Source organism: Glycine soja, chromosome 17 (assembly GCF_004193775.1).
Source record: "Glycine soja cultivar W05 chromosome 17, ASM419377v2, whole genome shotgun sequence".
NCBI lineage: Eukaryota > Viridiplantae > Streptophyta > Magnoliopsida > Fabales > Fabaceae > Glycine > Glycine soja.
The window spans coordinates 4,264,384-4,315,823 of record NC_041018.1 but is presented as its reverse complement, the minus strand read 5'-3'; the positions used below and the strand labels follow the sequence as shown (position 1 = coordinate 4,315,823).

The following is a 51,440-nucleotide window of genomic DNA, read 5'->3' as shown; positions in this document are numbered from 1 at the left end:
AATTTTTATAATAATTATAAAAATAGATTATTTATTTCTGATCAGTTAAAAGTCATATTCAATCACTGTCCCTCTCATTTCCCTACATTTTGCACCACCATGTACATTGTTGACGTGAGTGTGGGAACACCGTGTAGACGTTGTGGCAGTGCAGTGGAAGGAGGAAAAAGTTCTTATTTCAATTAAGGTGGGGGAGGAAGTTGTTAAGCTTCGTTGATAATTTCAATTATGCTTGTGTTGGTGATTAATTTGTCCGGATTACCTTGTTTGTTTGGTTTTCTCTCTTCTCTCTTTCATTGTGATATTGATTTCTTCTTTGCTCTTTCTCCATTAATTGCTTATATATGGCATTCATATTGTGTTGCAATTTTTCGCCAGACTCCATGAAATCTGTGGGGAATGAATGCATATAGGAGGTCAAACTACTGAATTTTTGCTCCTCTCCGCTACGGGTCATACGTTGGAATTGTCCATAATAAAAAAATTGATCCAAGAAAATAATATGTTACGATAATTGTATGTGAAATTATGGTGTGCGTGTGTTTGGGGCGAATCTGCAATGTGAGGAAGAAGTGCACCCTGTCTTTTAACATATAGGCAGGGTTGGACTACCTAAGTGTGTTGCTGGAGATGTGCATTCTGGAAACTAGTTTCTGGAATGGAACAATGTGTGGAAGACAATTGACTGCATTCCGAAGACTAGTCTCTGAAATGATATACATTTTAAAAATTAGTTTTCAATAAATCTGTAAAACGCAAGAGAAAAAAAAAACAATAGGAGATATTTTTAAGCTTTTAATTTTTGGCATCAATATTATAAGCTAAATGAGAAAATTAATTTAACGACTGCACATAGGATACAAGCTGAGTAGTTAAAATGGAGAAGGGTATAGATTTTTTTTTAATACACAGTACCTATCAAGCTCAAAAGAGAAATTTTATTTATAGCAATACAACTAGTTAATTTATAGTAGCGAATTTTGGGCCTTAAAAGAATAACATGAGAAAAAAAATAGGATTAAAAATGAAAAAGTTAAAATAAATGTGTAATTATACACGAAAAAGACAGGATAAAAATGATTATATACGAGAGGATATTGTTGTGACACTATTGAGAAGATGACAAAAAAAAATTAATTAAGATGGATTAGACGGTGCAAAGGATGTTGGAGGTACAGGTGAAGAAAAAAGATCACATGATTTTTAGTCTTGTAAAAAGGAATATAGATAGAACAAGCAGAAAATTCAATGAAATTATTAAACGAGATTTTACAGTGAATAATATGTATGGCAATTTGTTTTTTTACCTAGTCCAACAACATTATTTAATTGACCTTGTAATCGACCTCATGCAAAACAAGACTATTGTTGTTCTTATATTGTAATAAGTTGAGTATAAATTGAACACCTTATCTATATTCAACATTCTACACATCTAAACCATGTAAGAAATTGAAATAATTACATTAAGAATAACTATTAAACACTCATAGATTGATACAATACAAACTCCGAGATCAGTTAAGTGGAAGAATTAATGGAAAAGGAGAGATGAACAAGGAGCACCTGCTTGCTTATCAATGCCTGGGGACGACCTAGTTTGAAGTCTCTTTCTCCTAGCTTTGGGGTGCACATAAAGCCAAATGTCACAGGCTCAACCCTGATCCTTTTCATATATGTGTATGTTATACTATACAAGCTCAACCCCCCTAGGCCACTAGAGCAATAAGCTCTTCAAGTCCACAATCCATCAGCTGCAAAGAATATGGTGTAGATGTGTTTAATTCAATTAACCACCATCAGGCCCTCCATGTTGTTGAACTACCCGGGTACGAGTAACCCGTCTTCTGTTATCAGCTGGTTTCTCATTGGCTGCTTCAATCTGTTCCAATGTTTCAACAACTTCATTCATTGATGGCCTGACTTTGGGATCTGTTTGGATGCATTTGAGAGCTAGTTCAGCTAATTGTAAAGCTAAATTGTTTGGATACCTTCCTTCTAACTTTGCATCCATGGTGCTTCTTATTTTTGCTCTACTTAATAGATTTGTTTTGAGCCAATCTCTCAAGGACATTTTCTGACACTGGTCCAATATATCCCTTATCCTCTTGCCCGTCAGCACCTCCACCAAAACAATTCCAAATCCATACACATCACTTTTCACGTACAAATGACCTACACAATCGACATGAGACGATTTAGAGTCTTGTCAGTTGTCACGTTTCCATGATAGGCTTATGAAAGGAAATTAAGAGTAAATTTGTTGATATTATACCTGTTGCAACGTACTCAGGAGCAGCGTAGCCATATGTCCCCATAATCCGTGTTGTTATGTGACTATGATCAGGCGAATTCACAGATTTAGCTAAGCCAAAGTCTGATAACTTGACTGTATAATGCTGTGATAAAAGCAGAAATTAGAAAGATTTTGTCTTGCATTACCATGATTTCTTCAATAGTATGCATGCTCCAAGTTGGATAAGCGAATTTTGTCTTTCACTTTACAAGATATTCAATTGCAAAATGTGATCATGGGATATTCAATGCCTGAACAATGAAACTTACCTTGTCAAGTAGTATATTTGAGGGTTTGACATCTCTATATATAATTTTCTTCTCCAAGGAGTGAAGGAAATTCAGTCCCCTAGCTGTTCCAATCATAGTCTTTAGCCTTGTATCCCAAGAAAGTGACCGAACATTTGCACCTCCTGCAGAAGCAAAATCATGTGCATAGATCAGTGAAAATGATTAATCAAGTTCCCCGAATTGGTACACACGCGGGCTGTATCAGCTCTTACTTCCATATAGGTGGTTATCCAAGCTGCCACGATGCATAAATTCATACACCAGGAACAGTTCAGTATCCTCTAGCCCAAATCCCAACAACTTAACAAGGTTGGGGTGAGAAAGCCTCCCTAAGAAATTCACCTCTGACTGCACAAGAAAGAGCATCAATATAAATATTAAATAGAAGCCACTTACCAATAAAAGGTGTGATCCTAATTTTGAAGGGTTATTTATTCCAATACCTGCCATTCCACAATTCCTTGGTTGCTTTCAGAATTCAATTTCTTGATGGCAACAGTCAACCCCTCACCTCTTTTTTTTGCTGCTCTATCATCAATCAAGCCCTTGTATACTTTACCAAACCCCCCCTCTCCTATCACAGTCTCAGCTCTGAAATTTTTGGTGGCTACCTTCAGTTCTGCCAAAGTAAATGCTCTCAAGTCAACATTATCCAAGATCTGCCCTTGAGGAAACTCCTCTTCATCTCTAACTCGAGAGGCTTGGCTAGTCTCAGAGCCTCCCCAAAGGGATGTGCTAGTGTTATTTCCAGTTGAGTAGTTATTACTACTACTTGGCCCAAAGAACCTGCTGCTGATTCCTCCAGAGTGGCTGCTACGCCCAAGAGAAGTAGAATTGCCATTCTGTGTTAATCTTGTGTTGCTTAGACCAGCAGAAAATTGAATATTCCCTGAGACATCGTAACAAGAAAACAAACTCTGTCTTGTAAAGTAACAAATGATGCTAAGATGCTGAAGTTTTAAATCTGAATTATCAGGAACAGGATCAAGCATTTTTCATGATGAACTCTTGCTAATGCTGATACTAATACCAAGGATGCAAATTCAGGTTGACTTCTATGCTTGACTAGTTGACTTGTTTTCAGAATTGATGAAATGATTATGCACTTGTGCTAGCAACCTAAGCAATAACGAGGAAACCATAAAAAGGGCAAACACACGTTCTTTCTTCTTACTTGAAAATATTTGATTTCATATGCATAACTCATAATAATATTTTAGCATGAAGCGTTTCTATAATTCTAGTGTCGTTGACATGTTGGTTTACCTGATTGATTGTTGAGGTTGGGGGCAGTATTGGAGTTGGGATGATCGCCTGGAGAACCTGATTGAAGACTCCAACAATTCCCCATAGAATTGTTTCTGCATTTACCTAAGCAGAAAAGCAGGGAAAGAAATGCTGAGAGGCGTATCTGACTTGGTTTATAGTGACAGAAGTGCAAAGAGTACAAAGAAAATATTACTTGCCAAGATAATGGTTGTACTTGTATGTGTTGGAAACAAAGGAAACTTCCAAGAAAATTCAATGATAGTTATGTGTTGATGTGGGGCAGGGAGGTGTGAACTGAGTATTCATTTTCTGGTGTTGGCCAATCACATCGCTAGCTTGTAGGTTACGATTATCAACATGGCCGCAAATAATAACAACAATCACAAAAGCTTTATAGCAGCATTTCTACCATTTAATTACTGTTGAGTAAATTTAAATAGAAAAAAAAAACTAAGGACGAAAATGCAGAAACACTTAAAGAATTTGAACAAAAAAAGTAAAGTTCGTAGAAAAGACTTGTTATGGCATGTAGTTGACTACTGAGTTGTTTTGTAGAAAATGAATGAAATTGATATTTAGCAAACAAAAGGTACTTGATTTGCATTACATCATACCTTAAGTAGGGAGGAAAAAAATAAATTCTTACCACTGATGTCTATGTCTATAGATAAAATTCATCATGGATTTTTTAAATGGGTATTTATTATCTAAGGATAAGAATATTTTTGTATTCACTGTTTAATGAATAAGATATAAATATCATAATATAATATCTTACATGTGGATATCTATTATTCATGAAATTATAAAAATATGCTTATATATAATTTAATTTTAATATTGTTTCAGTGTCACTATCATGTTCACCCTTATATATATATATATATATATATATATATATATATATATATATATATATATATATATATATATATATATATATAAATGTATTTTCAATTTATTTTTTGAAATTATGCTTTGAGATATTATAATTTTATTTATACTTTAGATTTATGTTTATTGATGTTTAAGCGATACTTATTTCATAATTAATTCTATTGTATTAATGTTTCTTTTTTACTCTTGATTTTTAATTCACTAGTTTTGCTTCAAAATAAAAATATCACCTTTTAAAAAAATTAAAGTATTCTTGAATATCCATGGATACATACAAGTATTAAAAAAATTCATAAATATTTTTCAAACAAATAGGCACTAGATAATAGACGAATAACCGCTTTCCTCTAACAGCTAATCTCTCTATTCATACCCGATCATATCAATTGTCATTCCTAACCTTATTGTTGTTTGGTTCAATTTGTCAAAAAGGTTTGTCGTGATGATTTTTTTTTTCCTTTCCATTAAGGCATCACTCTTCTAGATAAACTGAATTCCAATTATCTGCTATCAGCAATCAATTATGACTTATGAGTAATTTTTTTGGTATGTTTGATAACGAGTACTTATTTTATATTCTTACAAATCTTCTTAAAATAACTTTTATTCTTTTATAAAAAAGGTATTAAGTAAAAAAAAAGTATATATGTATTTAGTGTCTTAAAAATGAAAAAAAAATCCAATACTTTCTATAAATGAAAGAATTAGCAGAATATTGTGAAAAAATTAAAATATTCGATCACCAATCCTATCGACAAAAGTCAACAAAAATAAATAAAGAAAGAAGACAATCAACTAAACAACATGTGCAGTGACAAGAGGAAGTCTTAATCGGGTAAACATGTCGACAAACTGTAGACGTTAATTTCCTCAGCAACAAAAAACTGTAGACGTTAATTAACTAAATCTATTTAACTGAATTAAAACACTTGGATCCAAAAGTACATCACCAATATTTTTATTAGATGTTTTAAAAAAAATGTATAAACGTAAATAGTTTTTAAATTGTATTACATTAATTAAAGTTTAAAAGAGATCTGAGAAAGCTTGAAAGTTTTTTTTTTTTAAAAAAAAAAGCAAAATTTAAAGAATTAGAACATCTTTCTTTAAGTTAATTAGTGAGGTAGATAATTTGAAAAAAAATAAGTAAGGTAGATAATTGTTAAAAATAATTGTAAAGTGTATTTATTTATTTTATATCAGTTTTTTGAATGGCAATATTTAAATAAACGAGAATGTGACACTTGATTGAAAGTGTGAGCCTATTTGTTTTTTTATTTTTATGATAAAGTATGAGCCTATGAGAAATGATTATGTATTCATTTTCATTGTACATGTAAATTCAAACTCAAAGTTTTTACTAATTTATTTTTCTCAGCGTATTTTTTTCTCTTCAAACTCGTACATCTTATAAAATTCTATTTAAAACCACTAGGGGAGGGCCATGGCCCGTGGTTGCCACTTGTCACCCTTAAATTGTTGTTCATGAAACTTGGATTCAATGTTTATTGCACAAATCTTTTTCTGGTGAATGATATGCAATTGTATTATTATCTTTCATTGAAATGTCGGACATTTTAATCTTAAAGCTAGCTTGTCCTCTTTTATTTTTTTTTTTACCTTTAACTTTCTCTGCATGATAGTATGCAGAGAAAGACTAATAAGTTCAAAAATATTAATTCCTTCAAATACATTCATTCATCTTCAAATGGTCTTTAGATTTGGTGTAAGTTCTACTTAATACTCACAGGAAGAGGAAGTCAAGAACAGGGAGCCTAATACATTGTTGGTCACTCGTCGTTGTCAGTCATCACTGTCCATCAGACACGCATAAAGACAATTTTTTTTTGTCAGAAAAGAATGAAGACACAATAACAACAACGTGAACAAGATCGGTGACATCCTTTACCTCATACATATATGTACTAATAATAAAAGGAATAAAAAATGTGCAGCAACTTCAAATCATAACACACACACACGTCTTATTCATTTTTACATCATTCACGTACTCAAAGATCAAAACATGATATCACTAAATCAATCAATATCAATAAATACACAAGCGTTATGCAATAGATACACTAAGGCTCAAGCCTATATGTAATGTGGTACCATATAAGTGAAAAACCACCCTGAGACGCTTAGGAGTACATAACAAGTCACACCACACAATGAGTATGTCAGGTTACTCTCACTAAGAGTAAAATTATAAGGTGACCAGTCAGGATCACTCCGTTTTGCGAGAATATTTCAATCATATGGGATCAACATAGGCAGAGCACTCAAATCGAGTGTCTTTACTCCCAAGGCCTAGACTTCGAAAAATCCATTAGGGCCTCACCTTCCTGATTTAGGTCTAACCCCTAAAACAATTTTTTTCACACAGACACTCCTCATGAATTATACAATACTCATGACCTCACACTCGTGTTTTAAACACGTTTAACATATTGTGTTACAATTTAACATTGGTTTCTAACTAAGAAACATACACTTTCCCTTTAACACTACACATAAACACTTTTTTCAAGGTAAACACCGGTTAAGTTATTGTATAATTCATAGTTCACAATATAAGTATTGTCACATCAAGTGTTAAACACACACTTATTCACAATTAAATCTCACGTCCAGAATTTAACATCTCATAATGTCACAATCTACTATCACATGTTTACGTGTATCTCACAAATTAACACATGTTCAACTTTGTACTTATACTCGATTTCAACAATATTATAAGTAGACACTGTTCATGAATTATACAATACACATGGCCTCACTCGTGTTTTAAACACGTTTAATACATTGCGCTACAATTTAACACTTTAGGTTCTTAACTAGGAATCTTACATTTTTCCTTTAACACTGCACATAAACATTTTTCTCAATGTAAACACTGGTTGAGTTATTGTATAATTCACAGCTCACAATACAAGTATTGTCACATCAAGTATTAATTATACACTTATTCATAACTAAATCTCATGTTCACAATTTCATATCTCATAATATCATAATCCACCATCACATGTTTATGTGTATCTCACAAATTACACATATTCAACTTTACACTTATACTCAATCTCAATAATAATATTTTAATTCCAAAGCAACATGCTATCACACAATTCATGACATATTTAATTTATCACTTATCACAATTTCAATCACAATTTCATGATCCCAGTATAACTATCTATCACATTAATCCTATCAAAAACACAAACAAATTATACAAAAATGTTTCTCAATCCATATGGAGTAAAACCGCTCAAACAATTTCACATAATCATACAGGAAGAATTTCAATTCAATAAACATCCCAAAATAAACCCCAATTTGATCTTTCTACACATGTTCATTCTAATCCCAATTGCGATAAACTCATCCCTTACCTCTAAGCGGGCTCATGTGTGTTCCAGTAGCGATAACGAATCTCTAGCGGTTCCCTAAAACTCCTCAAGCCTTTTCTCTAGTTGCTCTAATAAGGTTTCCAAATGTTAGAGAGAAGGAGAAGAGATTGAAGCCTTCATTCCACTGTCTGCGTGCAATGCATATTTCTTCTTCCCTAGACATTATTTTACAAATCCCAATGGTGAAAATGTGCGTAAATGAATTGCGAACCTGGAGTCCAAATTTCACAACGATCCAACGGTTAACAAGTTCATGATTATAGTTTTACTGGAAAGGATTTTGGATTTATACGAAAAAGGAGAATGTTACGATGCGAAGGGAATTTTTATCACCTTCGATATTTTTTTCACAATTTCCAATGGTGAGAATGTTCGGAAATGAGTTTCAAACCTGGTGCTCAAACTGATCTAACATATTTATTTATAGTTAGAGTACTCTCAATTTATTATTTATTCTATTTTTTTATTATTTATTATTTTATAAAAAGATACTATTTTATTTCCTATCAAAGAAATAAATTAAATATTTTTTTATTTTTCTTTAAATCATTATTTTAATAAATTTATTTATTTTTATTTATTTAACTATAAAAATCTCACAATTTTTATAAAATTATTTATTTTTAACTAAAAAAATGTTTTTAATTTATTTTACGAAAAATAAAGTGTTATAATATCAACAGAAAAACCTACTTTTTATATTGTTTACTAAAAGATACGTATGCAGGTAATGGGGTTTGATAACATATTGTTAGAATATTTTAGCTATTGTCCCAAAATAAATTTATTATCAGAAAAGAAGTAATTAAGTTTTTATCCAAATAATTTTGTTGTTTTAAGTTTTTAAAATACTCTAGTATAAGAATATGCTAGCAAACTTGTGCAGAAAAACAGAGTAAGAAATGCTGAGAAGCGTATCCGACTTGGTTTTATAGTGACACTGACAGCAGACTAAGAAAATATTACATGCCACGTGTCTCTTGAAGAGGACTAGATGATAATGAATATACCTTAGTAGTACTTGTATAGTTGTATGTGTTGGAAACTTCCAAGAATACTACAAGTAAATGCAACGCTTTTGCTAATCATGAGTCGGCGTTGGACAGGGAGTTGTGAATATTCATTTTCTGGTGTTTAGCCACCAATTACATCCATAGCTTGTTGATTACAATTCTTCCTCAGCAAGGCTGCAAATATTAAATAGTTGAATTTAACAATAATCACAAAAGCTTGGTTCAATTTGTCATAAAGATTTGCCATCAGGACTTTTTCTTTTTCTTTTTATTAAGCCACTCTTCTACATAAACTGAATTCCAGTGATCATATGCTATCAGCAATCAATCATGAGTAACTATATATTCTCTTTTGCTAAAATCTTTTTAATATTTTATAATAATAAAAAAGTATTAAGGCTATCAATTGTGGTTATTAAAATATTTAAAATATATTAAAAATAAAATATTAAAGGTATTTATAATTTAAACAAACACATTAAAAAATAAAAAAAATTATTTATTAAAATAATTATTTTTTTCAATAAATAAATTTAAACAAACTTATCCAATATAAATAAAATATAAATGAGTCTTGTTTACGCTTGTTCGTGGTTGGATACAGCTTAGAAAACTAAATCAAATCGAACTGAATTGTAGAACCATTCTCCCCAAATTGAACTAAAAAACAGTTCGTCTAAACTAAATCAAACTATTTCTTTAATTCATTGCATTGTATTCTAAAAATGTGAAAGAAAGCGATTTAGGACTGTTGAACCAAAAAGTGCAGAATCGATGTGGGAAAAACTCGTTACCTTTTACTCCGTGCACTGGTGATAAGGGGAAAATGGGAAAAACTGAGCTATGAATGGAGAAAATGGATTTCGCAATTTCAGGCCTGTGCATTTTGCAACTTTTGCTAAATCTAGGATTTTAAGAGCTTTGATTTGGGATTTAGGGTCCGTAACGAAGAAGATTGCTTGAAGAGAAGAGATGATTCTGTTAATGAGAGGCCGAAAGGTCAAGCAAGAGCGACAGAGAAGCTAAGTTTGAAATGGAGTTCTCCTAATTGAACTTGTGAATGATTTGGTCCAAATTGTGTAAAAATAAAACTAAAATACGACCAGTTATCAAGTAAACTGCTGAAAATGATCCAATTTTTTAAACTCCAGTTTAAATTGATTCATCGTTCAGTTTGGTTAACTTTTATTTATATATATGTAATTTAGTGCTCTAAGGACACTAAATAGGAAGTTTTTTATTAGATTAAACTACAGAGATTCCCATAAGTTTATTACACCTAATATCCTTCTTATTTTCTTTTGCAGTACATTACAATTGCCCCTCTTGTACGTTTAAGACGTTAGTACTGTTAATTTTAGAGCATTATGTGAGCGGAACATGTATTTTAATGAATTATTTTTATAAAATATATACAAATCTCAAACCAGACCTTAAATAAATAAAATAGAAACAAAAAATACATAACTTTTCGAGAACATTAAATCAGAAAATAGGGTATCCAAAAAAAATAAAAACCAATATTTACACAAAATTCACCATCCAAATCTGCAGCCATGAGTTGAAACCTCACGCCGTTTCCATCATCAAAGTCACAAGAAAAAATAAATCACAATGAAACAAACAAACAATTTTGAATCTCATAAACTGTTATAGAGGAGACTTGAAGTCTCAATTTGCCTCCGATGAAGGACGCCCCTTGAAGGCCTCTGAAATAGGAAACCGCATAGTGAGAAGTGACGAGGGGGTCTTCGCCATCTGAGGAATCCCAAAGTATATGTCACACCAGCGCCAATGTTGCACCAGTGTCGCCGCCACCAGTGCAATCTTGCGACCAACCAAGGCACCAACAGTGTAGATCTACCAGGGTTTTTTTTTTTTCAGACCTCGCACCACGTTTCTGACATCGTGGACTCGTAAGCGGGGATGCCGAGGCAGGGGATGGGGGAGTGGTGTTCAACCAGAGTGCTTCGTTCCATCACTCTCTATCGTATTCATACCCAATCTTTCCAAACTGAGCAAACCCTAACCATACTGGTTAATGGAGAAAGGGCAACTATGGACTAACAGTTTATACTTTTTTGTTATTGATTTTTTTAAAAATTTGACGGAACCTAAATGGTGTTGCACAGGGGTCTAAAAGTAATGTTGGAAAAGAAAGGATATCAAGTGTAATTTATTCGAAAGGGGATTTATCTAATTTACTCTTTTTATTAAAAAGTAAAGTGAAGAAACTATATCAGGTAAAAGCTCATTTACAAAACTTCCCCAGAAAAACGTTTTTGTTTCTTTAACTAATTTTAACATTTTCCAATTTAATTATGAGTGGAAGGAAAATTTACATCATAGGAAAAGTTATATCGGAAGTTATTTCATTTACCCAGTGAAACGAGAACTACGCTATGTGACACGGATTAGAAGAATAACCATGACAAATACGCATGTCATCACAAACATCACAAGCCATGTTAAGCAAGAAGTCTTGGAACTCTCTGAGTAGATTGCCGTTGCTCGCACATTGGCACGACCGGTGCTTGCCAAGCTATGCTCAATAGCCTTCTCGGTAGAATCAAGTATCTGCAAGCCACCCACAATCAATTCATTAGGTTAACACCTCATCATTCTAACTCCCAAATGTGAGATAATTGCCAACAAGGTTATGACTTGTACAAAGAATAAATCTAACGACCACTGCCACAAGGTATTAACACTCGCCTTCCTTCACTCTCACTATGCTAAAATAAGATACGTTTTGCATCATCATCTCATACAACCGTTTAGCAGTTAGACAAGCAGGATTGAATGAAAATATGAGATTCGATACCTTTTCAGTATTTTGCAGGGACTGGCTCATCATGAGACTACTCTCTTTGAGTTGTTTTGCCAACACCACCATCTCATCAGTCAAATCATCTTGAAGCTTTCTAAATAAATAAAAAATTGAACAAAATTAAACAGCCGAATGAACAATGAAAACACAAGTGATACACAAGAAATGCAAAGTATTGAGAGAATAAACGTAAATGAATATAAAAATTATTGATGTAATACATTTGCACACATAGCTTAATAGAAATTATTGGTATCATATTGATAGTGATTCAGAAACATCCTGAGGACTAGTCAATGAAGACCAAATAAACTCCCAAATATATGATCCTAATAGTCCACCATATTAAGCTAGTAACATATGGTAACCGGTAAGTTTAACAATGCATCAACGATCGACCTTATTCATCAATGCTTGTCCAGAAGAAAAATACACTTTGCTGTTCTAGACAAATTGACATAGGAACATGTTTGTAGCCTGTAGGTCATGGACTCTTCACCAAAGCGGTACTTAGTCCATTGACCCACCATTACATGAACTTTAAATAACAACTCAAGTAAACCGTACCTATGCTTTTCAATGTGTGCATGTGCTGTAGCATCCAGTTTAACAGGTGATGTGTGGCCAGTCTCAGCAGGCTCATGCGCTCTATCTTCCGTACTTGAGGCAGGTCTGTCCAATGAATCAGATGAGCAACAGTAAAACAGCCTACAAAATACACATAGTTGTAAGAAAGGCTAGCTATAGCTTACACAGGCCTTCTTCTCAATCCAGAAGAAAGGAGTATCTGCTTTGTTTCCTCAGTTTCAGAAGAGTTTTCTTTGACAGAATTCCTTTCAAAGTCCTTCTTGGGTACTGGTGGGTCACTCTGGGTTAAAAAATTGTGGTTAAATGAAAATATTTCATAAACTAGGACTTTTAGAATCTTTTTTTTTTTTTTTTTATCTTAATAAGCCTAGGGGCTTCTCCTGCATCAAGTTTTTCATAATTTATTTCCATAATTTCTGTTCCTCTCAAACACTATTGCTTAAATTTAGTCATTCCCAATTTGAATTTTGAATTTTAAATTTTAATATGCCATATGAAAATAATAGACATAGAAATTACATGTTTTGTTCATATAATTTTTTTTTCATAATTTTCTCTTTAATTTCAAAAGTCTTACTTCTTCAATTATTCTTATCTTAGAATCCTCGTATATAAAGTAAAAATACCTATGCATAAGAAACTTAAAGTGTAACTAAAGTGTTATCCATGATATAATTTTCACCTGACCACTATCTACCTACTTAACCTTAACTAAGCATACCCATACCCTTAAGTTTATAGGACTGGCATATCTTTGTAAATCAGATTTAGTACATTGTTTTTTTATTTTTATAAAGTGTGTAACTTGCATTTCATGAATTGTATAGATTAGATAGGATTGGACTAGACAACGAAACCTTAAATGTTTAGTCAGAGACTGTAAAGTTCTTTTTTACACTTAAACATCTCTCCAGGATATATTAATTCATAAATACATACCACACGATTAACCAATTTGGAAGCAATGGCTTCAATCTTCTCTGAATAATCATTCAACACAGCCTTTGAAATCCTGCATAACCAGAACAGAGCATATATACACGCAAATGAATGCACATACATTCGGTAGAGAAACACATAAGAAGTAGGGGGAATATAACAGCGTTAATTTATAAGTTGTAGACGAGAAGATAATGGACAAGGGGAGGTAGAAAATGAAAAAATAATCATGTCAGTTTACTTCAAAGAAATATATAATAATTATTTCTACAAATCCAAGATTTTATCAAAGAATTACAAGGCGGGAAAGTAAAGCTTATGTACAATGTGAGTAATTATTATTTTCAAGAGAACTCAGTGTGAATAATAGCATAAGTCAATTCATATATTCCATAGTCTGGACCTATTTGTATTGTTTGAATATAAGGATAATTAGGGTGGTAATACTCCTATTATGTTATGTATGATTTTGGCCTGAGATTATACATATTGCTCTATAGTCTATGCTAGTTCTTGACCTAGAATACTACCATAAATAAGAGTATTAGATTATTATTTTATATTATGACATCACTCTTCTCCCTTTTTTCTTTCCATTTGATTCATAAATTTCAGTAAGTACTAAGTATTAATTTCTAACATTCAACTGTTCAAACCCAAAACAATGCCCCACTAAGAAAGAAAATCCCACCCCACTTAATACTTAATAGTAGCAGGTCTTGATAAAAAAAATGGAATGGCCATATGATGTTTTGATCATGTTTAGGGAAAGCATGTCTAATTTTTTCTCTTACATTTCTATCTATGGAACTTTTAAACTTTTGAGGCAGCCACCTATGATGATCCACCCCTTCCACTTAAGGTATATATTAGTAAAATTAAGGGAAGATTTCCAAGAATTAAAATTAACTGATGATTGTGTGGTGATTTATAAACACTGAAGTTATATGTAGTTTCACTTATAATTTCATGACACCTATGCGTATCAGATGGTAAATAAAGAGACACACAACACCTTGGTAAGCCTTCCGGTGTCCTTTCTTCAGCCAATTGTTCCAATTGTTCACGCAAAGTAGCAACATACTGCAGAATCCCAAAATCAACAAATGATTAAGTTTGTGTTTTTCAGAGTTAAGAAATGACTAAATTAACTCTAAAATAAGAAGATTATAGACATAACCCTATTAACTCTAAAATAAAAAGTCAAGACTTATCTTCAGACTTACATGCACAAGTTTTGCCTGGTTTTGCTGCTGAGGAGCAGCTGCAAGCAACCTCTTTAAGTTTACTTCTGTTTTACTGATTCCCATACCTACAGTGTTCAGTCATTATACAAATTATCCGTAAATCAAACATCATTAGGCAAAGAAACAGAGGTAATTAAGTAAAGCTTATCTGGTCAAGCTACCCAAATTATAAACAAAAATCAAACACCCTAAATATCAATGAAACTATTTCAACAAGTTTAATTTGACATCTATAAATTCTAAAAAATAAAACAAGTTTCAATGATAAACATAATGAAATGAGTACCTTCTGATTCGTGCCTGAAGCAATAAAATTAGTAATGCTCTAACAGATGGAACCAGAACCAATACCCACCAGAACGGCGGCGGCCGGGTGGCTAGCTCGACAACCAGCGGCGGGGGTGATTCTTCGTGCGACGGTGGCCGGAGGACGACCGAGCTTCGACGGTGGTTAGAGGTTTGCCGGCAGTGAGTAGGGACTCTCAATCTGGTTTCTCTATTTCAGACTTTGGGTTTGAGATCTTGTGATTTCGTGGCTGAGCCTCTATTCCTTTTCATTTTATTTTTTTTGGTATATTTTTAGTTGTTTAAGCAAGAACGTTACAATCGTGTCATTTTTTGCCAGGAAATGTTATTTTGACATCGATTTCAATACAATCAATGAAAAATAAGATTTTTTCTTTTTATAGAAATAAACATTTTTATATTAATTTCAAATACAATCAACGTAAAAAATAATTTTAAATTGGTTATTAATACAATGGTTTATGCAAAAGGTTTATTTACCCAACTTTCGTCAATCAAAATTAGCGGTGCTGAGAAAAAAAATGATTATAGTGTTTTTTAAAATAATTAGACAATTGAACCTTTTATGTAATTAAGGGATTTAATTAAAATTTTAATTATAATTAAGGGATTAATTATATAATTAAACATTTTTAATTATCAATAATTTTAAAAACAAAAGAAAAAATAAAAATGACTGAATAAGATCGGATTCATTAATTACTTGACTCACTAGTTAAATCATAAAATCGAATGGAATTAATCACTTATTAAATTAATGACACGATACATAAATTACGTGATCGATCTAAATATCAATTTTAAGAATAATTGCATCTTGATTGATTTGAATTTTAAAATTATAAATATTATTGTAATTAAGTTTAAGTTAAAATATTAGTGAGATATTTTTGTTTACATTGAAATATTTCAGTTACACTAATTCTCATTGAAGTTTTTTTATATTGCTCATAATTTTTTTAACATCTACAATAACTCTATTATAAGGTACATCATATAATATTTGTTAAACAATTAAAAAGATAAGTATGATAATATATGAAAAGATGAAAAGTGTTAGTGTAATGTTTTTAAAATAATTAAAAGAAATAATATAAGAATAGAAAAAAAAACGTGTGCAATCTAAATTAAAACACAAGGGGTATCATGTAATTTACTATAGTATTTTATTTATCACCAACTTATAAAAAAAGTAATTGTTAAAATCATGAGTCAAAGTTGTTAATTTATCTGCAGTAATGTCTGATAGTTTTCAATAGGTTAATATTTACTTATTATTTCAGCATAATTATTTAGTGGTTTTAATTTTTCATTCCATTATGTGTAATAATAAATAAAAATCAAGTTACCATATTAGATGCCTAAAATAAAAACTCAACGTGTAAAAGTTGATTAAATTCTGTAAAAAAATGATTACATTAAATTAATCGTTAACATACATCAAAATTTATCAATGAGCATTTTAATTAAAATATTTTAAAATATGTTTTATGAACAAGAATATTTTTTAAAGAAATATATAGTTGAATTTTGAATAATCTATAACTATTAATTTACAATAAAAAATAAATATTAAAATCAAGAGATAAATTAGTATAATATTTATCATTATATATATATATATATATATATATATATATGAAAATTTCCTTTTTTTAAGATATATTTTATAAACCAATTCTTCTAAACCATAATGATAAAAAAATATTTTTTTTGTTTATATTTTAATATATATATATATATATAATAATTTATTTTAGTTAATAATTTTTTTAAAAAAATTCGTATAAAAAGTCACATCTCTAATAAATACATATTTATTTATCAAATTTAATAATTATATTGTACTTAATTATATATTAGTTAGTGATATTATTAAAGTTAATTACATTTTATATTTATTAAAATTATTTTTTGTATAAGGAAAAATTATCTTATTTATTTATATGTAAGTAATATTTTTTATTTTCTTCATTTTTTAGTTTGTTTGATTTCCACATTTGAGTTCCATTTACATGTCATATTCTATAAATTATTGCATGTGGTATTTTGTTTGACTATATTATTAAAGTATTACTAATTTTATTGGAAGAATTTGTTTAATCATAAAGTGGAATCTTGTTTTTTTTTTTTTTTTATCTAAAAAACTATAAATAAATTATTATAGATAATACTGTATCGGTATATGTAAATACAAACATAAACATGATAGGATATGATCGTCCCTAATAAATATATCAGACCTTGATCACACGACAATGTTGGCAAGTGTGCACAGAATTGAATAACAGACGCAGGTGTTTCTGAATCGAGAGGTAGAGAAAATGTACGTGGATCACGCGTTTTCGATTTCAGATGAGGACATAATGATGGATGGACCGTACACGGTGAGCAACAAGGCACCCATCAAGGAGATCTCCCTCGCCGTTTCCCTTCTCGTCTTCGGAACCCTAGCCATCATCATCGGTTCCCTCATGGCCTATAATCACGTCGGCGGCGACAACGCTCACGGTAACAACATCGATCCCTTTTATTTTAGAATTACTGTGACAATTTATAATAATTATTCAATTATGTATAGGTCTGTTCTTTGCGATACTGGGAACACTCTTGTTCATTCCGGGTTTCTACTATACGCGCTTTGCCTATTGTGCTTACAAAGGATACAAAGACTTCTCTTTCTCTAACATACCTCCCGTATAGCTCAGCTCTAACATACCACCTTTATGTATAGATCTTCTTTGTTTCTACCTTCTTATTTATATTGCTTGCATTGCTCTAAACTAGTATATGTATTACTTTGCTAAGATTTTGTTTTTGTTTTACAGAATCAATCTTCCTCCTCTGATTCCATTAGTCAAATTTACTTTTATAAGATCATCTCCCAAGTACAATTGACTTATTTGATGTGTTTTAACTTTGTTAACATTCAGAAAACTCCCTACGTTGTTGTACAAAAAAATATTTTGCTTTGAAACTCACAAAAACGTGCTGATGCATGTTGTCCCTCTGTTAATGTGCAGAAGATCCCCTTATGAGGATTAATTATGCACATTTTGGTGAGTTAAGAAAGCTCATAGGGGTGCACATGACTCGTATAGTTGGAGGCAGGTTCTTGAATTTTAGCCTTTTCACTTTGCTATGTAGTCTATACTTACCACACTATAATAAGTAAGTTGCGCGGATTGCATACTAGTACCCTCCCCTCCCCTACTCTCCTCCCTTTCCTTTTCTATTACCTTTTGTCAGTGCATTTTGTGGACAACAGGTATCAAAATTATTTCAAGTTACCTCTCTCACTTGTAGGAGCATGAAGTTTGAAATTGGGTCTATAGCAGGCAATTGCATCTTTTCCTCTTTGATAAAGGGGTATGATTGGGACATGTATAAACCTCCTGTCTATGTACTTATGCAAGGTTTTAAATTATTATCGTGGTTTTGTTGCAATCTTTGATGTTGCGGGCAATTCTGAACAAATGAGACTAATGTGGCCACAATTTCGGTGGTAGTAATTCCAAAAACCTTAAGTGTCACGGCTGAAACAACATTTGTGCACCATTTTTTAAAATCTAGTGCGTACTTATGTGTTGTCATTTAACGAACCTGGTTTGTGCAATATCCGATTTCGCTCCAAGTTTAACAAAGGCTATTTGCATTCAGCCACTTTTTTGGGAAAGGATTTGATTTGATTATGTGGAATGTATAACCGTATGACTACTGACTACAGATACAACAACCAATGTACGGGTTCTTCAGATTCTTTCTGAAGACTGATTAGAGAGATTTCTTTTAGGCGTGTTTAAGGTTATTATCCTTTTTTTGTTTACTTGCATTCAGATGTCGAGAATTGGATATAATTTTTTTCATTAGTTTTTCCTACTGATAGTGGCCTTCTCCATCTTGTATTATTCCTTTGAATATGATTCATGACAAAGTACTAAATTCTCTCAAACAATCCTGCACATTGCGTTCCTAATTTTTTGTCTTTAAGTATCCTGTATCAAATTCAAATATTCAATTCAAAGAAAGTTGTGATAATAATACTATAAAAAAGAGAACGTTAGCGACACTTTCTTTAATATTTTTTTCAAATACTTTAAGATTAGTTAAAATTTATTGAAAATTAACAATAGTAGATTTCACTTCTCATTTAATATAAAAATAAGAAAGAAACATAATTTCAGACTTACATAAATTGGTAGCCGAACTGCAAATTTTTTAACTAGAGTAAGGGTATCAAACACTTTATTAGTACTCATAATTTCTTTATTACATCGTATAATTTATTATACTTACATTTCTCCTCCTTTCTTTCCGCATCAATTAGTATTTAGGTGTCCATATATGATTTTTCTTGTAAATATGATGCAGAAATGACATTGTTACCATGGATGTTTTGATCACTTATCTGGGGTTTTTTAAACAATTTTAATATCAAACACTATATACCAATTATAAGTGCAAGACTGCAAGAGTATTGTACCAAAAAAACGTGCAAGAAGTAACAAAATAACTACGAATCGAACTGATATTCAAGGCTAGTAACGGCCAGCAGCGAAGATGAAGTACTTAAGTCATTGCATTTTAGCTCAAGTCGCATGTATCTATGTTTGTTTATCAGGACTAGGATATAGAACCAATGTTTTTAAAAATTCCCCTTAAACTGGGAAAAATATTATTTCATAATTTAATGGTTTAACTATAGATGAATTAATGATAATATGTTTTATTATTATTATTATTATATTATGACATAAAGCAACTAATTTGTAATAGAAAAGTGAATACATTATTTTTATAACCCATTTTATTATTATAAATTGCTTGCTTTATTTCATATAAAATAGTGTCAATAAGTCGTTAGAATAAATAATATTAGACTCGATTCCTTAAGTAAGATTTCATATTTGAGGAATAAAAAAATTTGATTGAAATGGAAGAATCCTACTAAACATGATGGTCAAGTTCTCTAACAAAGATTAGTCAATAATAAAATCTAAATTTTTCTACTAATAACATGGTTAAAAATATATATAATAATAATAATAAAACAGTCATTAATTCACTTATAGTAAACCACAAATGATAGTTGGCTTAGTGGACGATACAATATGGGATTTTGATCCTCTATGGTTTTTAGCGGAACAGTCATTCATTCAATTTACTTTATTATATGATAAAATTATCTTTTTTTTTTTTAATTTTAATCGTGCATTTTCTTTTGAAATTGTAGACCATCCGGTTCCATATTTGTGCTATGCAGTAGTGTGCTAACACAAGCAAATGAGAAAAACATGGTATATACACGGTTACAATTGCAGTTTGCGAAAAGCTAATGCATATGGCATTGATTCCAAAACTCTTAGTTCAGTTTGATACCTTGGATAAATTAAAGGTAAATGACGTCAAAGAGCCTTTGATAGCTTGAAAAGTTATGACTAATGACGACGACGCGAATACCACTGTGATACTATATTAATACTTTAACAGAATAGAATATGTATGATACCTGTTCCTATTACGTTGAGATTTATCTGCTTTTACGAAGCTTCAAATTTCATTAATTATTGTAAAAAAAAAACTGCGCAAGGTGCCAAGATCGAATGGTCAAAGAAGCAATGATAGACTGATGGCTTGAAAGTAAGTGCCAAGTGACGAAGGAATATGTTCGCTGCGAACAGCGGTACTTAAAGATAACACAAGTACATCTGCACAAGATGGTGAATGATTCTTTATCATAGTATAGCATGTGTTTTTATCCTGTCCATATCAATGGTTGTAATTTCTAAACTAAATGGAGTACGATATATTTTTATAAAGTTAACATTTTATACGGTGAATTCTGTATATTATTTTTCAACTACAAAGTTTCGGGTTCTGGAAAGGAATAAGTTCATTACGTACTAAGGAATATGAGTACAGAAAGACAATTATTTTTACGGTTAAATATGACCATCTTATTGTATTGGTGCTTAATTTATTAGAATTTCCACTAATTTTAGAGTTAGAATATTTGGAGTATAAATATGAGATGAAGTGTTATATTTTTTAAGAATGAAAATATTCAACATAATATAAATAAAATAAAGATTTATAAGTATAGATCTTAAATTTTAAGTTATAACTATGGGATATCAAATTTAGTTATATATCTATCAAATCTCTTCGTCTCAATCGTGTTTAAAGTATCAATTCATTAACGGATTGAGATAAAGGTAAAATAACTCATCTGAAGCTTCATTTATAAATAACACGATTTAGTTGTCTTGATATGATTTTAGATTTCGTACCTGCATGAGTCCATGACTTAAGTATAAGATAATTTTTTTTCCCGATAGATTAAACCATAGCTTGGAAAATTTGAGTTTGAACATGTTTAGTAGTTAGCAATCTTCTCTAACTTAGTACACCAAATCCAACACAAAGCTTGTAGGATCCGCATTGTGCTTTATCGGGCACACGGGGCAAAGTGAGATCTTTAACTTTTTTTTAGTATTTTTGGTTAATTCCTTTTCGTTTTATATAGTATTATTCGTTGTTAAAGTAGTTTGTGTGACTAGATATTTAAATCAACCGTGGAGATCTTAACTCTGCAATTTTCCCCAGAAGAGAACTCAAGAATCTTCTAATTCGACCTGCACATGCATATATATATATATATATATATATATAAAATTTTGAAGTTGGAGCAACAATGTCGACTACAACATCATTGTGCCTAGTTACGAGTAATGCACCATCAATTGGTATAACTTCTGCTGCAACCGGTGGAGCACTACTCATAACTATGCATAATCATATTATTGTACTACACATCAATGGTTACTGCATCTGCCAGAACGACAACGGTAACAGCATATTCATATTGGTTATAAATTTATGATTACGTTGGAATTGTGCCATATAAAAGCAAGATTGGTTAAATACGTATAGTGCATGTTTGATAATAGGATGAGTTCAAGTCATCATGACTTTTTGAAACAACAAATATCTTGGGGTGATTTTACCACAATTTTTTACCACTAATTAAACCAAACACACTAGTTCTAATATCTTGCTTCATTTTTAGTACATCAAGTTACACAACGTGTTAAAAATGCAGGAACTTGAACTAGACAAGTTTATCATTCAGTCTGTTCAGAGATTGACAAGGCATTTGAATGGATGCTGAAAGGGGAGGGCATAAGGTGTCTCATTCACATGGAAGAGTAAATCAATGATGTTCTATGTCTGCAATGAGAACAAATGAACAATGTGTGTAATCTGTTTGTTTTTTGGCATATAACTCAGTTATTGGATTCATGTTGTATGAGTGTGGAATTAACTTTTAGAAGTTTTAAAAATTTTAATATTTTACTTTTGAAAATTAATTTTCAGAATGTAACTAATATATTTTAGAAATTAACTTCAACAACATTTACCTATTATTATTAAAATAAATTTTGAAAGTTTTAATATTTTTGGAAACCAATTTCTAAAATATTTAATAATATTACCAAAATAAATTTCAAAACTTAATTTCTAGAAAATATTTTTGAAAAAAATAAAAACATGGTGAAGAAGTCAAAACCAAAAAGGAGCGAACGTCTGTGTAAGTGGGCGAGAAGAATGGAGAAGAAGAAGAAGAAAGACAGAGTTAAGAGAAAAAGGAAGCAGAAACCCTCGGCGCGTGAGCTTCACCGTCTCCGTTCCTCAGACGCCAATGCCATCTTCGCTTTGTTACTCGCATCTCTCTCCAACACACCCCACTCTGTTATCTTCATCAACAAATGCCTATTCAAACTTCGCCGCTCCCTTCTTCTCTCGCCAACCTTGCTGACGCCCATTCTGGCGTTGCTCCCAACCCTACTCCGCTCCAAGGGCTCCGATATCGCGTGCCCCGCCGCAGACATCATCGGCGCCGCCTCGCTTGTTTCCTTCGACGCCAACGAGGAGATCGCTTCCGATTCTGAAACCGTCGAGGGACTAATCTCGCTGTTGCAGAGTCGCAATAGAAAAGTTCTGCTATCTGCCTGCAATGCCGTTTTGGACTTTTCCACCACCACCTTCGCCCAACGACAATTGCTCAAGTTTTCTGCGTTGAACAAACTAATGTAAGTAACCATTTACACTGCGTCGCTTTAGGTTTTGAAAATTTATTAAATTGAGTACATGATGGATGACTAAACAATTGATTGACATTCCTTAGGTTTGTGTTTCTTCAGATTTTCAAGAGTTTAGAATATGTCTGTTTATGGTCTGAGGGTGATGAAAGTCTTCCCTCTCTTAAGATTGGGATTAAGGAAGATGAACTGTCATTGGCTTTTCTCACTGCAGTTGTTGTTCTTATCAATGCCTGTGAAGTTGAGCAGCTACAGAGTATCCCACAAAGTCTTTCTGAAGCATTTCTGAGAATTTTGAAAGAGATTAGGGTGAGAGTGAGTGGTCAAGAGGTGATCAGAGGTGCTAGGAAATGTAACAAGGAAGGGCGTCTTTATAAAAGCAACATTGCTGTTAGTAATCTTGCAGAATGCGTCTTTAGGCTTTCCATTAATGCTTCTCAACCTACTGGCTCTTTGTCATTTGAAGTTGTTCAAAGAGGTCTTTTTGGTGCGAGTGATACTAGTTTTGAAGATTTTATATCAAATTACTGGGAGGTTTCTCCTTTTCTGCTATCGAAGACCAAGAGGGATCCAGATATGCATGATATGTTTGGTGCATTTGTTCACTCTTTGAACTGGAATAGGAGCGTTCCTTCCCTTCTCTCCTCGATTCTTCAACGTCTAGTGGCTTGTTTCCCTATTGCTTCAGATGAACAAAACATACTCAATTTTCTGAATGAGGTGAAAGATAGACTGGGTTGTCCTATAATCTACCAGCAGGATATACGTGTTGTAAAAACAGAGAGCCAATTGAGAAAAGAGATGCATTACTTTCAGAGCTTTCATTCAGGCTGCATTAAGGAACCTCTGTATTTTACTTTTGATGACGTCTTAAAATGTGGGCAAGCATATAAAGAGGGTTACACTGTTGCCCTGCGTGGTCTGGAGTTTCGCTATCAGAGCATTGCAGCTATTGCAGATACATTAGCACTTATGTTTGGCCAACCCTCAGTGGGTGCCAATTTGTACTTAACACCCCCTAATTCCCAGGGCTTGGCCTGTCACTTTGATGATCACTGTGTATTTGTATGCCAGATTTTCGGTTCAAAGCAGTGGACTATATTTTCTCCACCCAGTCAGCTGTTACCTCGCTTATATGATAGTTTACTTGGTTCTGATATTGACTGTACAAAAGCCGGTAGAAGAGAGTTCTTTCTCAGGGAAGGTGATGTATTATATATTCCCAGAGGTTTTCCTCATGAAGCTTATACAAGCTCTGCTGTTAGTGATGATTCTCCTGGGTTCTCATTGCACCTTACCCTTAGTATTGAGGTTGAACCTCCTTTCGAGTAAGTAAAGGTTAACTTCAACTATTATTTTATTGGTTCAAGTACAATATGCTTTGGTTATGAAGGTTCCCTTTGTTCTTTTACAGCTACAACTTTATTAATTTTATTACGGCCCTTTATTTAATTTTATTTTCTCCTATTTTTTTTTCTGTTTTTTGTTCTATAATTTAAGAGTGTGGCGGTACATTCTATTAATTCTTCTTTTCTGCATATTGTGAAATTGGCGACGTTTGACTAGATGATGGTCAAACGTAAGTAGTAAGATTTAATCTGAACCTGCCCCTTTCTCTCTTATTCTAGTACAGAAATGCATTCATGGTAGGAAGAAACATAATTGAGTTTACCATATATATATATATATATATGAGGCATCATTTTACATGTTTTATCAATCATAGACTTTCTGCAACTGTGACTGTGCCATAATTGCATGATGCCATTTGCATTATTTATAAGTAGAACATAACTCTAAAGCTTTATATTTACAATAACAAGTGAGCTATAGGTACGCAAACAGTTATATTTATGTATTGGTTGAATCTCAACCTCTCTCAGGATTGTATAGAACTTTGATTTGGTATACTTCACCCTTCCATTTTATAGTGTGATAGCTAAGTAGTCATTCAAATGTAAGGATTGTGTAAAGTTAAAAGAAAAGGAAAATAACTCAACAATTTAAGCAGAGTCTAAAATTTCCATGACGTTAAGAATTCCTTCAGAAGGAATGATATATAAAACCCAAGAGAATGAATTAGCAAAAACATCTGCTGCTGAAGATTAGTGGGCCTTTTTGTTAATAAATTAGGTGACCTCCATCTAGGTATTCAAGCACTTGTGTACATTCACCAGAGGAAGGAGGCCTATGCCTGGAATTGGTGGTTGGACTAAGTGGCCTGTAACCAATGTGTATCTTCCATTGGCTGTGAATGGCAAACAAACATGTGGTCAGTGTCTGACAGTAAAAATAAGGATGCTGTTGCTGAGGATTACGAATCTCATGGATTGCTTGAACTTGTTTTCAAAATATCTCTTCTCAAAAATAGAAAATCATGAAAAAGAATCACACCAAAAATAGGATGTGGAAAACATGGAGGTAATCCTTCCAAAGTTATTGCCATATCTTGGAGTTTCCCCTACATGGTGTGATTTTGTCTTTTCTCTTTTTCTCTGGCCACTTCAATGTTTGTTTTTTTACTATTAGAGAGTTGTTGCCACATTTGGGCTGCTCAAATGCTCAATGTATTATGATGTTACAAAATCCTATTTATTGCCATTTTAGAATAGCAGGTTTTGGTGCTAGCAAGAAAATGGCTCACATGCAATCTTCCATGCCCATGGATGAAGCTCCTCTGTATACTGTCAAATAGAATGTGTCTATTCTGTGCATATATGAATGCAGTTAATTGATATTTTTAATGCTAAGAGTGATCTAATTCCATGATACAAATGATTTCACAAATAATTGATAATATCACTGTTGATTTCTTTTTTCTCTTTCTCAATGGGAAATTAGAAGTTATGTTCTGAAAAAGGAAAGTATTATCTTCATTACACTACACAGTTAACAGTCCTGGTCCACTATCGTTGGAAAACATGCTTGTTTTCAAAATTCTGAATCAATAAACTGTCATGCTAGTGGTTTCGTCTTGATGTTCTCATTCCTATCCAGTCAAATCTGGTCCATCTTTTGACTAAATGGCACTAGTAGGTCCTTCAGTCCATGAACAATGGCGATAAGCATGGGCCTACATTCATGGGGAGGGGCCAGCTGCTCCCCCATAAATCATAAATGAATTATTTTTTCTAGTTTTAATTAAATCGGCAATAAAAGTTTATAAATATTAAATATTTATACTATTTGAATTCCTAAATAAGTATAGCTGCTTTGCTCCTGACTGTAAGTTTGATTGGCTGGTTATCAAATAGCCATGGGAGTACAGGACAACCTATTGAATATTGATTGAACCACTACGACTGGCAGGGTTTGGTCTGTTCTAACATCACAAAATATTGCTTGCAGCAAAATCATCTAACACCTCTTGTTTCATAGCAATTAATTCTCATGTTTTTCATTGATGTCCATGTTAATGTTTCAGAGAAAAATTATGAATACATTTTTTGTTTCATTTTCTATATTAATTATTTTCATTCCTTCAAGTTGAATGTGTATATTGCTCTATATTGACCGATTAAAAATTATTTAGTAGATTTTGTTTTTGAAGCAGAAGACTGAAGCAATGCATGTGGAATGACCCACACTAAAATCAATTATTAAAATTAGACAAGTCTGCAGGACATAGGAGCAGGCTTTTATACACATGTCTTTGGAAAGCTGGTTCATGGACCATTTTTTCTAGTATTTTAAATAATAATGATGCCTATGTCAATTATTACCCTATTGATAAGGATGAGTATAAAATTATCAACCTTTCATCTTCTTGTTGGTCTTTCCTCAATCCCACATGGAGATTGAAGCTGGGATTTACTATAGAGATATGTTATAATGGGATTTCTTTTCTTTTGGAAGATTGCTTATTCATTAGGCCCTCCGATTAATTCATGATTTTTTTTTATTTAAAAATTCCTTTTCCTTTGATTGTTTGTGATTGATAGATTGTAAGTTATATTTGGGCCCCGTATTGATATTCTTACTTCCAAATGAGTGAGGTGATTGAAGAGATTACAAGCACTATAGCGCTGTGGATGCCAATCCTTTGCAGTTCTTTCAGAACTGCAAAGTGATCTAAACCCTTATCATAACATTCAATTATATGATTAAAAAAAGTAATAAGAAACTCAGTTTGATAAATAGGAAGCATTGAATGAGAATTGAACCAGCACTATGCAGTTATTTTAGAAATGCTGAAGTTCTTCGTCCATGGCACCATACACTCCAATAATGGTGCAACTGCATTACTATAAATGCAAGATTGTACTTTTTACTTACGAGTTCAAAATATTTTAGCCTTAATGAAAAGCTTGTTATCTCTGATGGTCTAAGTATCTGAGTTTCGCTCATTATGTGTGTTTGTCATTAAACACAGGTGGGGAGGAGTAGCTCATTTTGCACTTCACTGCTGGAGTGAAAACCAGAAAAGACTGTGTTATGATGGCTCAAATATTTTGTCTCAAAAACTTCATCTTGTGTCTGTGAATCTGTTACATTTTGCCATTGGGATCATTGGCAATTTTGATCCTAGCTTTAGGAAAGCATGCTTGACTGCTGCAGTTTCCTTGCCACCAGTTGTTTATAATATTCTTTTTCAGGGACAGAGAAACACTTTTTTCTACTTAATTGACAAAATTCGTTCTGAATCTAGATTCATGGAAGTTCTGAGTAGCATAGAGGTTGCAATTCAGAAAAATGAAGATCCATTCCAGCAAATCCGATGGCTTTGGGTTCTTTGTATGGAAAAAGAAAACAGCAGTGAAAGCAACACCAATAAATCTTTCATGATTGAAGATCTACTTTCTTTATGTGCCCAACACAAGGATAAATTAGAAGCTGCTTTTTTGAATGTGAAGTCAAGGTTTTGTACTGAGGTGGTATTTGAAGAAGTTGTAACTAGTCACAGGATGCTGCTTCAGAAGTATAGAAATACTAGAAGGCAATATATTAATGGAATGGTTTCACTTCACGATAAATTATAATACTACTGTTTATATTTTTCTTTAATTTTTATTGCTTTAGCGTGGAATATATGAAATCATTTTCACCTAGCGGAATGATTGACATCAATATGTAATAGGGCCTTAGCAGCTAACTCATCAGGTTTAGTATGTTTCTGTAAGCTATAGCTTACAAGTTAGTAGTATGTGCAATGTATTGAGCAAATTACATAAGCAATGATAGTGCATCATGAAATCAGCTCAATTATATAAACAAAACCTTTTTTTTCTCCCACACAACGCATTTCATTTATATTTATATATTGATAAAAACAAGAATACATATTTGAATAAATCTCTCGCGCTGCAAAACTAAAGTTGCAGCCTATGGTTTGGGATGTTTAGGAGTTGGATGAGTTGTTACTCCATGGTAATCTATATGAAAGACAAGATCATGGGGACTGTAACTGTTGCTGTTATACTCTGGTGTCATGGAATCTTCGTTTGCAGGGGTACTTTCCATTGCCTTGTCTGCTCCCTGCATTTTATACTGCCATGTGCCAGGAATCAGTGGAAACAATGATAAACAATTGCATGGGCATATTTATGAGTAGTAGTAGAGGGGAAAAGGCTTGTAGATGAAAGTTTGGTTTGTGCCTTCTAGGAGTGTGTGACATCCTATTTACTGTCCTCTAGATTCAATTGGGGGATTAACGTACCTGGGTTTTGAGGTCGTGGACAGGGGCTGGCATGCTCAACTTCCGTGTTGGAGTAGCATCTAGAGAGTAGCCTGTGTGTTGGGAGAGGGAATATAAAGAAAATATGAGAAGGCAACATAGAAGGAAGATAGAAGAACTCATCCTGTAATCAATCTGAAAAATGAAAATATGGTTTTGCGGGCTAGTTGTTGATTACTTGAAACAATATATAGAAGAGATGGAAGTGCATGTCAGAAGGAAGTGATGGGGGGAGAGAGAAAGAGAAAGTGTATGCAATTATTGATCAAGGAGATGAGGAAACATGTTTAAACCTACGTGCCCACGGTTCTAGTGCTTATGTTGGAATAGCCTTAGTCTCTCTCTCCCTATCTCTGATTCTTCGTACGCCTCTCTCATGAGTCATGATATGAAAATTGTGAAAGAGGCTTATTCTCTTCCTTTTTTATTTTTTTACTAATGCCTATTCTTTTCCTTAGTGAAGAAAGAAAAGATGTTTAGATCACGTGAATGTCTCATGCCAAATGAAACCACACTGCAACATCATCAACTCATGTTTTGTCCTCAACAATAAAGACTGGTTGTGATATGTCATCCTTTGGCTGCTATCTTTCTATGATATCTTACCCTTTCTCAATATCTTGCAGATTTTGTAGGCATCTCAAGACACTTGTTGGTTGCTGTAATTTAGTCAAGGCGTACCCTATAAACACTAAATCTCCTATTCTTTCGTCTATTTGTTGTACTTGGACCATCCTAGTTGAGCTACATCTTAGTTGCCACATGACTATCTTTGTTTTTTGGATTTGGCGCTTGGGGGCTGTGGACCATCTCAACTAAGGATAAATATAACGCTCCTCTCTCATACACTACTTATTACTCTATGCATTGATCAATGCTCTTCAAACAGTACCCAAATTTTATTGGAAATCAGTGTCACGAAAAATATTGCAGGAAAAGCATGTACTAACTTTTCCCCGGATTTCTGTCAAATTATTGACTTTATTTTTTTGGTCCTTTTTAAATTACGAAATAACCAATAAAATAAATACACGTGTGTATTCATGCAAATTCATACCATGATTTGGTGTACTAAATAGCAGAACTAGATCAACTTCATTTCATTTTCAGGTAACCAACATATCCGTTCTACTCTTGCTGACTAATTCTATTAGTTTCATTAAAAGAAATGTATGTCAAGAACCAAATTAACCCAAGAGGTCAAGCCAATATTGAAATATCTATGTCTTTAAGAAGGTGTTCACACATTAACAATTTCAATAATTCATATAATTAACCTTTATTGAGTCATGTATCCAAATTTGAGGAGGTAGCTAGATTGAGTAGTCGTGTTTATGTCTAGGTTTCATTTGAATACTGAAAGGGACTGGGGTTGAGAGCGACAACTCCATTGTTGTTTGTTAACAACATAAGGGAACACTTCCCCTAATTTTGATGTATAAAATGAAGTCTGAAAATCAAAGCTGAACAAGTGCATGGACTAATTTATGAAATTCTATGACCTTTGCTCTTTATTTTCCCAGAGGGATGCAACCCACAACCTAAGGAACGTAAATCTTTCCACATGCACCAACGTTATAACTGAAAAGTTGAAACATGGAGGGAGACATGAGTTGTACAGTTAGGGTCTACACCACATGGACCAAATGAAGAGTCGGTTACCTAACGTGGACCAAAACACAAGCCCTCATCATGGCCCGTGGTGTGCTAATCATCAACTAGTAAAACATCACATACTTAGATAGCATATCCATTAGCTTTGGCTGTTAATCAATAGCAATAACAATAATTGTTGAGTATTATTATAAACTAACACTAACTGCCATTGAACTTTTCATCGCCTCTAGCTGTTAGCTATACCGTATCATGATGAACACTTCACCAGTTGATCATATATACTTGATAAAAAAAGCTTAAAAACTTATATAGTTCAAACATCGTATTATTTGTCAGAAATGTTGTTATAAATACAATTATACCGTCTTCAAACATCGAACAATTTCTGGCTATTACTTTGTGTCCCAGTCTAGTGACTTACTGGACCGTGGCATTGGTCCAAAACCAAAAGTAAAAAGTTTTTATAAAAAAAAATATAATTAACACATTTCCACTGTAATTGTAAAACATCAACTGTGATTATCAATAATTTTTTTTATTAATATTTTAATTACTATTATTATAATAACATGCAACTTTTTTCCTAATTCCTCATTACGTTTTCGAACAAATTTCATATCCTCGATCATTTGAATCCAGCAGTTAACGACACTCAGTAAAAATATAATTTTTCACTATATTTGACACTAACCGATCATATACAAAACATTTAGTGAGAAGTTTCCCTCATTTCCAATAAACTTATTGAGATTCCAATGACAATGTTTTATTTATTACTCCTCCTTTAGCACTCCTTCATTCTTAAATTTTGGTTGTCCTAGTATTTTATTATTTCAAAACTTTGATTACTTAATCACGTATAGTAATCTCAAATTCATGTCATGAGTATACGACTGCGTTATTACTTAGAGAAATTTTGTTATCCATGGGAGTTATATCTAACTAAGAAAAAAAAACTTTGATTACTTTAGAATTTCAATTAAGACATAATGTTGTTCACTTTTTACAATTATACCCTTACATATAATAAATAATTAAAAAGATAAATTACTAACTTTGATCTTCAAAAGGTATAGTATATAAAGTGGAGTATTAATACTACTTCTTAGTGTACTTGTATAAAAAAAAATTACTCAGTATCATTTGCATTGTAAAAGAACACTATCCCATCAATGTCTAATTTAGAGGTACAATTATAAATTGGAGTACTAAGCTATAAATAGAGTAGTTGAAAATAATATAGAAATTTGTAAAATAGAAAACGATAATATTTTTTCAATTTATATAGTTTAAATTTTTCTTAATTTGTGTATAAAAACCTTAAACAACCATAATTTAAGAATGAAAATAGTATTTTAAAAACATTTAATTAGCATGAGTCTATAAAAAAAATTATAAAAGTCATTCAATATTTACTTTTTGAACAATGTTAAATCCTCGTTTAGAATTTTTCTATCACTCATTCTAGTAATAATAAATAAAGTTTGGGTATAATATTTTTGTGTTCCGTAAACTTTTTGAGTTTTTTTATTTTTTATCCTTAGACATTTTTTTTTAGTGTTTTTGGTCCCAGTATTTTTTGTTTACTAAAAAAGTTTTATTCTTTATTTATTCAGGATAATCCAATGACTTACTATGTCATTAATAATCTAATGAAGTAGTTATGTACAATTTACTATGATTAGTTGTTTTTTATTCTTTATTTATTCAGGATAATTGATGATGTGAAGCTAGTTGATGCACTCTTCTCATCTTAGTCCTCAGCCCTAGTTTTTCCACTAATCCAATACCTTTTCGGATGCAAAACTAATATTTTGTTTTTTCATAATTATAATGCTTAATATTCTTTCATCCATTAATAAATGACAATTTTTTTAGTAATGTTCTATTCTTGAAAAATTACTGGGTGATATTGGACATAGAAGTAAGGGTTATTTTGGTTGAGTGAAACAAAATAGAATGAAGAATAAATATTTAAATTAAAATAGTGTAATAGGTATAAAATCTACTAATTTTTCTGAAAATTTCATTTCATTTATAAGCTATAGTGATTTTACCAAAAAAAACAAGTCATAAGAAACAATGACCACAATAAGAAATTGTAAGATAGTTTAGGATCACCATCACACCATGTATTTATAATTCTAATAAAACTTTATGTAATAGTATGTTTTTAAATATTTTTAATTTATATAAAAAAAAACAACACTCGATTAAATCTGAGTAGAAATAAAAGAAAATCATAACAATATTGAATTACATAATAATTTTTCATTCACGACAAAAGTTATTTAGTCAAATTAAGTTACAAGTTAGTTAAAGGAACTTATAAGTTCATCGAGTGAATTATCAAACTCTAAGTTATGAAATTTGAAATGCTTGGGATGAAATTTAATTGGCAACGTGGCATGTATTTTTTAAACAGCTAGTGACGTTTTGATGAAAGTATCCTAACAAAAATGGTACCACTCCTAGCTCGGCACTATATTTTGGCTGGCTAGCTATACCACCTTATCTCAGGCAGTTAGGCAGCAGTACCGCCAGCTGCAATGAAATTTGTTGTGCTAAAAGTTGCTGCTGCATGCTATATAATATAACTCTACGTTACGTTCTAATAGCTCCAACATCTCCATTATTACTAGTGTATGATTAGAAGAAAATGCTCCATATATCCTTCGTGTATATTAAATAAAGCACACTATGATTTTTTTTCAATTTGGGTTTGTACAATTAGGAAGTAATTGAACAATTTGCATGGAGTACCCGATTCATGAAAACATATAGTATCACGGTCACAGAGATTCATTTAGTTTCTCAATTCAATCCCTTTAGTATAGAAATTGAGTAGAGCAGATCAAATTTGTTTAATTGAAAGACAACCTATGTCTAATTTGTCGATACACGATCAGTAATTATAACTCTTTTGCGAGCTGTCACAATCAGATCGAAGTGAGGATGGAATTATTGAAAAATTAACTAGAATAGCATTGATTGCGTATCAGAATTACCTGCATGCCTCGTTCTCCTTTCGATTTTATTAGTTATTATTCTTAGATTAATGATTAAGAAATTAATAAATATAACTTTTCATTGAAAATTATGTTAAAAATGTATTAAAATGTTACACTTTTTTCTTTCTATTTTTAATATTTTACTGTAAGCTAAGAGAGATGTTTTGGCAGATGATGCTGTAGTGCAGTATTTTCTTTCTCATCAGGCATGCATATGTAGACTATAAGATTATTTGATGATTTTTTAGACTATATATATAAGATACTAATGGATAGGAAAATCGTTTTTCTTTTTCAATAGTTGTTATAATGCTTTGTGCATGAATGTTGTTGCAGCATGTATATGGATTAAGGCAGCTAGCACTTTGCCTTTGCCTTGGGTAACACTACTATTGCTATATTCATCATTTGTCTTCAATATCCGGCAATTGACTATGTGCACAATATATGCTAAATTTCGATCAGTCTGGTCCAACACCTTAATAATTAGAAAATTAGCAGTGCATAATTAACTAGCTCTCACAATTCACGCTAATTAATGCTTGGGAGAGGTAATTAAATTAATTGAATTATTTGTCAACTATTCGAGTGAATGAATTTATTAATTTTTTAATTTATAAAACTTATTTCTTTAACTGAAAAAATAAACTCAAAATTAGAGTTGATTAGCTCTCACGATTCACACTAATTAATGCTTAGGAGGTGTAAATTAATTGAAGCATTTGTCAATTATTCGAGTATGTAAATATATTACATTTTTTTTATCAAACTCATTAATATATTCAAAATAAAAGTTGTGCTCAATTATAAACAAATTACATCATTGAACTTGCTTGTAGATTAATTAATATGTAGTTTTTTTAATTTAGTTAGTAGTTTTGAGTTTTAAAATTGGTTTTGCGATTACGTTTAATATTCAGAAGAAGAAAAAACTGTCTTTCATATTGATCAAACAAGATTGTTTCCCTCAAAGAATACTTGTTGTCTTAAAAAAAGTGTTACGTACGTCCAAGTTTTACAAATTTAGCGTTAATAATTGATAAATATTTCTTGTATGTGTATAACACTTAGAGTTATAATTTTATTATTACATTTAATTAGATAAATATATCATTTATTTATTACCTCTGATCTTACATATAAATCTTTTTCTTAACTATTTCATAAGATTTAAGAAATTTAGTTATTTTAATTAATATAGTGTTAGATCTACTCTTATAATATAAATTTAAATGTATAAACTACATTGGAAAATGAGATCCTTTCACTTTCTCAGTTAGATATTATTAATATATATATATATATATATATATATATATATATATATATATTAACCAACAAAAATATAAATTTTATCAAAACAATTAGACACCAACAGAGCCACAAGTTGTGGACTTCTTGGCCAAACCATTACATCAAGTACCGTCTAATAATATCTATTTTATGTTGTGAATTTGAATATGCATCTCAAACATTATTGTCATAATTTGGCAAAATAATTATCATTCAACCATTTCAAACTATTTTATCTTTATTCGTATACTTATCTTTTTAATTACGAATCTTTTTTTTAAAAGTAAAAGACAATTACTTTTTTTTTGTATCCTGTCATGTTTTATTTCTTTATCAATAAATTGACTTTCAATAATTTAAAAAAAGTTTGTTAATAATTAAACATAACCTTATATCATAATTTAAAATTACTTATTATAAATCTATAACCTATTTTATACATTTAAATCTATTTATTTATTATGAAATGTAACTACAAAATTATTTAGATATTAAAAAAGATATATTTATAATGAAGTTTAATTATAATAATAAATATTTATATTGTGAAATACTCAAATTAAAATAATAGTAATTTATAACTATTTGTGTAACTATTAAAACCATTGTCTTAATTTTTTTTTTACCAAATTAATTTATGTACGTTTACTTAAGTGTTTTTTTTTTTTAAGGAGAAAACAACTAAGTACTCGATCAATTCCGAGGAAGTATTGTGAAAATAATTAAAACAAACTTCTCAACAAAAACTTCTTATAGAAAAGATAAAAGATAGTATTATTCTATACAATGTTTGGGTAAAAAATTATATTATAACGTATATAACTCTATTTATAATTGTAGAAAAAAAAACTCTATTTTATAAGAACCATATTTTTATTTTTCAAATAAAGAATCATATTTTATATAAGTGGCCCCACCCTTCTTTAAGAAAAACTATATCACCTCCATTGTAAAAAAGTTGATTTTATTAGCATCATCCCGTTGACGTTTTAGGAAAAGAAAAGTGATTTTTATTGAAAAAATAACTTTAATATTTCTTATGTAATAAATATTTTTTGATAAAAACTATTTACATTTATTGTTTTAACATCAACCTTAAGCGCTAATGTTTATAATAAATATTGGTAAAAAAAATCATTTTTTTTGTCTTAAGTATCTGTATGATGAATATAAATGAATTAAATGGATTAAAGTTAAATTTAAGATTTAAATGAATTCAGTTTAAATAATTATCTTTAACCATTGCTGTCTTCCATAAAAAAAATTCTGTCAATCCATATTGGCAAAAAAAAAAAAGAATATTTACTGGATTAGTTTTAAACGCACAAAATATTCGATTTTAGGCCAAAAACTTAAAATCGTGATCAATACTGTAGTAAATATCTTTTTGAAACATGCACCAATTTTGTTTAAAAAAACGTGTAGTAATTTCTTTATCTCGAGTTTATGTCAACTTTTCAGTTGCCACACCATTAACTCCAAATTAATAACAGTCATTTTATTAAAATGTTCCTCATAGACTCATATATAGTCCCAATAAATCACACATGGAACGTGTGCCTGGTCTAATCTGGGAATGTTAATTGTGAGTCATTTTGCTGATTAACAGTTATATATTTTGTTCGTTTATATATTTTGGTTTAAGTTTCCTGTTTGGTCTGTTGGCCGATTATAACAGTTTTTAAAGCATGATATGAATTTGAATGTTGGAACCCACTTGTCAAGACAACGCAAATCACAGGGAAGTACAGGGAAATATACCATCAGCTGACTCGAACAGTCTTAGAATTTACATAAATAAAATAAAATTGTCAAATAATATTATTAAGAAAAGTTTTGGTTTCCTAAGAGGGGTCACAATCTTAACGCATGCTTTTACTTTTTTTATCATTACATTTAATATATGAGTCGTCATTACATTAGCACCATAACTATTCTACACAAAGCAAGTAGCTCAATAATAACTGATTGAAATTGAATTTCTATGACCAAGACCAAACCCAACAATAAAATCTGTATTAAATCCACCTCTTTCATAAAACCCAACTTTCCCATTTGACTATACAACAATTCAGTCCCTTCTCTCTCTCTTTCTTTCTCTCTCTAATGGAAGACAATAATGAAGAATGCATCGCGGGGCTATGTTTGGGACTGGGACTGGGATTGGGATCAGGACATGTTCCAAAGAAGAATAAGCAGAAAGAGAACCAGGCTGTGGTGTGCCTAGACCTAGCGTTTGAGCTTTGTCCAAAAGGAGAAAAAGCCGTTAATAACGTGAATCATCATCATGATAAGGTAGAGAGAATCAGCTTGGAGAGAATCCACGACTACCCCAATGAAAAGAGCACTGATTCTGATAACAGCAACAACAACGGATGCAGAAAGAAACTGAGGCTTTCCAAGGATCAATCATCCATGCTTGAGAACAGCTTCAAACAGCATAGCACTCTTAATCCGGTATTCATTCATATACATACAACAAGCCTTTTTCTCATTTTAATTAGTATAGTTTTCTAAGAACTTATATGTGTGTATGTGTAGATAACTAGATATATATTTCATAGGGTTAATATTAATTCTAGGATTATTTTCGATAAATTGATTTTATATAAGGAAACTAATTTAAATTGCACGCTGCAAGTCGTTAATAAAAGCCATATATATGTAACGCTATATATTAATTATTTTGTTGTCTATATGATCATTTGTATCATACGTATTTATCAGTTATGTTCTTTCGTTTTGTTTTGTACCATGAGGTAAGAGGAGTTTTATATGCGTTGGTTTTGGTTTCACATGCAGGTCCAGAAACAAGCACTTGCTGATCAATTGAATTTAAAAACTAGACAAGTTGAAGTTTGGTTTCAGAACAGAAGAGCAAGGTACGTTAATATCGCATATAATTTCCGTTTCATTGATCTTATTGCTACCTTTATTCTTCATCAAGTTGCTTTGCATTAATTATCTGGGAAGAGGGTGGGGGAGAAAAAAAGAAAGAAAAAAGAAGCAGGGTTTTCTACGGTTTTATTTGTTTATCCAATAATTTATTTATTGTGTTGACTATATCGACCTATGGTGTATGCATTTAATTTCAGTAATGGTTAATTATTATATACTAATAATGAATATAATAACTTTTCAGGACCAAACTGAAGCAGACAGAAGTGAACCGCGAGTTGCTGAAAAAACACTGTCAAAATCTAAGCGATGAGAACAAAAGATTGAAGAAGGAATTGCAGGAACTACGTGCAGTTAAGGTTGGACCGTCGCCACCATGCATTCAACTATCCAAAACGGCGACCCTGACTATGTGTTCTTTGTGCGAGAAACTAGTAAATTAAAGCTCGATGAGGAAACAACAACATAGTTTTAGAGATTCTACTATATGATTAGATGAAAGATATATATATATATATATATATATATATCAAGCACCGGTTACCATACGTATCAAAAGCTTTCTAATTATAATTAGAAGGAAAAACAGTACATATTATTATATTGCTCCGGTCCCCACATCACAAACATATACAAAACTGGGGCGGCTTAGATACATAGTCAGTAATTAATTAGATGTCACTTATTGATTCAATTTATACTAATTAATCAAAGTTAACTTGCCAATATTGTTTATACTTTATAGGTTTTGTGCTTTTTCCCTACAAATTAATTTATGTGTTTCTGTGTTAGTACGGATATGGAATAAGTTTTTGAATGGCTGAAACTCAAAGAGAAAACAATTCCCTGAGTCAGTCCAATAATTAGAGGTATGGGTTTAAAGTTGGAACATTGAATCTGAGCAAGATAGGATTTTGTTTTATATTTGTGATCCATGAGAGATGGGTATTTTCATGCTTCAAATCAATATATAGCCAACTTAACGTTCATCGTAATTTTAAGAGGAATAAGTTCATTTCGTTCTATAAGAAACATTTAATTAATTAAGGTCTTGATATATTTCTTTATTATTGGTGGGTGGTCCTAAGGAAATCCTACCGAAATTTCACTACAATTTTCTTGTTGACAGGTTTGGAATTCTATATCGATAACTTATGCTATACTTCTCTTCATGGTCTCTAACGTGTTAACTAATTTATTTTCAATCGAGAAAATCATTACACGTTTTGAAACCTAGTTCAAATAGAAAATGATCATCGTTATTATTAACTAATATATATCGCTCAACGATCCAAATTATATTAGTCAATATTTTTGTAGTACTATATCAAGGTGTAGTCCGTGGTCACGTGTATTGAGAAGGCATATATATGCAAGTCACATTTAATTATAAGCACCCCCACAATACCAATTCTATGTGTGTGCGTTGATGTGTATCTCTTTTGTGCTTGAAGGTGGTGATTGAACCAACCCACAAGTAGGTTGGAAGTCACAATATGGCTACCGCCCATTGAGAGAAAATGCATGGGATTTGCTAAGTCATAATCCTGATATTATCCAACTAAGTGCTGCCAATACTTCAAATCATTACTAACAGAGAGTGCGGTGCCCTTATGATGGCATTATACACAATACAAGATGCAAATTGGTTGTAGAGAAACTTTATAGCGTGTTTTATGGGGGCTACCGAATTACTACCCAACTTGGACCATATAGAAATTAATGTGTCTTCTCCCCACACATCATTTTCGGCTTGGCAACCAATCCAGGTTGAATGAATGAATATTCATAAACAATTATTTGTAAATTGTAATGATGAGTAGGGTATTTGTAAGTGTAACTTTGAGTACAACAAGTAGTTTCTCATAAAAATGTGTAGATATAGGTATACCGTATACGTATCGATCATGACCCAACCTTATCAATACTTGGATAATACTCCAAATCATAAAAAAACAAATGAGTTCATTTTTTATTTTAATTATAGGAAATATATAAGTTCACTTTAAAATATATTAACTATTACTTTACTTTTATCCTCTTAGTTTATTATGAAATTCATTAATAAAATACTATCAATATAAAAAAAATAATTTATGTACTGACAATATAAATAAAAAAGTATTATCATTTAAATCATAACCTGTTAGTATAATAAATTTATTGATTTTTATAATAATTATATTAAAAATTATATATATCAACTACACCAACATATGTTATTGGTTTGCATGAAATTGAACTTTGCAGAAAAATTAAACTCAATATATATAAGTCAAATTTATTGGAGGAGGGAAGCAATTATCTAGTTATACCATTTAATATTTGATGAGTATATTTGAAATAAAATTTAAATTTAAATTAAAAAAGTATTTGTAATCATTTATAATTAGGAATTGAATTATCTTTGAAATTATCATTTAATATTTTCTTCATCTAAATTACATGCATGTTTTACTTTTAATCAATATATGCTCTTTTTAATGTTTTCTATCATCAATATCAATTAATATTAATATTACAAACTTAAATTTCATTTAAAGAGCAATCTACTATTTTTAAAATGAGAATTCTTTTAAGGGTTATTCTATCTGCCCTATTAAATAATCAATAAAAAAAAACTTTTAATAAACAAATCAAGTTAGAAACGTTTTAAAAATCACAGTAAGTACATTAATAATACTTTTTAATACTTGTTTACTTTTAATTTATTAATCCATACTCGATATATAGATTTGCATTTGCTTTATTTCAAAACTATATTTTTTTAAACGATTTGGGAATATGTTTTTATACGAAAAGGTTTCATAATTACCTAGTAGACAAAGCATAATTAGTTCTAACTGCCAACCATAAAATATAATGTCACAACTATGACCCTAAGAAAGTCATAAGCCACCATCAATTATTTAGTTTGTATCATAATGGACACCATTACGAATTCAGTTTGAAAATATACATATCTTTAGGTTGCTAGTTATTTTTAATTAACAGGAAAAATCAACGGTTTTGCCAACACATCGATCTCTCCATGATTTCTAATGTATTTTTCTTCTGATTTTTAATAAATTTATTAATTAAGTTCTCAAATAGTATTCTTAAACACTCGTTACCTAGAACTAATAATTATACTTTTGGTCTTTTACTATATCGTCAAAATTTAATTTTTGTTCCTTCTATTTTTTTTTTTTGCATGTAATTTTAATTTTCTTTCATTCTAATTGTGCATTTTTTTGTTTATTTGTTAACTGGATATTCAATATTTAATAAAAATAACGAGGCTAACTTTATTGCACCACCATTTTAACAGAACCATGTTGTCGTCACCAAATCATGAAAAAAAAGGCGTTAAAATCAAAATTTGACGATAATAAATAGATAAAAATGTAACTAAATCCAATTATTTTTCCATTGCATCCACTTCTTTTCATTTGAACACTTTAGAAGAAAACATACTATTTTTATTTCTTTCTCATTTATGATAAAAAAAATGTAAAGAATTTAAAAATTAGGTAGCTAGAAATAAGACATAATTGAAATGCTAGTGATTAATATTGTCTATAAATATTACTAAATGAGTATACAAATAAAAAAATTCTAAGCAATGATTAAGGAAATGTTATTAAACATTATAATATTTAATGTTATTGGAATATAACCAATAACTGGAAAGACGTGAAGATCAATCAAAGTAAATTTTGCTTACCAATTTATTGCTGGTTTAAATAAAATTGGACTAGAATCCTTTAAGTTACGAATTTAATTTGGAGTCTTATAAATAAATAAAAATATAATTATCAAAAATATTTTATTAAAAGGTAGCCTCAAATTTTTTCATAAAAATTAATTATTTACAAAAATAAAAATACCTTATACATATATATAATGGGAAAAAAGTGAATTTTCTCAATGTTACCTATTCATTTTTTTTTGTAATTTTTAATATAAAAAATATTGACCATAATCCATATTAAAAAAAATCTTATTTGTTCAGTAAAGTAGTGAAAATTGTAAAGTAACTGAATAAGTTATGTGCTGATAAAAAAAAAATGAATAAGTTATGATTCATGAATGAGAAATCCAATATCTAAACTTAGGTAACATTTAACTATTACATATTTGACTATCAGCCAGCAAGTCAACATCTTTGTCGATTGATAAGATCCTGACCAGTGCTTCTTTGTAATCAGCTTATTTTTGTCTGATGTGTATAAATGAAAAGGGCAATAAGGATCCCGCAGTTTCTACGTTGCAGACATCAAGAAATCATCTCCTTCCCATTCTTTATCTACCTTTTTGGGCACGCCAAATACCATATTTTTTAGCTAAAATAATAGTAAAATGCTCCCACTTTGAAAGGTGACAAGTGACTGATCGAAGCTATTGCTAAATTTTAATAGCAAGGAAAGGAATGGCTTTTTGTGAAATCTCTCCCATGATTTTCCTTGTCTGATTGAATTTCCTACAAATATACTCTTATTTAGCGTCTCATTTTGTTTGGTGTTTACAAATTAAAAAAATCTAATTAATATTTTTAATTTCATAAAAATTATAATGTAATTTCTTGATATGGTTTTTGTTTTTCATATTTTATTTATTTATTTATTTTCTCACTCTATAATAAATAGTTACAAATATAATAGAAAAATAAAGTCTATTTTATGTTAAAACCTATAAAAGATTGATGAGCCTATTGACCTTAATAGGCCTACCACCCTAAATAGGTCTATTAGTAATTATATAATTTTTATATTATTATGTGTAATATACATATTGAGTAATTCAGCAAAAAAAAAAACATATTGAGTAAATGTATTATAAGTGCAAAATATTTTTTTACAACTTATAAGTGCAAAATATTAAAAAATACATCTTTATATCTTGTATAATTTTTAATTACTTAATGGTGCAATTTTTTTTATATTTACAATATATGATCAAAATTAAACTCATATTATAATGAATTAAAATAATACGCACTTAATGATTTAAGAAGAAAAAAAAGTACTCACTTTATAAACAAGTTCTAATTGAGTAATATGTATATCAATTTCGGTAAAGATAATTTGACCAAAACGTTGACCAAGAATTATTGTACAAACCCGCCCGTACAATACGATAATACCGGTCTAATATATCAAATTAGGAGGGTCGTGGCGTATCTTGTTTTTCTTTTCTTTGGGTTATAGTCGTATCTTTGCATCATAAGGATTATTCCAACATAACTATAATTACGCGGGTCCCCATTTCCCTTGTGCAAGATTTGAGATTGGTATATATCTTGCCACTTAAGCAAATTCTCTATTTAATTAACACTTCTTTTCGTTACACATGAAATTTGACTTTTGTTCATGTTTATCAATTTATTTATAAAATTCTATATGACTAAACAGTTTTCATATTCAAATATATATATATATATATATATATATATATATATATATATATATATATATATATATATATATATATATATATGATAGTACACTTTTCCCTTGTTTTACTTTTTTTACAAACTTTTCTTATACGCGATAGAGGCAAGGCCCACACCAATTAAGAGATCGGGTGACAATAGTCTCGTGAGAGAGAAAGAAGGAAAAAAAAACATAAAACAAATGATCCTGGTCACCAATCATTTGGTCATCCCTTTCATCAGCCTCCACCAACTCCATTTCATAGCAATTGAATTGAATAATAGTAATTTATAAACCAATAAGATTTTGCCCGTGCTATACCATGCATAACACAGTGGTGTGAAAAGTGTCATTGCTTCATGGAAAATAAATAATCGTACAATATAATCTGGAAGGTTGTACTTATTGAATAGTTCAGCTTATCTAACTTAACCGTTTGAATTGAATTCAGAAATTATATGTATAATATAGAGGAGAGGTACCCCCAAATTCTGTGTTCATTCCAATTTCACAATACAGACACAGGATGAGAGTGACCACTGCATTGGGAAAGGTCAACTATGTGAAAACAATGAATCAAACACTCAGAATCCCAATTAAGATTTGAGCAATGAACATGGCCCACCCAAAATTGGCTCCTTTGTTCCCTTTACACCGCCAGAAGGGACTTATCTGTTATCTACATTATTTTGTTCGCAAATTGGACTAAACCTTGGAGCCCATAAATAGTTATTTGCATGACATGGACCGAAATGATTGCCCAATGATAGTCCAATCGGTTCAACCTCCAGCGCAAGTCCAAATCACTGTATGTCCTTTAAAAAAAATGGTTCAATTTCTATAAATTTGTATAACTCAATATAATAAAAGAATATGGTCGGTGAAAATGTCTAACACTCTTACAGCTTGTGGTTATATTTGTACTTTCTCTTTTTGCATATGTATTAATCGAATTAGTTCGATTAATTGTCAACCCTAATCACCATCATCAATGCTTAGTAGGCTGGCCTTTAACATGCCTTATCCGAATCACACTCCTTACTTTAAAACCATAATTTATCTATAGAAATTAAAGAATAAAGTACATCTTTTAGTAATACCTGAAAGATTAACCTCATCAATATCCTGTAGATTTTAGCAATGAACAAATGGCATCACTAATTTATACTAACTTTTCACTTGATTATGTGCAATGAAGTACACTTTTCCGGGTTACCCGAATAACTAATCTCACGATAATATATAAAGGGGTACCACGGAGAAGAAACACTTTCCATTGTCACCTTAATGTAAGCCGTGGCCCTAGAGGTTTTGTTTTCTCTTTAGTTTCCCCCTTCTTTGCCGCACAAAAAGTAAACTCCTTGAAAGCAGGAACGTGTGTAAGTCAATTCCTTGAATTTGTTTGTTGATAAACAAGAGTGGCATAAATTAGCTCATTCCATGCATCAGGGACCCCAGGAAGACACCAATGGCTGCAATCCTGCTTCCTTGTAGAGACTTTCTTTCCACCCATAGTATTCTTGCCAAAGACAGATGGGTGCCCATCCTTGCGGAAATTGGTCAGCTTTGTGACATTCAATAACTTTACGGGAACCTTCATTCCCCGGATAGCTTCCTCTACTATCTTCATTTTCAAAGGATAGTTATTCAGGATAGAGCCATTAAAAGCTGGTTCAGTTTCACCGTTGCATGACCCACCTGAGTCCCAGTCCCCACCTCTGTCAAACATTCATCAGCAATGTTATATGGTTGAAAGAACAATTAGTGGTGGTGCACAATTGATTTCTTCTATTTTTCTTTTCTCCATTATGATATTGAAACAATAGGTCTAGATTTCTTTTACACAAACATGATCCTCAGTACAAAAAAACTGGAAAGGGAAGGGGACAGTGATTTTATGTCAGAGGAAATATATATGGAAAAGAAAAACAGCAATACCTGAAATGGGCATTAGAATATCCACGATAGTAAACAATCTGTTTTCGTGGATTGATATTATCATCGATCCATTTTCCCCAGGTCTTTATAGCCTTTCTGTATGCCTCAACTGCATCAAATTTTGGATACAGATAATCACCTTCTTTATAGTAGTTTATCCTGCACAAATCAGATTCTATCACTTTTTCTGCTAGATTTATTTATAAAAACAAATATGATTATTGTTCTTTCTTTCTTTCTTTTGATAGATGACTTGTTAATTTCAAGGAATGAAAGACAAACCAAGCCGTAGAAGTGAATGAAAACCAATTTAAGAAAAAGGAAAAACAAAAAGGGACAAAATATGTTAGAACAAGTGTACAACTTTTCTTTCTTCATAACTTTTGATAGTATAGTATATATATCAAATTCCTTGTTGCCAGGATAAGTTTAAAATAATAGGTCAGCATTCTTGTGCTGCAATGCTAGCACGAATCCTTTAATCCTTTAATTACTTAACCAAGCTACAGTTCAATAAACATGGGGGAAGCAAACAAACACACATAGCCAGTTTCCAAAATTGATTGTATACAATTTCAGTGCATAAATCAATCAAAATACAAAATTAAAATAATTGCATCCTAACCCTCGAGCAGTTTTTCCATGAGTCCACCAGTGTCCAGTATTGAAGACAAGAATGTCAGCCTTCTTCCAACGACCGGATGTCTTGTCAATCCGATCTATTGACAATGTAGGATTTGAGCTCCCTTGTCCACTTAGACGAACTCCTTCCCTCACAAGGAAATGAGATCTCACAAATAGCACTGAGCAATTATAGTCCTGCCAAAGTAATCCAAAATCTTAGCACAACAAACTGCATTCTGTCCATCCACATTTTCTTGATGCAGGAAAATATAGCAGTCCAGCTGCCTGATCATTTTGTACTTCAAAGGAAGTTATGAAGTTTTAACTTCTAATATAGTTGAAATATTTTTTTGGGAGAGGAAAAGAAACTACAGCATCAGCAGGATTTATACTTGCCAACAATTTTGATTCAAGTCAACCAGACTTTTAAGAGACAAATTAACAAGAAATTGAATACATGGGAAAAAAAATTCCAAGAGAAAACAATAATATAAAAAACAGGCCATGTTATTAATGCCTAGAAGAAACTAAACATGCAAGGGAAGAGGAAAAAATTACCTCAAATTTAAAAACAAAGTAGCCTCTTCCTTTTGTTATTTTGTGTCCGTGTACCTCATACATTCTGCTCTTATTGTGCAGGCCTTCACGTAGTATGCACAGAATGGACTCAAATTGATTCCGGTTCATAGAATCTCCAACCAGCATTAGTTTTTTACCTTTCAGTCTCACCAAGAAGTCTGTGGCATTAAACCTTCACGTAACATTGGAAAGAAATGAATGAAGCATATATGAATAGCTATTTTTTCAGTAAACTACTAAAAGATGAAAAGCAAAGAATAGCTGTTTGAAAAACACTTTAGTGACTATTTGTAATTAACTGATACATCTTGCTAGGGTGTAGGAGGTCCCTTTTGTCAACAGAAAATCAAAAGATGAAATTAGATGAGATAAATTTGATTTATAAAGCTTTCTGTCAACAAAAAAATCAAAAGATCAACAAATGATGAGAAACAAATCAAACCATTGTCTGAAGGACCACCCAATCACAAGGAGAATACGTATAGAAGCTAAAAGTAACCAGTTCATGCTTCATTATGCCATGCAGAACAGGATTCAGTGTTTCCATTTCTCAACCAAACAAAAAGCACAACTCTTTGAATGACCATTGGATAATATCTTTTAAAGTGAAATGTGGAAATAATTAACAATAGAGCATACCGCTCTCAGCTATGCTTCAATGGAATTTGAGATGCTATAATATAAGCATGCATTATGATATATAGGTCCACTAATAAATTAACAGCTCAAGATATATATTGAAATGGTATATAAATGAGATGATCAAAAGTTATAAACTGGGAAAGGATAAAAAAAAATTGATTGCAAGTCAAAAAATCATAATGCAATGGTTAATTTACATTCTAAGATTATGAAAAGAATACGATATGCTTCTTTATATATCAGGTCGAGCTTCCAGATGTCACCAACTGAAAAAATGTTTGAGCCTTTTTAGAAATGTTACCACAAGAAAAATGGATCCCACCCATTACTTGAAATATTGCTACCAGAAACCATGTTGTTAGAGGAACCAAACTAATTTGGTAAACATTATTTCCAAATTTTACAGGTATGGGTACCATTTCTAGAGCCCTTCAATCTGAATTAGCTTAAAAACAAAAATCACAGTGCTGAAAATTCATTTTCCTCCAATCACCTAGGAATCTGCAGCCTAGTCTGATACATTAAAATTATATGCTTAACTAATGATTTTCTCATTGACATGTCTTGATATGAAAAAGTTGTTGACCTCATGCTGGTCCCCATGGGGAACATCCATATCATGTTTATTGGAAGAGAAGCAAATTTACTCAAACCTTGTCTACACTTTTCTAAAATACGCAGTCCACATACTTCAATGCATTAACACAATCGTTCTGTAACTAACCACTATCGACCATCATCCTCATCAGAGGAAGCGGCTATATATCCACTCAAATTGAGATTTCACATGACAAGAAATTTTTGTATGTATCTCTTTCCATAAATATTCACAATTTTTTATAAAACTCCACTTATTTAACAGCACAAAACGTAAATAGAGTTCCTTAGGTGATATCTGTACTGCTCTCCTATTAGAAATGAGGTTTCACCTCAGTAATATATATAATCCTTAATGCAAACTTTTATTACACGGATTAACGAGGTGAACTTCAATTCTAGCTGAAGAATAACACAAACAACACCTATAAAACTGTATCTAAGTTTTTAATGTCCTATTTAATATGTATGAAAAGAGAGAGAGATACAAAATTTTGACGTTATGGGAAGCAACAAGGTTATTTTATTTGAAAGTAATTCCTTTAATGCAAGAGGAATGATTCTCCCATGAGTTGCTATGAACATTAAAGAAGAAAATAGTAATCGAATATAAAAGCAGGGGAAATTGACAGAAAAGGAAATGAAGAAGTAGCAGCTAGTGTTAGCAATGTGGCCCAAAAATTAAACAGAAATAGTACTTGAATCGTGTTTAGCAATAAGAGTGAATACATTGAAGCCCTTCGAAATGGAAATGGAAATGCGATAGAGTACCTGGGAAGATCACAGGCATCAGGTTTCCAGCGCCAATTGGTGTAGAGGGTGTCGGTTCTTCCGTTAACTTTGCAATCGTAAGCCTCGTCCACATAAGGGCAAGAACCCGGTTGGTAAATCGGGTAATTTTCATCCTTCACCCAGGTTCCCGTGAACAAATCGCATTCCTTCAAATTCAACGCTACATCTTCTGCCGCATTTTCTGTTACCGGTTGGGCATCAGATTCGGCATCGGTGACATTGTCCGTGGCATCGTCAATGTCACCGACAGGCTCAGGTTGGGTTTCAGTGGTGGTGAAGGAGGAGGAGGAGTCTGGTTGCTGTGGCTGTGGGGGCGGAGGCGGAGAAAGAGGTTGGAGGAGGAGGTAGAGATCTGAGTGGATGGAGGGAGTGGGGTGAAGAGTTGTTCTGGTGGAGAAGAAGAAGAAGAAGATGGAGATAAGGAACAATGCCAGGAAGAAGAGCGTGGCTACAGTGAAAGGCTTCTTCTGAGAAACCATGTTCCTTCACTCTCAAACATACCCAATACCATGTATCTCCTTCTTTCCTTTCCTTAGCAAGCAAAATAATCATCCAATGCCTAAACATTCTTTAATTAGGATTTGTTTATGTGAATGTAATGAGCAACACCATAGATTTCTTTTCTTTTACTACTAAACCCATGTTTCCTCAGTTTCTAATATAATTTTACTTTATCTTTTTTTTCTAAAATAAACTATTTTTCTTAAAAATGGCAACCATATTTAAATTATATAAAATGAGTAAATAGGCATTTTGGTCCTTAACTTTTGACCTTTTTTGTAAATTAGTCACTATTTTTTTGAAATGTAAAAAATAGTTCATATCTTTACATCCGTTATACAAATAAGTCTCTATCATTAAAATATAATTTTCAATGTTAGTCATGATAAGTTTTTGTCCATGTAAGCAAACCCATGGCAAGTCTTTGGACTGAATTGAAATTTAGCGATAGTAACTTTTGGCCTCACTCTTCTCGTACTTGTTGTTGTAGGGACCTGATTCTGTATGCTGGTTGTTGTAGTTCAGTGTTGAGGGTAATGGATTGCAATTGAACTATCGGCAACAAAAGCCATTGTACTTGATTCTTCGAATATGCTATCAGCTTCTTCAGGTGGTAATCCTATCATTACCCACAGTACCGATGCTAAAGGTATTGGTGAACCTACCGATGCTAAAGGTATTGGTGAACCTGTGGAAGAAGTGCCACATTCAAATTTTAAGGAAATGAAATCACTTCAGAAAGCAATTAACAATTGTATGTTAAGTGTAAACAATATCAAATACTATTATGGAATGGATAAAAGATTTCTGCAACTGAACTCAAATGTAACCAAATAGCACATACCCACAAAATAATACAAAATGAGTAAAAGCGAGGAGTAAACATCATTCAGACGTCGCAGATGCCAATTATATTGCATCTACAATAATAAATAATAACATCACAAGAAAGTTCAGGAAATCTTAAACCTTTTTATCAAGAGAAAAGTACAATTCTTGGACCCAGTGAACTCATACATACAGGAATATCGGTTAAAAGTTTTACACAGGAACTTGATGTGAGGCATAGTACAAAGACAATAGTTAAACCTGCACCCTGAGAAAACTGAATACTTCAGCAATTTATTTAAATTTAATATACACAAGCATAACAACATAAGTTTGTATATTTCCATCTCTATATATGTATATATTTAAAATTAAAATAAGCATATAAATTATGCGTCAAATGAAAAGGTAGATTAAGTGATGGCAGTCATGGTTCGACACCCAATGGCTGGTGTTAACTCGTTGGCAAGTGTATCAAATTTGTCACAAGTAGTAAAGTACTCGGAAACCCGAGTGTCGAATCCACATGAATTTTGTTTGTACTTAGATTAATGCAAATCCAATTTACAAGCAAGAGATAAGAATTTTAAAGAAAGATATTAGATAAGATAAAGATTTAAAGATAAAAATAGAAGATAAAAAAAACAAAAGATTTAAATTAAAAGATTTAAAGATAAAAAAAGTAAAAGATAAGAGAAAATAAAAGATTAAGGAAAAGATAAGATAAGAAAAATAAAAGATAAAAGAAATAAAATCAGATAATAATGTTGAAACCTGTCCTGCCTTGTTTGCCTGGATGTATGAGTTTATGATTTTTCTTTCTATTTTGGTGATCCTATTCTACACACATTTGTTCAATTACTTGCCCCTGATTTCTCACAATGACAAGCCTATTTTATTTATTTATCTTCCAAATTCCTTTACAAAGACTCAACAAATAAAATGTATGAAGTATGAATTCTAGATGTTTGCAAAAAATGTATGAGCATAAAATAATCATTTATTTCTAACAATGACTTTCCTATGAAATCCTTTCTTTTTTGTTCTACTATAAGTTAATCTAATCCGAGCGTCTAACCCCTAAAATCAATGCATGCATACCTTCTTTAAATCTTATTTAGAAGTTATCCTCCCTCAAGCGTCTAACCCCTAACAGAATATAAAGATGAATAATGCAAGATAAAAGCAAAAAACACCTTTGCATTGATAAATAGTGAGTACATCATACATTGCTTGCCTTTTATGTCTGTTAGGCCCTAACTAGGGATTTAGCCACACTCATGGCCTTTGAAGGCTTTATAATGGATGGGGAATAAGAAGTGATGGGACAAGATGAGTGAAAGAAAGAAAGAGAGTAAATGAAACCCCTACTAGAGTGGACTTGGCTTAACTAGTTATTGGAGTGGACTTGGATCTGATGCTGAAAATCTTTCTTATCCATATTTTTAATATTTTCTTGATTTTTTTTTTCTTTTAATCCATCCTTTTTATATCTGCAAGCCATGAATAACAAAAGTATCAATTCTTATCATTTTAAGCCAAAGATAACTACTAAATAAATATTTTTGAAGATATTTTCAATATAATTTTATCATCAAAATAACTCATATTTAACCGTTATCAGCTGAGAAATCACAGCCCTATTAAAAAGGTTCATAATCACAAAGGATATATATTGTCTAATACTCTAGTGGTTAGACGTTTGGGGAAGAGAAAAGTCCATTGGAATGAATTTAGAGATAAGGTTTTAGGATTGGATGAGGCGCAGCGAAAGGGTTTTAAACTCTCTTTCTTACACTACGGAGATAAGCTTTAGAAATCCTAATTTGAGGAAGA

At 31.4% G+C, this 51,440-nt stretch overlaps 7 protein-coding genes across 9 annotated transcripts; 3 read left to right on the top strand and 4 right to left on the bottom strand.

The window, feature by feature from the left end:
- Positions 1–447: 447 nt before the first annotated feature.
- Positions 448–4,045, bottom strand: LOC114393876 (probable serine/threonine-protein kinase PIX13). 2 transcript variants are annotated; one of them, XR_003662619.1, is made up of 7 exons: positions 3,853–4,045; positions 3,030–3,475; positions 2,799–2,934; positions 2,566–2,708; positions 2,276–2,399; positions 1,567–2,175; positions 448–706 (listed from the first exon to the last, which is right to left on the bottom strand). XR_003662619.1 is itself a non-coding variant. In XM_028355352.1 (6 exons), exons 1-6 carry the CDS (start codon positions 3,935–3,937, stop codon positions 1,790–1,792), a joined length of 1,320 nt encoding a protein of 439 aa, XP_028211153.1. In that variant the 5' UTR covers positions 3,938–4,045; the 3' UTR covers positions 1,351–1,789. The 2 variants fall into 2 exon arrangements, 1 of the variants encoding a protein (XP_028211153.1); XM_028355352.1 differs by lacking the exon at positions 448–706 and having other exon boundaries at positions 1,351–2,175.
- A 7,238-nt stretch (positions 4,046–11,283) lies between these two features.
- Positions 11,284–15,394, bottom strand: LOC114392311. The gene is made up of 8 exons (XM_028353390.1): positions 15,075–15,394; positions 14,768–14,853; positions 14,557–14,624; positions 13,542–13,614; positions 12,767–12,882; positions 12,582–12,686; positions 12,009–12,108; positions 11,284–11,761 (listed from the first exon to the last, which is right to left on the bottom strand). The coding sequence occupies exons 2-8, from the start codon at positions 14,849–14,851 to the stop codon at positions 11,585–11,587; spliced, it is 723 nt and encodes a 240-aa protein (XP_028209191.1). The 5' UTR covers positions 14,852–14,853; positions 15,075–15,394; the 3' UTR covers positions 11,284–11,584.
- A 1,919-nt stretch (positions 15,395–17,313) lies between these two features.
- On the top strand, positions 17,314–19,037 carry LOC114393155 (transmembrane protein 230-like). Of its 2 annotated transcripts, none has more exons than XM_028354415.1 (2): positions 17,314–17,605; positions 18,118–19,037. In XM_028354415.1, the coding sequence occupies exons 1-2, from the start codon at positions 17,419–17,421 to the stop codon at positions 18,267–18,269; spliced, it is 339 nt and encodes a 112-aa protein (XP_028210216.1). In that variant the 5' UTR covers positions 17,314–17,418; the 3' UTR covers positions 18,270–19,037. The 2 variants fall into 2 exon arrangements, with proteins under 2 accessions (XP_028210216.1, XP_028210217.1); XM_028354416.1 differs by lacking the exon at positions 18,118–19,037 and adding an exon at positions 17,676–17,956 and having other exon boundaries at positions 17,315–17,605.
- Positions 19,038–22,662: 3,625 nt separating this feature from the next.
- LOC114391401 lies at positions 22,663–28,428 on the top strand. Its single transcript, XM_028352403.1, has 3 exons — positions 22,663–23,187; positions 23,283–24,524; positions 27,569–28,428. Exons 1-3 carry the CDS (start codon positions 22,703–22,705, stop codon positions 28,173–28,175), a joined length of 2,334 nt encoding a protein of 777 aa, XP_028208204.1. The 5' UTR covers positions 22,663–22,702; the 3' UTR covers positions 28,176–28,428.
- On the bottom strand, positions 28,415–29,042 carry LOC114391402. Its single transcript, XM_028352404.1, has 2 exons — positions 28,853–29,042; positions 28,415–28,683 (listed from the first exon to the last, which is right to left on the bottom strand). Exons 1-2 carry the CDS (start codon positions 28,991–28,993, stop codon positions 28,519–28,521), a joined length of 306 nt encoding a protein of 101 aa, XP_028208205.1. The 5' UTR covers positions 28,994–29,042; the 3' UTR covers positions 28,415–28,518.
- A 7,713-nt stretch (positions 29,043–36,755) lies between these two features.
- LOC114392955 (homeobox-leucine zipper protein HAT22-like) lies at positions 36,756–38,431 on the top strand. The gene is made up of 3 exons (XM_028354214.1): positions 36,756–37,248; positions 37,594–37,673; positions 37,934–38,431. Exons 1-3 carry the CDS (start codon positions 36,898–36,900, stop codon positions 38,130–38,132), a joined length of 630 nt encoding a protein of 209 aa, XP_028210015.1. The 5' UTR covers positions 36,756–36,897; the 3' UTR covers positions 38,133–38,431.
- Positions 38,432–44,141: 5,710 nt separating this feature from the next.
- Positions 44,142–48,840, bottom strand: LOC114392119 (protein trichome birefringence-like 5). The gene is made up of 5 exons (XM_028353155.1): positions 48,255–48,840; positions 46,224–46,416; positions 45,667–45,860; positions 45,042–45,200; positions 44,142–44,821 (listed from the first exon to the last, which is right to left on the bottom strand). The coding sequence occupies exons 1-5, from the start codon at positions 48,752–48,754 to the stop codon at positions 44,488–44,490; spliced, it is 1,380 nt and encodes a 459-aa protein (XP_028208956.1). The 5' UTR covers positions 48,755–48,840; the 3' UTR covers positions 44,142–44,487.
- Positions 48,841–51,440: the final 2,600 nt, after the last annotated feature.

Excerpts from the sequence above, each read along its gene's own strand:
- LOC114392119 (XM_028353155.1), bottom strand. The coding sequence starts at position 48,754 with ATGGTTTCTCAGAAGAAGCCTTTCACTGTAGCCACGCTCTTCTTCCTG. Across the intron at positions 46,417-48,254 it reads GATGCCTGTGATCTTCCCAG|GTTTAATGCCACAGACTTCT; the intron begins GTACTCTATCGC and ends TGTTACGTGAAG. Across the intron at positions 44,822-45,041 it reads TATTCTAATGCCCATTTCAG|AGGTGGGGACTGGGACTCAG; the intron begins GTATTGCTGTTT and ends AATGTTTGACAG.
- LOC114393155 (XM_028354415.1), top strand. The coding sequence starts at position 17,419 with ATGTACGTGGATCACGCGTTTTCGATTTCAGATGAGGACATAATGATG. Across the intron at positions 17,606-18,117 it reads CGGCGGCGACAACGCTCACG|AAGATCCCCTTATGAGGATT; the intron begins GTAACAACATCG and ends GTTAATGTGCAG.
- LOC114391402 (XM_028352404.1), bottom strand. The coding sequence starts at position 28,993 with ATGAGTTCTTCTATCTTCCTTCTATGTTGCCTTCTCATATTTTCTTTA. Across the intron at positions 28,684-28,852 it reads TCCACGACCTCAAAACCCAG|TATAAAATGCAGGGAGCAGA; the intron begins GTACGTTAATCC and ends GGCACATGGCAG.
- LOC114392955 (XM_028354214.1), top strand. The coding sequence starts at position 36,898 with ATGGAAGACAATAATGAAGAATGCATCGCGGGGCTATGTTTGGGACTG. Across the intron at positions 37,249-37,593 it reads AGCATAGCACTCTTAATCCG|GTCCAGAAACAAGCACTTGC; the intron begins GTATTCATTCAT and ends TTTCACATGCAG. Across the intron at positions 37,674-37,933 it reads TTTCAGAACAGAAGAGCAAG|GACCAAACTGAAGCAGACAG; the intron begins GTACGTTAATAT and ends ATAACTTTTCAG.
- LOC114392311 (XM_028353390.1), bottom strand. The coding sequence starts at position 14,851 with ATGGGAATCAGTAAAACAGAAGTAAACTTAAAGAGGTTGCTTGCAGCT. Across the intron at positions 12,109-12,581 it reads GCACACATTGAAAAGCATAG|AAAGCTTCAAGATGATTTGA; the intron begins GTACGGTTTACT and ends TTATTTATTTAG. Across the intron at positions 11,762-12,008 it reads CCCTGCAAAATACTGAAAAG|ATACTTGATTCTACCGAGAA; the intron begins GTATCGAATCTC and ends GGTGGCTTGCAG.
- LOC114391401 (XM_028352403.1), top strand. The coding sequence starts at position 22,703 with ATGGAGAAGAAGAAGAAGAAAGACAGAGTTAAGAGAAAAAGGAAGCAG. Across the intron at positions 23,188-23,282 it reads TCTGCGTTGAACAAACTAAT|GTTTGTGTTTCTTCAGATTT; the intron begins GTAAGTAACCAT and ends GACATTCCTTAG. Across the intron at positions 24,525-27,568 it reads GAGGTTGAACCTCCTTTCGA|GTGGGGAGGAGTAGCTCATT; the intron begins GTAAGTAAAGGT and ends CATTAAACACAG.
- LOC114393876 (XM_028355352.1), bottom strand. The coding sequence starts at position 3,937 with ATGGGGAATTGTTGGAGTCTTCAATCAGGTTCTCCAGGCGATCATCCC. Across the intron at positions 2,935-3,029 it reads AAGGAATTGTGGAATGGCAG|TCAGAGGTGAATTTCTTAGG; the intron begins GTATTGGAATAA and ends TTTCTTGTGCAG. Across the intron at positions 2,400-2,565 it reads CAAATATACTACTTGACAAG|CATTATACAGTCAAGTTATC; the intron begins GTAAGTTTCATT and ends CTTTTATCACAG.